The 72,089-nt window shown below is 36.6% G+C and overlaps 2 protein-coding genes and 1 non-coding gene across 3 annotated transcripts; all 3 read right to left on the bottom strand.

Annotated features, from left to right (window-relative positions):
* Positions 1-38,293: 38,293 nt before the first annotated feature.
* LOC113286760 (tRNA (cytosine(34)-C(5))-methyltransferase-like) lies at positions 38,294-44,497 on the bottom strand. Its single transcript, XM_026535371.1, has 15 exons — positions 44,236-44,497; positions 44,064-44,152; positions 43,148-43,214; positions 42,529-42,644; positions 42,320-42,386; positions 42,097-42,145; positions 41,740-41,822; positions 41,322-41,578; positions 41,171-41,226; positions 40,680-40,765; positions 40,463-40,555; positions 39,964-40,348; positions 39,183-39,739; positions 38,846-39,083; positions 38,294-38,765 (listed from the first exon to the last, which is right to left on the bottom strand). Exons 1-15 carry the CDS (start codon positions 44,431-44,433, stop codon positions 38,518-38,520), a joined length of 2,589 nt encoding a protein of 862 aa, XP_026391156.1. The 5' UTR covers positions 44,434-44,497; the 3' UTR covers positions 38,294-38,517.
* An 11,092-nt stretch (positions 44,498-55,589) lies between these two features.
* Positions 55,590-58,162, bottom strand: LOC113285358 (laccase-7-like). Its single transcript, XM_026534268.1, has 6 exons — positions 57,973-58,162; positions 57,716-57,867; positions 57,376-57,620; positions 57,157-57,285; positions 56,042-57,007; positions 55,590-55,962 (listed from the first exon to the last, which is right to left on the bottom strand). Exons 1-6 carry the CDS (start codon positions 58,075-58,077, stop codon positions 55,832-55,834), a joined length of 1,728 nt encoding a protein of 575 aa, XP_026390053.1. The 5' UTR covers positions 58,078-58,162; the 3' UTR covers positions 55,590-55,831.
* A 1,446-nt stretch (positions 58,163-59,608) lies between these two features.
* TRNAR-UCG lies at positions 59,609-59,682 on the bottom strand. Its single transcript has one exon. It is a non-coding gene; the product is annotated as a tRNA-Arg (tRNA).
* Positions 59,683-72,089: the final 12,407 nt, after the last annotated feature.

Below are 72,089 nucleotides of genomic sequence, written 5' to 3'. Positions count from 1 at the left end.
AACCTTTCAATATCATCTATCCACACCTTTGTTACTTGTGATTTGGTAGTTTTATTCACAGCACCTGCTCTTGTTTTGCATGGGAATTGCTTGACAAGGGCAAGTGACTGAGTCATCCCTATCTCATCTTTTGAGGTCAGAATATCTCTTCCTCTGTTTCCTTTAACTCTTAGCATCTGAAAAATAACAGCAAGCTCACTAGCCGTTGACTGTATAGACTTTTTTTTTGACACCTTGAATGAATGCTGACTCAAATCATCATGGTCATATGATAGAAGGACCTCATCCATCAGCTGGTTGCTCTTACCATCCAAGTATGAAATGTTCGCATCATTTAACCAGTTATAGACTTTCCCAAATGGAGACACATTAATCATATTAGCCTGCAACGGACTAAAACCACCTCATTCCCGTATCCTATTGAACAATGCAAGTATCCTTGGAAAACCTGCTCTATAAGTACCTCCTTGAGTTGCAGGCTTGGTCTTAGCTTTAACTGCACAGACAAAATAACAAAATAAAAAAGTAATTTACTAAGTTAGAATTGCTACTTTCACTGCATAACCTCATATGCCTTTTATCCAGGCTTATGCATAAACTGTTATGCATATTTGTTAAACAGACAGTTGTGTGCATAACCTATTATGCATAGTATATAACCTGTTATGCATTTATTTTTTGAACATAAAAAATTATATGGGGACAACATGTTATTAATGATTTCCAGGTTAATGCACCTTCTTTATAATAATTGATGCATAAGGGGGTAGGTTATTCTTCTTCTTCATTTTCACCTTGGTTCTTCTTATTTTTAAGTTTTTCTGTTTGTTGGGGCTCACGTCTTTTTCTTTTCTTCCTATTATCAACAACTTGCTTGACTGAAACAGACAAATTCAACACAAAAGATACAATATAATAAGTACTTAAAAGTAAGAAAGGGGTTAAATCATCATGCCTTATGCATCATGCAAGTTATGTACCTGCATAACTAGTTATGCACATAGTTGTTTTTACTGCATAACCAGTTATGCATACTAAGCTACGCAGTTCAGCATGTTTGCTTTTACTGCATAACAAGTTATGCAGTTCAGCATAGTTGTTTTTAATGCATAACAAGTTATGCATAATAAGTTACGCAGTTATGCATAGTTTCTTTTTCTGCATAACAAGTTATGCAAATAAGCTATGCAGTTCAGCATGTTTGATTTTACTACATAAGCAGTTATGCATAATAAGCTACGCAGTTATGCATAGTTGCTTTTACTGCATAACCAGTTATGCATAATAAGCTACTCAGTTATGCATAGTTATTTTTACTGCATAACAAGTTATGCACATTATGTTTCCTGTGTAACATATGTTATTTAAAAGTAAAACAAATGACTTATTATAGATGCATACCAGACAATTCCTTTTTCTCTTTCACAGAATCTTCCTTTGCTTTCATTGTAAACTCAATCAGTGGTCTTTCACTATCTGTTTCTCCATTTTCAAATTCAACATCAACAAGTAAAAATGATGTTAAAATCAAAGAAAAAGAAAGTGATAAATGGAGAAGAAATTAAAATAAAATGATGTTGTTAACCTGATTGTGCTTCTGTTTCGTTCATTTTTGTCGAAATGTTCTTTCTAGGGTTTGTAATTTCAACTTAACTAGTTTCTAGGTTGGTTTTATAGAGTATGAAATTGATTTTTTAGGGTTTAAATGGAGAAGAAATTAACTCCTCAAATCAGTTACAGAGTTTTTGGTGGAGGAGAAAAGAAACTGGTGAAAGTTTTTAAACCGCTTAGGGTAATAACTTCTCAGGAGAAAAGAAAAAACGCTTTAGTTCGAAACTGCCGACGGTAATAGAGTAAAAACATATTTATAAAAAACTTTGGGTGCGAGCATATCCAAAGTTAATTAGGGGCCTGACGGTAAGAAAATAAATTTTTTTGGTCCTGCGCCTAAAATTCGCTTAAATCAAATGTGTATTGACCGCTAGGCCTCTCAAATATTGTGCATGTTTAAGTTCCTTATGCCTTATCATGTGCAGGCCAGAGTTTATTAATTAATTTTTCATGGATATTAAGCTAATGGCACATCGTTCTAGTGACTCGCATACTGATATTTGAGGATCATGAGTAGTATATATTATCATCCTTCTGGTACGTACTTTAGCAGTGAGTTAACATGCATGCTCATTAGTCATTTTAATAAATCTATAAGCCAGTGTTTCCAGATTCTATTGATCAATTTATTTGTTGTTAAGAAATCCATTAACTGTATAATTAAAAGAGAAAAGTGTTAGCTTATTATTAGCTTCTTAGTATTAAATCTTCACCTCCAGAACAGAGTGAGGTGACCGAATATAATCATCTGATCTAATTATCTAGGTAACATTATAAAACTGTCAATCTTTCTTGAGAACCGAGAGATACTGTAAAGACTAGTCAATAATGATTAGGGACACAAGTTTGGAAATTTTGGGTGGGTGCATGTGTCTTGGATAGCTGTGCGGTTCAGAGGATATCAGAAACAGCAAAAGCAGGGTCTTCTGACTAGGTAGGAATAAAGGAGTTGAGAAATTTCAGAAATTTGGGTGGGTTGATGCGTCCGCACTATATACTAGGCCAGGAGCAACAGAGGATAGCCTGATTATGAAGATAAAAGATTCAGATTGTCAAAAGATTCCAATTTTATGCACACGAAATGGAAGATGTGTGTTCTCATAACATTTCGATAAAAGTGATATATCTTGGATATTTATGGTAGATTTTCTCAATTTATATGTGAAGACTCTTCATTTTTTGCATCCAACAAATATGTTTTCCTGAAGAAAGAGAGCAAACACAATTTGTAATTTAAGAGTAACAACCAATATATTTGCTGTTTTTTATTTTTATTTTACTTGTCTTTGCGATGAATCTTTTAAAATGATAATTGTTTTTATGCACAATTCTTTAATTTGTTAGAGATTAATATTATTATTATTCTATTTTTTGTATATTGTGTTGGAGTTTAATAAATAAATTCTCTGAGATTTATTTATTTGTAGGATTAAATTTTTTTTTTTTCACTTGATTGTTTTCTTTACAAATATATACATCATGTTTTTAACTACAAATTCCAAATTCCAAAGAATAAACTTAAAATTTTTGTATCACTTTTACCATTAATTTGCATCAATTGGACTTCCACTCATAACTTTTTTTAGCATTTAGTTATCAGTGGAAATCCAAATTAGTGCAAATTCATAATGAGAAGAGGTTACAAATCATATGATCGTCTGATGTCTATTTCTAAGATGAGACTAGGATGGTTTGATCATTTATTTGTCTCTCAAAATGTTATCCGACTGACGATTGGTCAAAATCCATGATATTTTATATTATAGATTGGCGGGTGGAGGGTGCAGTTACTCCAGTTATGCATCAACAAATATTTGGTACCTGTTGGGCCTGCGCAGCTGTATCAGCAGTTGAGAATAAAAATTTTCTTACTACTGGTCATTTAATTAACTTATCTGTCCAGCAAGTGGTAGATTGCGCAACTAAAGATCATATTAGCCTGCAACGGACTAAAACCACCTCTTTCCCTTATCCTATTGAACAATGCAAGTATCCTTGGAAAACCTGCTCTATAAGTACCTCCTTGAGTTGCAGGCTTGGTCTTAGCTTTAACTGCACAAACAAAATAACAAAATAAAAAAGTATTTTACTAAGTTAGAATTGCTACTTTCACTACATAACCTCATATGCCTTTTATCCAGGCTTATACATAAACTGTTATGCAGATTTGTTAAACAGACAGTTGTGTGCATAACCTTTTATGCATAGTATATAACCTGTTATGCATTTATTTTTTGAACATAAGAAATTATATGGGGATAACATGTTATTAATGATTTCCAGGTTAATGCACCTTTTTTATAATAATTGATGCATAAGGGGGCAGGTTCTTCTTCTTCTTCTTCTTCTTCTTCATTTTCACCTTGGTTCTTCTTATTTTTAAGTTTTTTTGTTTGTTGGGGCTCGCGTCTTTTTCTTTTCTTCCTATTATCAACAACTTGCTTGACTGAAACAGACAAATTCAACACAAAAGATACCATATAATAAGTACTTAAAAGTAAGAAAGGGGTTAAATCATCATGCCTTATGCATCATGCAAGTTATGTACCTGCATAACTAGTTATGCACATAGTTGTTTTTACTGCATAACCAGTTATGCATACTAAGCTACGCAGTTCAGCATGCACATAGTTGTTTTTACTGCATAACCAGTTATGCATACTAAGCTACGCAGTTCAGCATGTTTGCTTTTACTGCATAACAAGTTCAGCAAGTTATGCAGTTCAGCATAGTTGTTTTTACTGCAGAACAAGTTCTGTAGTTCAGCATAGTTGTTTTTACTGCATAACAAGTTATGCATAATAAGTTACGCAGTTATGCATAGTTTCTTTTTCTGCATAACAAGTTATGCAAATAAGCTATGCAGTTCAGCATGTTTGATTTTACTGCATAAGCAGTTATGCATAATAAGCTACGCAGTTATGCATAGTTTCTTTTACTGCATAACCAGTTATGCATAATAAGCTACTCAGTTATGCATAGTTATTTTTACTAAATAACAAGTTATGCACATTATGTTTCCTGCGTAACATATGTTATTTAAAAGTAAAACAAATGACTTATTATAGATGCATACCAGACAATTCCTTTTTCTCTTTCACAGAATCTTCCTTTGCTTTCATTGTAAACTCAATCAGTGGTCTTTCACTATCTGTTTCTCCATTTTCAAATTCAACATCAACAAGTAAAAATGATGTTAAAATCAAAGAAAAAGAAAGTGATAAATGGAGAAGAAATTAAAATAAAATGATGTTGTTAACCTGATTGTGCTTCTGTTTCGTTCATTTTTGTCGAAATGTTCTTTCTAGGGTTTGTAATTTCAACTTAACTAGTTTCTAGGTTGGTTTTATAGAGTATGAAATTGATTTTTTAGGGTTTAAATGGAGAAGAAATTAACTCCTCAAATCAGTTACAGAGTTTTTGGTGGAGGAGAAAAGAAACTGGTGAAAGTTTTTAAACCGCTTAGGGTAATAACTTCTCAGGAGAAAAGAAAAAACGCTTTAGTTCGAAACTGCCGACGGTAATAGATTAAAAACATATTTATAAAAAACTTTGGGTGCGAGCATATCCAAAATAAATTATGGGCCTGACGGTAAGAAAATAAATTTTTTTGGGCCTGCGCCTAAAATTCGCTTAAATCAAATGTGTATTGACCGCTAGGCCTCTCAAATATTGTGCATGTTTAAGTTCCTTATGCCTTATCATGTGCAGGCCAGAGTTTATTAATTAATTTTTCATGGATATTAAGCTAATGGCACATCGTTCTAGTGACTCGCATACTGATATTTGAGGATCATGAGTAGTATATATTATCATCCTTCTGGTACGTACTTTAGCAGTGAGTTAACATGCATGCTCATTAGTCATTTTAATAAATCTATAAGCCAGTGTTTCCAGATTCTATTGATCAATTTATTTGTTGTTAAGAAATCCATTAACTGTATAATTAAAAGAGAAAAGTGTTAGCTTATTATTAGCTTCTTAGTATTAAATCTTCACCTCCAGAACAGAGTGAGGTGACCGAATATAATCATCTGATCTAATTATCTAGGTAACATTATAAAACTGTCAATCTTTCTTGAGAACCGAGAGATACTGTAAAGACTAGTCAATAATGATTAGGGACACAAGTTTGGAAATTTTGGGTGGGTGCATGTGTCTTGGATAGCTGTGCGGTTCAGAGGATATCAGAAACAGCAAAAGCAGGGTCTTCTGACTAGGTAGGAATAAAGGAGTTGAGAAATTTCTGAAATTTGGGTGGGTTGATGCGTCCGCACTATATACTAGGCCAGGAGCAACAGAGGATAGCCTGATTATGAAGATAAAAGATTCAGATTGTCAAAAGATTCCAATTTTATGCACACGAAATGGAAGATGTGTGTTCTCATAACATTTCGATAAAAGTGATATATCTTGGATATTTATGGTAGATTTTCTCAATTTATATGTGAAGACTCTTCATTTTTTGCATCCAACAAATATGTTTTCCTGAAGAAAGAGAGCAAACACAATTTGTAATTTAAGAGTAACAACCAATATATTTGCTGTTTTTTATTTTTATTTTACTTGTCTTTGCGATGAATCTTTTAAAATGATAATTGTTTTTTATGCACAATTCTTTAATTTGTTAGAGATTAATATTATTATTATTCTATTTTTTGTATATTATTGTTGGAGTTTAATAAATAAATTCTCTGAGATTTATTTATTTGTAGGATTAATTTTTTTTTTTTCACTTGATTGTTTTCTTTACAAATATATACATCATGTTTTTAACTACAAATTCCAAATTCCAAAGAATAAACTTAAAATTTTTGTATCACTTTTACCATTAATTTGCATCAATTGGACTTCCACTCATAACTTTTTTTAGCATTTAGTTATCAGTGGAAATCCAAATTAGTGCAAATTCATAATGAGAAGAGGTTACAAATCATATGATCGTCTGATGTCTATTTCTAAGATGAGACTAGGATGGTTTGATCATTTATTTGTCTCTCAAAATGTTATCCGACTGACGATTGGTCAAAATCCATGATATTTTATATTATAGATTGGCGGGTGGAGGGTGCAGTTACTCCAGTTATGCATCAACAAATATTTGGTACCTGTTGGGCCTGCGCAGCTGTATCAGCAGTTGAGAATAAAAATTTTCTTACTACTGGTCATTTAATTAACTTATCTGTCCAGCAAGTGGTAGATTGCGCAACTAAAGATCATATTAGCCTGCAACGGACTAAAACCACCTCTTTCCCTTATCCTATTGAACAATGCAAGTATCCTTGGAAAACCTGCTCTATAAGTACCTCCTTGAGTTGCAGGCTTGGTCTTAGCTTTAACTGCACAAACAAAATAACAAAATAAAAAAGTATTTTACTAAGTTAGAATTGCTACTTTCACTACATAACCTCATATGCCTTTTATCCAGGCTTATACATAAACTGTTATGCAGATTTGTTAAACAGACAGTTGTGTGCATAACCTTTTATGCATAGTATATAACCTGTTATGCATTTATTTTTTGAACATAAGAAATTATATGGGGATAACATGTTATTAATGATTTCCAGGTTAATGCACCTTCTTTATAATAATTGATGCATAAGGGGGCAGGTTCTTCTTCTTCTTCTTCTTCATTTTCACCTTGGTTCTTCTTATTTTTAAGTTTTTTTGTTTGTTGGGGCTCACCTCTTTTTCTTTTCTTCCTATTATCAACAACTTGCTTGACTGAAACAGACAAATTCAACACAAAAGATACAATATAATAAGTACTTAAAATTAAGAAAGGGGTTAAATCATCATGCCTTATGCATCATGCAAGTTATGTACCTGCATAACTAGTTATGCAGTTCAGCATAGTTGTTTTTACTGCAGAACAAGTTCTGCATTTCAGCATAGTTGTTTTTACTGCATAACAAGTTATGCATAATAAGTTACGCAGTTATGCATAGTTTCTTTTTCTGCATAACAAGTTATGCAAATAAGCTATGCAGTTCAGCATGTTTGATTTTACTGCATAAGCAGTTATGCATAATAAGCTACGCAGTTATGCATAGTTGCTTTTACTGCATAACCAGTTATGCATAATAAGCTACTCAGTTATGCATAGTTATTTTTATTGCATAACAAGTTATGCACATTATGTTTCCTGCGTAACATATGTTATTTAAAAGTAAAAAAAATGACTTATTATAGATGCATACCAGACAATTCCTTTTTATCTTTCACAGAATCTTCCTTTGCTTTCATTGTAAACTCAATCAGTGGTCTTTCACTATCTGTTTCTCCATTTTCAAATTCAACATCAACAAGTAAAAATGATGTTAAAATCAAAGAAAAAGAAAGTGATAAATGGAGAAGAAATTAAAATAAAATGATGTTGTTAACCTGATTGTGCTTCTGTTTCGTTCATTTTTGTCGAAATGTTCTTTCTAGGGTTTGTAATTTCAACTTAACTAGTTTCTAGGTTGGTTTTATAGAGTATGAAATTGATTTTTTAGGGTTTAAATGGAGAAGAAATTAACTCCTCAAATCAGTTACAGAGTTTTTGGTGGAGGAGAAAAGAAACTGGTGAAAGTTTTTAAACCGCTTAGGGTAATAACTTCTCAGGAGAAAAGAAAAAACGCTTTAGTTCGAAACTGCCGACGGTAATAGATTAAAAATATTTATAAAAACTTTGGGTGCGAGCATATCCAAAGTTAATTATGGGCCTGACGGTAAGAAAATAAATTTTTTTGGGCCTGCGCCTAAAATTCGCTTAAATCAAATGTGTATTGACCGCTAGGCCTCTCAAAATTGTGCATGTTTAAGTTCCTTCTGCTTTATCATGTGCAGGCCAGAGTTTATTAATTAATTTTTCATGGATATTAAGCTAATGGCACATCGTTCTAGTGACTCGCATACTGATATTTGAGGATCATGAGTAGTATATTATCATCCTTCTGGTACGTACTTTAGCAGTGAGTTAACATGCATGCTCATTAGTCATTTTAATAAATCTATAAGCCAGTGTTTCCAGATTCTATTGATCAATTTATTTGTTGTTAAGAAATCCATTAACTGTATAATAAAAGAGAAAAGTGTTAGCTTATTATGCTTCTTAGTATTAAATCTTCACCTCCAGAACAGAGTGAGGTGACCGAATATAATCATCTGATATAATTATCTACGTAACGTTATAAAACTGTCAATCTTTCTTGAGAACCGAGAGATATTGTAAAGACTAGTCAATAATGATTAGGGACACAAGTTTGGAAATTTTGGGTGGGTGCATGTGTCTTGGATAGCTGTGCGGTTCAGAGGATATCAGAAACAGCAACAGCAGGGTCTTCTGACTAGGTAGGAATAAAGGAGTTGAGAAATTTCAGAAATTTGGGTGGGTTGATGCGTCTGCACTATATACTAGGCCAGGAGCAACAGAGGATAGCCTGATTATGAAGATAAAAGATTCAGATTGTCAAAAGATTCCAATTTTATGCACACGAAATGGAAGATGTGTGTTCTCATAACATTTCGATAAAAGTGATATATCTTGGATATTTATGGTAGATTTTCTCAATTTATATGTGAAGACTCTTCATTTTTTGCATCCAACAAATATGTTTTCCTGAAGAAAGAGAGCAAACACAATTTGTAATTTAAGAGTAACAACCAATATATTTGCTGTTTTTTATTTTTATTTTACTTGTCTTTGCGATGAATCTTTTAAAATGATAATTGTTTTTTATGCACAATTCTTTAATTTGTTAGAGATTAATATTATTATTATTCTATTTTTTGTATATTATTGTTGGAGTTTAATAAATAAATTCTCTGAGATTTATTTATTTGTAGGATTAATTTTTTTTTTTTCACTTGATTGTTTCTTTACAAATATATACATCATGTTTTTAACTACAAATTCCAAATTCCAAAGAATAAACTTAAAATTTTTGTATCACTTTTACCATTAATTTGCATCAATTGGACTTCCACTCATAACTTTTTTTAGCATTTAGTTATCAGTGGAAATCCAAATTAGTGCAAATTCATAATGAGAAGAGGTTACAAATCATATGATCGTCTGATGTCTATTTCTAAGATGAGACTAGGATGGTTTGATCATTTATTTGTCTCTCAAAATGTTATCCGACTGACGATTGGTCAAAATCCATGATATTTTATATTATAGATTGGCGGGTGGAGGGTGCAGTTACTCCAGTTATGCATCAACAAATATTTGGTACCTGTTGGGCCTGCGCAGCTGTATCAGCAGTTGAGAATAAAAATTTTCTTACTACTGGTCATTTAATTAACTTATCTGTCCAGCAAGTGGTAGATTGCGCAACTAAAGATCATATTAGCCTGCAACGGACTAAAACCACCTCTTTCCCTTATCCTATTGAACAATGCAAGTATCCTTGGAAAACCTGCTCTATAAGTACCTCCTTGAGTTGCAGGCTTGGTCTTAGCTTTAACTGCACAACAAAATAACAAAATAAAAAGTATTTTACTAAGTTAGAATTGCTACTTTCACTACATAACCTCATATGCCTTTTATCCAGGCTTATACATAAACTGTTATGCAGATTTGTTAAACAGACAGTTGTGTGCATAACCTTTTATGCATAGTATATAACCTGTTATGCATTTATTTTTTGAACATAAGAAATTATATGGGGATAACATGTTATTAATGATTTCCAGGTTAATGCACCTTTTTATAATAATTGATGCATAAGGGGGCAGGTTCTTCTTCTCTTCTTCTTCTTCTTCATTTTCACCTTGGTTTCTTCTTATTTTTAAGTTTTTTTGTTTGTTGGGGCTCGTCTTTTTCTTTTCTTCCTATTATCAACAACTTGCTTGACTGAAACAGACAAATTCAACACAAAAGATACATATAATAAGTACTTAAAAGTAAGAAAGGGGTTAAATCATCATGCCTTATGCATCATGCAAGTTATGTACCTGCATAACTAGTTATGCACATAGTTGTTTTTACTGCACCATTATGCATACTAAGCTACGCAGTTCAGCATGCACATAGTTGTTTTTACTGCATAACATTATGCATACTAAGTACGCAGTTCAGCATGTTTGCTTTTACTGCATAACAAGTTCAGCAAGTTATGCAGTTCAGCATAGTTGTTTTTACTGCAGAACAAGTTCTGTAGTTCAGCATAGTTGTTTTTACTGCATAACAAGTTATGCATAATAAGTTACGCAGTTATGCATAGTTTCTTTTTCTGCATAACAAGTTATGCAAATAAGCTATGCAGTTCAGCATGTTTGATTTTACTGCATAAGCAGTTATGCATAATAAGCTACGCAGTTATGCATAGTTTCTTTTACTGCATAACCAGTTATGCATAATAAGCTACTCAGTTATGCATAGTTATTTTTACTAAATAACAAGTTATGCACATTATGTTTCCTGCGTAACATATGTTATTTAAAAGTAAAACAAATGACTTATTATAGATGCATACCAGACAATTCCTTTTTCTCTTTCACAGAATCTTCCTTTGCTTTCATTGTAAACTCAATCAGTGGTCTTTCACTATCTGTTTCTCCATTTTCAAATTCAACATCAACAAGTAAAAATGATGTTAAAATCAAAGAAAAGAAAGTGATAAATAGGAGAAGAATTAAAATAAAATGATGTTGTTAACCTGATTGTGCTTCTGTTTCGTTCATTTTGTCGAAATGTTCTTTCTAGGGTTTGTAATTTCAACTTAACTAGTTTCTAGGTTGGTTTTATAGAGTATGAAATTGATTTTTTAGGGTTTAATGGAGAAGAAATTAACTCCTCAAATCAGTTACAGAGTTTTTGGTGGAGGAGAAAAGAAACTGGTGAAAGTTTTTAAACCGCTTAGGGTAATAACTTCTCAGGAGAAAAGAAAAAACGCTTTAGTTCGAAACTGCCGACGGTAATAGATTAAAAAATATTTATAAAAAACTTTGGGTGCGAGCATATCCAAATAAATTATGGGCCTGACGGTAAGAAAATAAATTTTTTGGGCCTGCGCCTAAAATTCGCTTAAATCAAATGTGTATTGACCGCTAGGCCTCTCAAAGATGTGCATGTTTAAGTTACCCTTATGCCTTGGGCAGGCCGAGTTTATTAATTAATTTTCATGGATGAAGCTAATGGCACATCGTTCTAGTGACTCGCATACTGATTGAGGATCATGTAGTATATATTATCATCCTCTGGTACGTACTTTAGCAGTGAGTTAACTGCATGCTCATTAGTCTTTTAATAAATCTATAAGCCAGTGTTTCCAGATTCTATTGATCAATTTATTTGTTGTTAAGAATCCATTAACTGTAATAAAAGAGAAAAGGTTAGCTATTATAGTCTTCGTATTAAATCTTCACCTCCAGAACAGAGTGAGGTGACCGAATATAATCATCTGATCTAATTATCTAGGTAACATTATAAAACTGTCAATCTTTCTTGAGAACCGAGAGATACTGTAAAGACTAGTCAATAATGATTAGGGACACAAGTTTGGAAATTTTGGGTGGGTGCATGTGTCTTGGATAGCTGTGCGGTTCAGAGGATATCAGAAACAGCAAAAGCAGGGTCTTCTGACTAGGTAGGAATAAAGGAGTTGAGAAATTTCTGAAATTTGGGTGGGTTGATGCGTCCGCACTATATACTAGGCCAGGAGCAACAGAGGATAGCCTGATTATGAAGATAAAAGATTCAGATTGTCAAAAGATTCCAATTTTATGCACACGAAATGGAAGATGTGTGTTCTCATAACATTTCGATAAAAGTGATATATCTTGGATATTTATGGTAGATTTTCTCAATTTATATGTGAAGACTCTTCATTTTTTGCATCCAACAAATATGTTTTCCTGAAGAAAGAGAGCAAACACAATTTGTAATTTAAGAGTAACAACCAATATATTTGCTGTTTTTATTTTTATTTTACTTGTCTTTGCGATGAATCTTTTAAAATGATAATTGTTTTTTATGCACAATTCTTTAATTTGTTAGAGATTAATATTATTATTATTCTATTTTTTGTATATTTGTTGGAGTTTAATAAATAAATTCTCTGAGATTTATTTATTTGTAGGATTAATTTTTTTTTTTTCACTTGATTGTTTTCTTTACAAATTATACATCATGTTTTTAACTACAAATTCCAAATTCCAAAGAATAAACTTAAAATTTTTGTATCACTTTTACCATTAATTTGCATCAATTGGACTTCCACTCATAACTTTTTTTAGCATTTAGTTATCAGTGGAAATCCAAATTAGTGCAAATTCATAATGAGAAGAGGTTACAAATCATATGATCGTCTGATGTCTATTTCTAAGATGAGACTAGGATGGTTTGATCATTTATTTGTCTCTCAAAATGTTATCCGACTGACGATTGGTCAAAATCCATGATATTTTATATTATAGATTGGCGGGTGGAGGGTGCAGTTACTCCAGTTATGCATCAACAAATATTTGGTACCTGTTGGGCCTGCGCAGCTGTATCAGCAGTTGAGAATAAAAATTTTCTTACTACTGGTCATTTAATTAACTTATCTGTCCAGCAAGTGGTAGATTGCGCAACTAAAGATCATATTAGCCTGCAACGGACTAAAACCACCTCTTTCCCTTATCCTATTGAACAATGCAAGTATCCTTGGAAAACCTGCTCTATAAGTACCTCCTTGAGTTGCAGGCTTGGTCTTAGCTTTAACTGCACAAACAAAATAACAAAATAAAAAAGTATTTTACTAAGTTAGAATTGCTACTTTCACTACATAACCTCATATGCCTTTTATCCAGGCTTATACATAAACTGTTATGCAGATTTGTTAAACAGACAGTTGTGTGCATAACCTTTTATGCATAGTATATAACCTGTTATGCATTTATTTTTTGAACATAAGAAATTATATGGGGATAACATGTTATTAATGATTTCCAGGTTAATGCACCTTCTTTATAATAATTGATGCATAAGGGGGCAGGTTCTTCTTCTTCTTCTTCTTCTTCTTCTTCATTTTCACCTTGGTTCTTCTTATTTTTAAGTTTTTTTGTTTGTTGGGGCTCACCTCTTTTTCTTTTCTTCCTATTATCAACAACTTGCTTGACTGAAACAGATAAATTCAACACAAAAGATACAATATAATAAGTACTTAAAATTAAGAAAGGGGTTAAATCATCATGCCTTATGCATCATGCAAGTTATGTACCTGCATAACTAGTTATGCAGTTCAGCATAGTTGTTTTTACTGCAGAACAAGTTCTGCATTTCAGCATAGTTGTTTTTACTGCATAACAAGTTATGCATAATAAGTTACGCAGTTATGCATAGTTTCTTTTTCTGCATAACAAGTTATGCAAATAAGCTATGCAGTTCAGCATGTTTGATTTTACTGCATAAGCAGTTATGCATAATAAGCTACGCAGTTATGCATAGTTGCTTTTACTGCATAACCAGTTATGCATAATAAGCTACTCAGTTATGCATAGTTATTTTTACTGCATAACAAGTTATGCACATTATGTTTCCTGCGTAACATATGTTATTTAAAAGTAAAAAAAATGACTTATTATAGATGCATACCAGACATTTCCTTTTTATCTTTCACAGAATCTTCCTTTGCTTTCATTGTAAACTCAATCAGTGGTCTTTCACTATCTGTTTCTCCATTTTCAAATTCAACATCAACAAGTAAAAATGATGTTAAAATCAAAGAAAAAGAAAGTGATAAATGGAGAAGAAATTAAAATAAAATGATGTTGTTAACCTGATTGTGCTTCTGTTTCGTTCATTTTTGTCGAAATGTTCTTTCTAGGGTTTGTAATTTCAACTTAACTAGTTTCTAGGTTGGTTTTATAGAGTATGAAATTGATTTTTTAGGGTTTAAATGGAGAAGAAATTAACTCCTCAAATCAGTTACAGAGTTTTTGGTGGAGGAGAAAAGAAACTGGTGAAAGTTTTTAAACCGCTTAGGGTAATAACTTCTCAGGAGAAAAGAAAAAACGCTTTAGTTCGAAACTGCCGACGGTAATAGATTAAAAACATATTTATAAAAAACTTTGGGTGCGAGCATATCCAAAGTTAATTATGGGCCTGACGGTAAGAAAATAAATTTTTTTGGGCCTGCGCCTAAAATTCGCTTAAATCAAATGTGTATTGACCGCTAGGCCTCTCAAATATTGTGCATGTTTAAGTTCCTTCTGCTTTATCATGTGCAGGCCAGAGTTTATTAATTAATTTTTCATGGATATTAAGCTAATGGCACATCGTTCTAGTGACTCGCATACTGATATTTGAGGATCATGAGTAGTATATATTATCATCCTTCTGGTACGTACTTTAGCAGTGAGTTAACATGCATGCTCATTAGTCATTTTAATAAATCTATAAGCCAGTGTTTCCAAATTCTATTGATCAATTTATTTGTTGTTAAGAAATCCATTAACTGTATAACTAAAAGAGAAAAGTGTTAGCTTATTATTAGCTTCTTAGTATTAAATCTTCACCTCCAGAACAGACTGAGGTGACCGAATATAATCATCTGATATAATTATCTACGTAACGTTATAAAACTGTCAATCTTTCTTGAGAACCGAGAGATACTGTAAAGACTAGTCAATAATGATTAGGGACACAAGTTTAGAAATTTTGGGTGGGTGCATGTGTCTTGGCTAGCTGTGCGGTTCAGAGGATATCAGAAATAGCAAAAGCAGGGTCTTCTGACTAGGTAGGAATAAAGGAGTTGAGAAATTTCAGAAATTTGGGTGGGTTGATGCGTCCGCACTATATACTAGGCCAGGAGCAACAGAGGATAGCCTGATTATGAAGATAAAAGATTCAGATTGTCAAAAGATTCCAATTTTATGCACACGAAATGGAAGATGTGTGTTCTCATAACATTTCGATAAAAGTGATATATCTTGGATATTTATGGTAGATTTTCTCAATTTATATGTGAAGACTCTTCATTTTTTGCATCCAACAAATATGTTTTCCTGAAGAAAGAGAGCAAACACAATTTGTAATTTAAGAGTAACAACCAATATATTTGTTGTTTTTTATTTTTATTTTACTTGTCTTTGCGATGAATATTTTAAAATGATAATTTTTTTTTATGCACAATTCTTTAATTTGTTAGAGATTAATATTATTATTATTCTATTTTTTGTATATTATTGTTGGAGTTTAATAAATAAATTCTCTGAGATTTATTTATTTGTAGGATTAATTTTTTTTTTTTCACTTGATTGTTTTCTTTACAAATATACACATCATGTTTTTAACTACAAATTCCAAATTCCAAAGAATAAACTTAAAATTTTTGTATCACTTTTACCATTAATTTGCATCAATTGGACTTCCACTCATAACTTTTTTTAGCATTTAGTTATCAGTGGAAATCCAAATTAGTGCAAATTCATAATGAGAAGAGGTTACAAATCATATGATCGTCTGATGTCTATTTCTAAGATGAGACTAGGATGGTTTGATCATTTATTTGTCTCTCAAAATGTTATCCGACTGACGATTGGTCAAAATCCATGATATTTTATATTATAGATTGGCGGGTGGAGGGTGCAGTTACTCCAGTTATGCATCAACAAATATTTGGTACCTGTTGGGCCTGCGCAGCTGTATCAGCAGTTGAGAATAAAATTTTCTTACTACTGGTCATTTAATTAACTTATCTGTCCAGCAAGTGGTAGATTGCGCAACTAAAGATCATATTAGCCTGCAACGGACTAAAACCACCTCTTTCCCTTATCCTATTGAACAATGCAAGTATCCTTGGAAAACCTGCTCTATAAGTACCTCCTTGAGTTGCAGGCTTGGTCTTAGCTTTAACTGCACAAACAAAATAACAAAATAAAAAAGTATTTTACTAAGTTAGAATTGCTACTTTCACTACATAACCTCATATGCCTTTTATCCAGGCTTATACATAAACTGTTATGCAGATTTGTTAAACAGACAGTTGTGTGCATAACCTTTTATGCATAGTATATAACCTGTTATGCATTTATTTTTTGAACATAAGAAATTATATGGGGATAACATGTTATTAATGATTTCCAGGTTAATGCACCTTCTTTATAATAATTGATGCATAAGGGGGCAGGTTCTTCTTCTTCTTCTTCTTCATTTTCACCTTGGTTCTTCTTATTTTTTTTAAGTTTTTTTGTTTGTTGGGGCTCACGTCTTTTTCTTTTCTTCCTATTATCAACAACTTGCTTGACTGAAACAGACAAATTCAACACAAAAGATACATATAATAAGTACTTAAAAGTTAAGAAAGGGGTTTTAAATCATCATGCCTTATGCATCATGCAAGTTATGTACCTGCATAACTAGTTATGCAGTTCAGCATAGTTGTTTTTACTGCAGAACAAGTTCTGCATTTCAGCATAGTTGTTTTTACTGCATAACAAGTTATGCATAATAAGTTACGCAGTTATGCATAGTTTCTTTTTCTGCATAACAAGTTATGCAAATAAGCTATGCAGTTCAGCATGTTTTGATTTTACTGCATAAGCAGTTATGCATAATAAGCTACGCAGTTATGCATAGTTGCTTTTACTGCATAACCAGTTATGCATAATAAGCTACTCAGTTATGCATAGTTATTTTTATTGCATAACAGTTATGCACATTATTTTCCTGCGTAACATATGTTATTTAAAAGTAAAAAAATGACTTATTATAGATGCATACCAGACAATTCCTTTTTATCTTTCACAGAATCTTCCTTTGCTTTCATTGTAAACTCAATCAGTGGTCTTTCACTATCTGTTTCTCCATTTTCAAATTCAACATCAACAAGTAAAAATGATGTTAAAATCAAAGAAAAAAGAAAGTGATAAATGGAGAAGAATTAAAATAAATGATGTTGTTAACTGATTGTGCTTCTGTTTCGTTCATTTTTGTCGAAATGTTCTTTCTAGGGTTTGTAATTTCACTTAACTAGTTTCTAGGTTGGTTTTATAGGTATGAAATTGATTTTTAGGGTTTAAATGGAGAAGAAATTAACTCCTCAAATCAGTTACAGAGTTTTTGGTGGAGGAGAAAAGAAACTGGTGAAAGTTTTTAAACCGCTTAGGGTAATAACTTCTCAGGAAAAAGAAAAACGCTTTAGTTCGAACTGCCGACGGTTAATAGATTAAAAACATATTTATAAAACTTTGGGTGCGAGCATATCCAAAGTTAATTATGGGCCTGACGGTAAGAAATAAATTTTTTTGGGCCTGCGCCTAAAATTCGCTTAATCAAATGTGTATTGACCGCTAGGCCTCTCAAATATTGTGCATGTTAAGTTCCTTCTGCTTTATCATGTGCAGGCCAGAGTTTATTAATTAATTTTTCATGGATATTAAGCTAATGGCACATCGTTCTAGTGACTCGCATACTGATATTTGAGGATCATGAGTAGTATATATTATCATCCTTCTGGTACGTACTTTAGCCAGTGAGTTAACATGCATGCTCATTAGTCATTTTAATAATCTATAAGCCAGTGTTTCCAAATTCTTGATCAATTTATTTGTTGTTAAGAAATCCATTAACTGTATACTAAAAGAGAAAAGGTTTAGCTTATTATTAGCTTCTTAGTATTAAATCTTCACCTCCAGACAGATGAGGTGACCGAATATAATCATCTGATATAATTATCTACGTAACGTTATAAACTGTCAATCTTTCTTGAGAACCGAGAGATACTGTAAAGACTAGTCAATAATGATTAGGGACACAAGTTTAGAAATTTTGGGTGGGTGCATGTGTCTTGGCTAGCTGTGCGGTTCAGAGGATATCAGAAATAGCAAAAGCAGGGTCTTCTGACTAGGTAGGAATAAAGGAGTTGAGAAATTTCAGAAATTTGGGTGGGTTGATGCGTCCGCACTATATACTAGGCCAGGAGCAACAGAGGATAGCCTGATTATGAAGATAAAAGATTCAGATTGTCAAAAGATTCCAATTTTATGCACACGAAATGGAAGATGTGTGTTCTCATAACATTTCGATAAAAGTGATATATCTTGGATATTTATGGTAGATTTTCTCAATTTATATGTGAAGACTCTTCATTTTTTGCATCCAACAAATATGTTTTCCTGAAGAAAGAGAGCAAACACAATTTGTAATTTAAGAGTAACAACCAATATATTTGTTGTTTTTTATTTTTATTTTACTTGTCTTTGCGATGAATATTTTAAAATGATAATTTTTTTTTATGCACAATTCTTTAATTTGTTAGAGATTAATATTATTATTATTCTATTTTTTGTATATTATTGTTGGAGTTTAATAAATAAATTCTCTGAGATTTATTTATTTGTAGGATTAAAAGTTTTTTTTTGCACTTGATTGTTTTCTTTACAAATATATACATCATGTTTTTAACTACAAATTCCAAATTCCAAAGAATAAACTTAAAATTTTTGTATCACTTTTACCATTAATTTGCATCAATTGGACTTCCATTCATAACTTTTTTTAGCATTTAGTTATCAGTGGAAATCCAAATTAGTGCAAATTCATAATGAGAAGAGGTTACAAATCATATGATCGTCTGATGTCTATTTCTAAGATGAGACTAGGATGATTTGATCATTTATTTGTCTCTCAAAATGTTATCCGACTGACAATTGGTCAAAATCCATGATATTTTATATTATAGATTGGCGGGTGGAGGGTGCAGTTACTCCAGTTATGCATCAACAAATATTTGGTACCTGTTGGGCCTGCGCAGCTGTATCAGCAGTTGAGAGTAAAATTTTTCTTACTACTGGTCATTTAATTAACTTATCTGTCCAGCAAGTGGTGGATTGCGCAACTAAAGATCATATTAGCCTGCAACGGACTAAAACCACCTCTTTCCCTTATCCTATTGAACAATGCAAGTATCCTTGGAAAACCTTCTCTATAAGTACCTCCTTGAGTTGCAGGCTTGGTCTTAGATTTAACTGCATAAACAAAATAACAAAATAAAAAGTATTTTACTAAGTTAGAATTGCTACTTTCACTACATAACCTCATATGCCTTTTATCCAGGCTTATGCATAAACTGTTATGCAGATTTGTTAAACAGACAGTTGTGTGCATAACCTTTTATGCATAGTATATAACCTGTTATGCATTTATTTTTTGAACATAAGAAATTATATGGGGATAACATGTTATTAATGATTGCCAGGTTAATGCACCTTCTTTATAATAATTGATGCATAAGGGGGCAGGTTCTTCTTCTTCTTCTTCTTCTTCTTCATTTTCACCTTGGTTTTTCTTCTTTTTAAGTTTTTCTGTTTGTTGGGGCTCACGTCTTTTTCTTTTCTTCCTATTATCAACAACTTGCTTGACTGAAACAGACAAATTCAACACAAAAGATACCATATAATAAGTACTTAAAAGTAATAAAGGGGTTAAATCATCATGCCTTATGCATCATGCAAGTTATTTACCTGCATAACTAGTTATGCACATGGTTGTTTTTACTGCATAACCAATTATGCATACTAAGCTACGCAGTTCAGCATGTTTTCTTTTACTGCATAACAAGCATAGTTGTTTTTACTGCAGAACAAGTTATGCAGTTCAGCATAGTTGTTTTTACTGCATAACAAGTTATGCATAATAAGTTACGCAGTTATGCATAGTTGCTTTTTCTGCATAACAAATTATGCAAATAAGCTATGCAGTTCATCATGTTTGATTTTACTGCATAAGCAGTTATGCATAATAAGCTACGAAGTTATGCATAGTTGCTTTTACTGCATAACCAGTTATGCATAATAAGCTACGCAGTTATGCATAGTTATTTTTACTGCATAACAAGTTATGCACATTATGTTTCCTGCGTAGCATATGTTATTTAAAAATAAAACAAATGACTTATTATAGATGCATACCAGACAAATCCTTTTTCTCTTTCACAGAATCTTCCTTTGCTTTCATTGTAAACTCAATCAGTGGTCTTTCACTATCTGTTTCTCCATTTTCAAATTCAACAATAACAAGTAAAAATGATGTTAAAATCAAAGAAAAATAAAGTGATAAATGGAGAAGAAATAAAAATAAAATGATGTTGTTAACCTGATTGTGCTTCTGTTTCGTTCATTTTTGTCGAAATGTTCTTTCTAGGGTTTGTAATTTCAACTTAACTAGTTTCTAGGATGGTTTTATAGAGTATGAAATTGATATTTTAGGGTTTAAATGGAGAAGAAATTAACTCCTCAAATCAGTTACAGAGTTTTTGGTGGAGGAGAAAAGAAACTGGTGAAAGTTTTTAAACCGCTTAGGGTAATAACTTCTCAGGAGAAAAGAAAAACCGCTTTAGTTCAAAACTGCTGAGGGTAATAGAGTAAAAACGTAGTTATAGAAAACTTTGGGTGCGAGCATATCCAAAGTTAATTATGGGCCTGACGGTAAGAAAATAAATTTTTTTGGTCCTGCGCCTAAAATTCGCTTAAATCAAATGTGTATTGACCGCTAGGCCTCTCAAATATTGTGCATGTTTAAGTTCCTTCTGCTTTATCATGTGCAGGCCAGAGTTTATTAATTAATTTTTCATGGATATTAAGCTAATGGCACATCGTTCTAGTGACTCGCATACTGATATTTGAGGATCATGAGTAGTATATATTATCATCCTTCTGGTACGTACTTTAGCAGTGAGTTAACATGCATGCTCATTAGTCATTTTAATAAATCTATAAGCCAGTGTTTCCAGATTCTATTGATCAATTTATTTGTTGTTAAGAAATCCATTAACTGTATAATTAAAAGAGAAAAGTGTTAGCTTATTATTAGCTTCTTAGTATTAAATCTTCACCTCCAGAACAGAGTGAGGTGATCGAATATAATCATCTGATCTAATTATCTAGGTAACGTTATAAAACTGTCAATCTTTCTTGAGAACCGAGAGATATTGTAAAGACTAGTCAATAATGATTAGGGACACAAGTTTGGAAATTTTGGGTGGGTGCATGTGTCTTGGATAGCTGTGCGGTTCAGAGGATATCAGAAACAGCAACAGCAGGGTCTTCTGACTAGGTAGGAATAAAGGAGTTGAGAAATTTCAGAAATTTGGGTGGGTTGATGCGTCCGCACTATATACTAGGCCAAGAGCAACAGAGGATAGCCTGATTATGAAGATAAAAGATTCAGATTGTCAAAAGATTCCAATTTTATGCACACGAATGGAAGATGTGCATTCTCATAACATTTCGATAAAAGTGATATATCTTGGATATTTATGGTAGATTTTCTCAATTTATATGTGAAGACTCTTCATTTTTTGCATCCAACAAATATGTTTTCCTGAAGAAAGAGAGCAAACACAATTTGTAATTTAAGAGTAACAACCAATATATTTGTTGTTTTTTATTTTTATTTTACTTGTCTTTGCGATGAATCTTTTAAAATGATAATTTTTTTTATGCACAATTCTTTAATTTGTTAGAGATTAATATTATTATTATTCTATTTTTTGTATATTATTGTTGGAGTTTAATAAATAAATTCTCTGAGATTTATTTATTTGTAGGATTAAAAGTTTTTTTTTTCACTTGATTGTTTTCTTTACAAATATATACATCATGTTTTTAACTACAAATTCCAAATTCCAAAGAATAAACTTAAAATTTTTGTATCACTTTTACCATTAATTTGCATCAATTGGACTTCCATTCATAACTTTTTTTAGCATTTAGTTATCAGTGGAAATCCAAATTAGTGCAAATTCATAATGAGAAGATTACAAGCCCACAAGCAATTAAACAAACAAGCCCACAAGTAATTAAGATTACAAGCCCAACCGAAAAATGGAAAAAATTATTACAAGCCCACAAATTAAAAATGGAAGCCCACAGGTTGGGTTCTCTTAATGGGTTTAGGCTTACTTGCTTAAGCACAGCCCAGCTGCTCAGTTAGGTTGCAAAAGCCCAGTTGGGCTTTGGATCATCCTAAGATTTGGCTTCAACACTCAAGGCCCAGTTGGGCTTTGGTCTTTCATCAGCTGCAGCAGCTTACAGCCCAGTCAGGCCTAGCAGCAGGAGCAGATCAGCAGCAGCAGGAACAACACAACAGCAGGCTTTGCAGGTTTACAGGGCCACTGCAGAGCCACAGCAGAAGGCAGCAGCAGTTAGCAGGAAGGCTTCAGGCAGCAGTTCTTGGCAAGCAAGTCTCAGGAGGGGCAGTTCAGCAGCAACTCAGGGGCAGCAGCAGCTTCAGCAACACCTGTTGGCTCAAAAAGAGAAGTAAGTTTCTTGCTAGAAGCTAAGAAATTCAGCTGCACTACACAGCAGCTACTAAAACAGCAAGTTACACTAAAATGCAAGAATGCAATGCATGATGAGTATGCTAGAATGAAACAATATGCAAAAGAGTATGCAATGATGCAATGGACTAACAATGCAAAAAAATCCAAGAAAAACTCAACACAACACAACCAAGTCCCCGGCAGCGGCGCCAAAAACTTGGTGGCTCTCTAAAAGAGTCACAAACTATACCTGCAAGTGCACAGGGTCTAGTGTATAGAACAGGGCAAGCAGGGTCGAACCACAGAGACTTGGAGTGTGCAAGTTAAAGAAGTGCTAAATTATTCTAAGCTATGAAAAAGACAGTGTGTAACAGCAGTGGTAGAAGAATTTAGAAGTAATGGCAATGCTGTGGCTCAATGCTCAGTGCACAGCATGCAAGGCAGTGTAGATAGTGAATTGAGATGCAAGATTGTAAAGAACTGAGAAGTTGGAGTTTAGGTTGTTGAATCCACAGCCTAGTTTCATAGAAGTCCCTACTGTGATATCCTAGTCCTCTTTTTCCATCAAGGAGTATAAAGGTTCTAGCCTCAAATACCTTGAAGGTGTGATAAACCACCTGCAATCATGGAATGAATTAACCTTAAGATAGAAGTCTGTCAATCCAAGTATTGGTTGTCTAGATAAAGCACAACCAAGCAGAGATTAAACTACAAATGCCAATTCCTAGCATTACCCATCTGTTTAAAGCATGGGCAATCACAAATTGAGCTAAAATCAGTTTACATGGATTGAATATACATCAAAGTTTTGACCTAACTACCAAGGATGCATGACATACTAGGTGAGAGCAAGTTGATGTGAATTCAGAGGTTAAAGCATGCTTTTCATTATTAGTTCATGGAGAAAAAGTAACTCAAATAAAGGATTCTAATCACTGGGGTATCATCTAAACCTTAACAACATAAACTAGAACATTGTGAGCAAATGTAATTGAGTTCTACTGAACATGAAATTGTGCTAAAAATTGAAATTGAAATTTAGAATTAGAATGAAACCAGAAAATTACAAAACCTAATAGTGGAGAGCACTGGCTAATCCAGGCCTCCAAATGGTGCTCTGGCTAATCCAGGCATACCCATTACAACATCCCAAAGCATCTATTTATACATGCACAAGTTTTTCCAAAAAACATAAAATTAGGGTTTCATAAAGATTGAAATTAGGTTTACCTAATCTCTGAAAACTCTCAAGTGCATCGACCCAATCTTCTATTTCTTCTCCTGATGCTACCCATTCCTTCAATTGCTCTCAATTTCGACCTAGTTTACCAATTTTACACGCTAGGGTTTTAGAGAGAAAACGTGTAGAAATTGGGAAAATAGGTGGCTAAAGAGAAGGGAAAATGATGGGATTAGGGTTGGTGGTGTTTTAGAAGAGATGGTGGTGGTTGTGGTGGTGGCAGAGAGTTGGTGGCGGAGCTGTTGGTGCGGACATGGGTTTGCAGACATGGAGAGGAAGGAGAAGGAAGAGATGAAAGAAAACCCGATAGAATTTTCTTAGGGTTCGTTTGGTTTGGGTGTATAGATATTAGATGCTTGGGTGTTAGACGGAATCATCAAATCTCGATGTTCTGCTTGTGAAAGACGTCGGATGAGAAGATTATGGATTAATCCAACGACGCGATGGAGATGGGTATGGAGCGACCGTTGGATGTGGGATACATCAAAATTGACGGTCCAAGATGGAGTTAGGTGTCATAGTGTTAGACAGGAACATCAAAGCTCGATGAACTCTGATGAAGCGACCGTTAGATGATGGAATGGATCCAATCTGACGGCTCTCATGGAAATGAGTATGGATATTGGAAATGGATTTGGGTAAGGGTTTTGGGCCTTGGGTATGCCAAGCCCATATCTTCTTTAAGGACAATTCTTCCTCTTCAAGCCCATTTTTATCCTTGAGTCTTTCATACCGCATTCTTCACTTCTTTTCCGCTAGAGTCTCCTTCGGCTTTTTCCCGTGTCTTTGCTCTTTTCGCTCCGTGAGTTAACCAGCCTTTATTTAGTACCTAAAAATGCAAAATTAATTGAGAAAAGTACTTATTCTTGAAAACAACGAAAACACAAAATTTGGGATAAAATGGAGCGTTAGTGCACAAATGATGAGTTAAATGCCAATAAAAAGTTGCAAATATATACAATATTTGGCACTCATCAAATACCCCCAAACCTGAATTTTACTTGTCCTCAAGTAAAACAAAACTAAGGAAATCCTACCTATACCACTGTCGCTGGTCTCTCGAATGCATTTAGCATATGCACTAAACCTTTTAAACCACTAAGTGTCCCTAGTGGACGAGTTAAGTCTCGTGAAGGTTTGCTTAGAACGTACCTACAAAGTTCTAGGTCAAAATATAAGCTCAGATTCCATCAAATGTGACATGTGCAAGACAGTTTAAGCTCACAACAAAATGGAGATGTCAATCTAGCTATCGAAGGAAAAATCCTAGCACTGATAACAAATAAAGACATGTGATAAGAGTGTAAAGTGTATCTACACATGTGTAAAGAAAGATCGGATGTTATGACTACTAATCACCAAGAGATAGTTTCTCAGGCTAAGAACCAAGGTCGAAATCTAGCTAGCTGTCCGGACTTTACGAGAATTGTGAATGAGTAGGAGGTGTTTCATAATTACTCGCGTTGTACATCAATTGCATACACCCTTCCTTGCTTATTACAATAAAACATAAAAGATGACTCTTTACATGACTCTTATTTACATTGACTACTCTCTTTTTATTTTTGGAATAAGAGAGGATGGAATTGATAAGTACTTGATTTTTTTGTATTTTTCTGATTTTTTTTTTTTTTTTAATAAGGAGACACTTTTGATACAAATACAAAAGGAAACAAAAGATTACATGACACTTTGCAAGAGGTAGCCCTTTTTGATGCACCCAGTTAAATTCGATGGTTGTCTTTCTTAATGTAACTTCCACCTTCTATCCCAACCAACCAAAGAACAAGCTAGTCAAGTTTCGTTCAGTATTCTAAAGTGATTGGCAATCGTAACTTCCTATCAAACACCTTGAAGATCGAGGCCATACATGTATTGGTAGATCGTGCGCGTGCAAATTTCTTATCACTATGTGAATTGTGCTAGAATCAGGGTGCCTAAATATCTAGACTAAGACTCCTAATAATTACATATTTGCACAAGAGTCAACATTTCAAGGTAAATGAGCTCCATTTTTATGATTTTTCATTTTTTAATTTTTTTGAATTTTTTCGATTTTTTCAAAAGAAGAAGGAGTTCGTTTTCAATTATGGCATATTATCATGGTATCTACTCTATACCCCCAAACCTAAACTAAACATTGTCCTCAATGTTTCAAAATATGGAAAGAATTAAAATGCAACATATGGAAAGGGACATGCTGAGTAGAGTAAAAGGAGAGAGAATACCCGATTTCGGCAAAAACAGAATTAAAACTCCGTTATTCAAGGAAAAAAAAATCCAACATATTTCAGCCGAGATCATATTGGATTAGCAAAATATATACAAAAGGAATAAAAAGGGTTTTAAGAAATTGTATCTACTGGATTATATACAAAAAATTCACCATACACCAACAATCTAAAGAGTTGAGGATCAACCCAAAAGACAAAGTGTAGAGGTTTCAACAGCTTCACACAAATATAACAGGAAATAAACGCAAGTGAAACTGTGAAACAAAATGAGCTACCCCCAAACCTGGATTTTTCAACGGATAAAATTTTGGAAACAAAATCTCGCAGTTTTGGGGGTTCATCATGTACAAGGTCTAGCTCAAAGTGAACTGTGCTAGGGACGGGCAAACATGCTAATTCCAACTGTGGTTCCTCAAATGTATTATACTTAGAAGCAAAATAGTTCAAGAGGACTTGGGAAGCACACAGTTCCAAACCTAGATTAGGGACTCTCAGAAAAGTTGGTTTGACAATATGGGTACAAACCAAATCTAGGTTGGGTGGAAGGCCATCAGATTGTGACTCATGTAGGAGAATAGGTACGTCATTATCAATCAAATCAAAATCTCCTAAATCATCTACACATGTCACATCATGCTCACAATCATCAATCAAATTAGCAAGTTCACAATCAGAATCATCAACATCATCAACAGATTTGTCCTCATGCATCGGCAATTCAATGGAAACATCATATGGAATACTAGAAGAGATATCATTCATTAAGGTCTGGGCAGAGAAGCCTAATGTATTTGAACCCAAAGGTTCCATAACATCATCAGTATAGACATGTTCTTCTAATATAACATCATAATTATTATCATCCTTAACAAAACAAGAGTGTCCTTCCCTAAAAACTATAGTGTTTCTATTCCACTCATTTACCTCTAGATTAGGTTCATGTTCAATATGACTAGCATGAGTAGGGTTAAAAACACTATTTTGATAATTAATTTCATTAGGGATAACAATGCTGCTATGATCATTCAATGTATGCATTTCTAAACTAGCAGTGTTTTGTTTGAGGAGATTGATGTTTTCCATTATAGATTGCATACAAGGGCTCATGTGAAATTGTTCGTCCTCCCCTTGTGGTGATTGATACATGGGTGCATGGTCGTTAGGGTCTATAAATGGTTGATCGCAACCTTGAAAAGGTTGATTATGGTCCCAATAACCACCATCATAATAATCTGTAGGTTCTACAAACCTTGGAATTTCTCCAGTCCGCCTAAATTCATGGAAAATATAGCAATTCGCAATAGTGTGGTCTAAGCCATCACATGCGGGACATGCATAGATTTCAGGTTGCCTAAGAAAATTAGATGTGACAGATTCCTCATGTGATTGCATTTCTAAAGCTCCGATTCGAGCTTCTAATTGATCCACAAGAGATGATTGTGTGAGTGAGGTATTAGCAAAATGTTCATTTTCACGTTGTGGCGAATGATGCATGTGTGAATAGTCATTAGGGTTCATGTATTGAGGCTCGGGACTTTGAAAATGTCCATAATAATTCCTATGACTATTGACATCATGGTCTATGGGAGGTTCATAACGTGAAGTATGTCCACACGCAAGTTCTCTAAGGGATTTGTTGTATTCCCCAACTGTAGACCAAGATCTAGACATGATTGGCTCAAAAGAATGTACAAAGCTCAGAATTTGGTTTTTAAAGGGTTTGGATTTTTGGGAAAAATTTGGTTTTGGTGGGAGACATTTTTTTTGGTTTTTAAAGAGGTAGAAAAATTTGGTTTTTAATGTTGGGAGCAAGCCCACATTGGTGGGAGAAAATGCTTTGCCAAGGGAAAGTGATCTAAGCCCACAATGTGTATGCAAACTGAAGCCCAATGTAGCTTTTGAAATAACCTAACTGTTGTTTGTTTGGTCTGAGGCCCAGCTGGGCTTTTAAAAGTTCAGTTTTTCTAATTTAAAACTACAAGCCCACAAGCAATTAAACAAACAAGCCCACAAGTAATTAAGATTACAAGCCCACAAGTAATTAAGATTACCAGCCCAACCGAAAAATGGAAAAAATTATTACAAGCCCACAAATTAAAAATGGAAGCCCACAGGTTGGGTTCTCTTAATGGGTTTAGGCTTACTTGCTTAAGCACAGCCCAGCTGCTCAGTTAGGTTGCAAAAGCCCAGTTGGGCTTTGGATCATCCTAAGATTTGGCTTAACACTCAAGGCCCAGTTGGGCTTTGGTCTTTCATCAGCTGCAGCAGCTTACAGCCCAGTCAGGCCTAGCAGCAGTAGCAGATCAGCAGCAGCAGCAACAGCACAACAGCAGGCTTTGTAGGTTTACAGGGCCACAGCAGATCCACAGCAGAAGGCAGCAGCAGTTAGCAGGAAGGCTTCAGGCAGCAGTTCTTGGCAAGCAAGTCTCAGGAGGGGCAGTTCAGCAGCAACTCAGGGGCAGCAGCAGCTTCAGCAACACCTGTTGGCTCAAAAAGAGAAGTAAGTTTCTTGCTAGAAGCTAAGAAATTCAGCTGCACTACACAGCAGCTACTAAAACAGCAAGTTACACTAAAATGCAAGAATGTAATGCATGATGAGTATGCTAGAATGAAACAATATGCAAAAGAGTATGCAATGATGCAATGAACTAACATGCATAAACAACCAAGAAAAACTCAACACAACACAACCAAGTCCCCGGCAGCGGCGCCAAAAACTTGGTGGCTCTCTAAAAGAGTCACAAACTATACCTGCAAGTGCACAGGGTCTAGTGTATAGAACAGGGCAAGCAGGGTCGAACCACAGAGACTTGGAGTGTGCAAGTTAAAGAAGTGCTAAATTATTCTAAGCTATGAAAAAGACAGTGTGTAACAGCAGTGGTAGAAGAATTTAGAAGTAATGGCAATGCTGTGGCTCAATGCTCAGTGCACAGCATGCAAGGCAGTGTAGATAGTGAATTGAGATGCAAGATTGTAAAGAACTGAGAAGTTGGAGTTTAGGTTGTTGAATCCACAGCCTAGTTTCATAGAAGTCCCTACTGTGATATCCTAGTCCTCTTTTTCCATCAAGGAGTATAAAGGTTCTAGCCTCAAATACCTTGAAGGTGTGATAAACCACCTGCAATCATGGAATGAATTAACCTTAAGATAGAATCTGTCAATCTAAGTATTGGTTGTCTAGATAAAGCACAACCAAGCAGAGATTAAACTACAAATGCCAATTGCTAGCATTACCCATCTGTTTAAAGCATGGGCAATCACAAACTGAGCTAAAATCAGTTTACATGGATTGAATATACATCAAAGTTTTGACCTAACTACCAAGGATGCATGACATACTAGGTGAGAGCAAGTTGATGTGAATTCAGAGGTTAAAGCATGCTTTTCATTATTAGTTCATGGAGAAAAAGTAACTCAAATAAAGGATTCTAATCACTGGGGTTTCATCTAAACCTTAACAACATAAACTAGAACATTGTGAGCAAATGTAATTGAGTTCTACTGAACATGAAATTGTGCTAAAAATTGAAATTGAAATTTAGAATTAGAATGAAACCAGAAAATTACAAAACCTAACAGTGGAGAGCACTGGCTAATCCAGGCCTCCAAATGGTGCTCTGGCTAATCCAGGCATACCCATTACAACATCCCAAAGCATCTATTTATACATGCACAAGTTTTCCAAAAAACATAAAATTAGGGTTTCATAAAGATTGAAATTAGGTTTACCTAATCTCTGAAAACTCTCAAGTGCATCGACCCAATCTTCTATTTCTTCTCCTGATGCTACCCATTCCTTCAATTGCTCTCAATTTCGACCTAGTTTACCAATTTTACACGCTAGGGTTTTAGAGAGAAAACGTGTAGAAATTGGGAAAATAGGTGGCTAAAGAGAAGGGAAAATGATGGGATTAGGGTTGGTGGTGTTTTAGAAGAGATGGTGGTGGTTGTGGTGGTGGCAGAGAGTTGGTGGCGGAGCTGTTGGTGCGGACATGGGTTTGCAGACATGGAGAGGAAGGAGAAGGAAGAGATGAAAGAAAACCCGATAGAATTTTCTTAGGGTTCGTTTGGTTTGGGTGTATAGATATTAGATGCTTGGGTGTTAGACGGAATCATCAAATCTCGATGTTCTGCTTGTGAAAGACGTCGTGGATGAGAAGATTATGGATTAATCCAACGGCGCGATGGAGATGGGTATGGAGCGACCGTTGGATGTGGGATACATCAAAATTGACGGTCCAAGATGGAGTTAGGTGTTATAGTGTTAGACAGGAACATCAAAGCTCGATGAACTCTGATGAAGCGACCGTTAGATGATGGAATGGATCCAATCTGACGGCTCTCATGGAAATGGGTATGGATATTGGAAATGGATTTGGGTAAGGGTTTTGGGCTTTGGGTATGCCAAGCCCATATCTTCTTTAAGGACAATTCTTCCTCTTCAAGCCCATTTTTATCCTTGAGTCTTTCATACCGCATTCTTCACTTCTTTTCCGCTAGAGTCTCCTTCGGCTTTTTCCCGTGTCTTTGCTCTTTTCGCTCCGTGAGTTAACCAGCCTTTATTTAGTACCTAAAAATGCAAAATTAATTGAGAAAAGTACTTATTCTTGAAAACAATGAAAACACAAAATTTGGGATAAAATGGAGCGTTAGTGCACAAATGATGAGTTAAATGCCAATAAAAAGTTGCAAATATATACAATATTTGGCACTCATCAAATACCCCCAAACCTGAATTTTACTTGTCCTCAAGTAAAACAAAACTAAGGAAATCCTACCTATACCACTGTCGCTGGTCTCTCGAATGCATTTAGCATATGCACTAAGCCTTTTAAACCACTAAGTGTCCCTAGTGGACGAGTTAAGTCTCGTGAAAGTTTGCTTAGAACGTACCTACAAAGTTCTAGGTCAAAATATAAGCTCAGATTCCATCAAATGTGACATGTGCAAGACAGTTTAAGCTCACAGCAAAATGGAGATGTCAATCTAGCTATCGAAGGAAAAATCCTAGCACTGATAACAAATAAAGACATGTGATAAGAGTGTAAAGTGTATCTACACATGTGTAAAGAAAGATCGGATGTTATGACAACTAATCACCAAGAGATAGTTTCTCAGGCTAAGAACCAAGGTCGAAATCTAGCTAGCTGTCCGGACTTTACGAGAATTGTGAATGAGTAGGAGGTGTTTCATAATTACTCGCGTTGTACATCAATGGCATACACCCTTCCTTGCTTATTACAATAAAACACAAAAGATGACTCTTTACATGACTCTTATTTACATTGACTACTCTCTTTTTATTTTTGGAATAAGAGAGGATGGAATTGATAAGTACTTGATTTTTTTTGTATTTTTCTGATTTTTTTTTTTTTTTTTTTAATAAGGAGACACTTTTGATACAAATACAAAAGGAAACAAAAGATTACATGACACTTTGCAAGAGGTAGCCCTTTTTGATGCACCCAGTTAAATTCGATGGTTGTCTTTCTTAATGTAACTTCCACCTTCTATACCAACCAACCAAAGAACAAGCTAGTCAAGTTTCGTTCAGTATTCTAAAGTGATTGGCAATCGTAACTTCCTATCAAACACCTTGAAGATCGAGGCCATACATGTATTGGTAGATCGTGCGCGTGCAAATTTCTTATCACTATGTGAATTGTGCTAGAATCAGGGTGCCTAAATATCTAGACTAAGACTCCTAATAATTACATATTTGCACAAGAGTCAACATTTCAAGGTAAATGAGCTCCATTTTTATGATTTTTCATTTTTTAATTTTTTTGAATTTTTTCGATTTTTTCAAAAGAAGAAGGAGTTCGTTTTCAATTATGGCATATTATCATGGTATCTACTCTATACCCCCAAACCTAAACTAAACATTGTCCTCAATGTTTCAAAATATGGAAAGAATTAAAATGCAACATATGGAAAGGGACATGCTGAGTAGAGTAAGGAGAGAGAATACCCGATTTCGGCAAAAACAGAATTAAAACTCCGTTATTCAAGGAAAAAAAAAATCCAACATATTTCAGCCGAGATCATATTGGATTAGCAAAATATATACAAAAGGAATAAAAAGGGTTTTAAGAAATTGTATCTACTGGATTATATACAAAAAATTCACCATACACCAACAATCTAAAGAGTTGAGGATCAACCCAAAAGACAAAGTGTAGAGGTTTCAACAGCTTCACACAAATATAACAGGAAATAAACGCAAGTGAAACTGTGTGAAACAAAATGAGCTACCCCCAAACCTGGATTTTTCAACGGATAAAATTTTGGAAACAAAATCTCGCAGTTTTGGGGGGTTCATCATGTACAAGGTCTAGCTCAAAGTGAACTGTGCTAGGGACGGGCAAACATGCTAATTCCAACTGTGGTTCCTCAATGTATTATACTTAGAAGCAAAATAGTCCAAGAGGACTTGGGAAGCACATAGTTCCAAACCTAGATTAGGGACTCTCAGAAAAGTTGGTTTGACAATATGGGTACAAACCAAATCTAGGTTGGGTGGAAGGCCATCAGATTGTGACTCATGTAGGAGAATAGGTACGTCATTATCAATCAAATCAAAATCTCCTAAATCATCTACACATGTCACATCATGCTCACAATCATCAATCAAATTAGCAAGTTCACAATCAGAATCATCAACATCATCAACAGATTTGTCCTCATGCATCGGCAATTCAATGGAAACATCATATGGAATACTAGAAGAGATACCATTCATTAAGGTCTGGGCAGAGAAGCCTAATGTATTTGAACCCAAAGGTTTCATAACATCATCAGTATAGACATGTTCTTCTAATATAACATCATAATTATTATCATCCTTAACAAAACAAGAGTGTCCTTCCCTAAAAACTATAGTGTTTCTATTCCACTCATTTACCTCTAGATTAGGTTCATGTTCAATATGACTAGCATGAGTAGGGTTAAAAACACTATTTTGATAATTAATTTCATTAGGGATAACAATGCTGCTATGATCATTCAATGTATGCATTTCTAAACTAGCAGTGTTTTGTTTGAGGAGATTGATGTTTTCCATTATAAATTGCATACAAGGGCTCATGTGAAATTGTTCGTCCTCCCCTTGTGGTGATTGATACATGGGTGCATGGTCGTTAGGGTCTATAAATGGTTGATCGCAACCTTGAAAAGGTTGATTATGGTCCCAATAACCATCACCATAATAATCTGTAGGTTCTACAAACCTTGGAATTTCTCCAGTCCGCCTAAATTCATGGAAAATATAGCAATTCGCAATAGTGTGGTCTAAGCCATCACATGCGGGACATGCATAGATTTCAGGTTGCCTAAGAAAATTAGATGTGACAGATTCCTCATGTGATTGCATTTCTAAAGCTCCGATTCGAGCTTCTAATTGATCCACAAGAGATGATTGTGTGAGTGAGGTATTAGCAAAATGTTCATTTTCACGTTGTGGCGAATGATGCATGTGTGAATAGTCATTAGGGTTCATGTATTGAGGCTCGGGACTTTGAAAATGTCCATAATAATTCCTATGACTATTGACATCATGGTCTATGGGAGGTTCATAACGTGAAGTATGTCCACACGCAAGTTCTCTAAGGGATTTGTTGTATTCCCCAACTGTAGACCAAGATCTAGACATGATTGGCTCAAAAGAATGTACAAAGCTCAGAATTTGGTTTTTAAAGGGTTTGGATTTTTGGGAAAAATTTGGTTTTGGTGGGAGACATTTTTTTTGGTTTTTAAAGAGGTAGAAAAATTTGGTTTTTAATGTTGGGAGCAAGCCCACATTGGTGGGAGAAAATGCTTTGCCAAGGGAAGGTGATCTAAGCCCACAATGTGTATGGAAACTGAAGCCCAATGTAGCTTTTGAAATAGCCTAACTGTTGTTTGTTTGGTCTGAGGCCCAGCTGGGCTTTTAAAAGTTCAGTTTTTCTAATTTAAAACTACAAGCCCACAAGCAATTAAACAAACAAGCCCACAAGTAATTAAGATTACAAGCCCAACCGAAAAATGGAAAAAATTATTACAAGCCCACAAATTAAAAATGGAAGCCCACGGGTTGGGTTCTCTTAATGGGTTTAGGCTTACTTGCTTAAGCACAGCCCAGCTGCTCAGTTAGGTTGCAAAAGCCCAGTTGGGCTTTGGATCATCCTAAGATTTGGCTTCAACACTCAAGGCCCAGTTGGGCTTTGGTCTTTCATCAGCTGCAGCAGCTTACAGCCCAGTCAGGCCTAGCAGCAGGAGCAGATCAGCAGCAGCAGGAACAGCACAACAGCAGGCTTTGCAGGTTTACAGGGCCACAGCAGAGCCACAGCAGAAGGCAGTAGCAGTTAGCAGGAAGGCTTCAGGCAGGAGTTCTTGGCAAGCAAGTCTCAGGAGGGGCAGTTCAGCAGCAACTCAGGGGCAGCAGCAGCTTCAGCAACACCTGTTGGCTCAAAAAGAGAAGTAAGTTTCTTGCTAGAAGCTAAGAAATTCAGCTGCACTACACAGCAGCTACTAAAACAGCAAGTTACACTAAAATGCAAGAATGCAATGCATGATGAGTATGCTAGAATGAAACAATATGCAAAAGAGTATGCAATGATGCAATGGACTAACATGCAAAAAAAGCCAAGAAAAACTCAACACAACACAACCAAGTCCCCGGCAGCGGCGCCAAAAACTTGGTGGCTCTCTAAAAGAGTCACAAACTATACCTGCAAGTGCACAGGGTCTAGTGTATAGAACAGGGCAAGCAGGGTCGAACCACAGAGACTTGGAGTGTGCAAGTTAAAGAAGTGCTAAATTATTCTAAGCTATGAAAAAGACAGTGTGTAACAGCAGTGGTAGAAGAATTTAGAAGTAATGGCAATGCTGTGGCTCAATGCTCAGTGCACAGCATGCAAGGCAGTGTAGATAGTGAATTGAGATGCAAGATTGTAAAGAACTGAGAAGTTGGAGTTTAGGTTGTTGAATCCACAGCCTAGTTTCATAGAAGTCCCTACTGTGATATCCTAGTCCTCTTTTTCCATCAAGGAGTATAAAGGTTCTAGCCTCAAATACCTTGAAGGTGTGATAAACCACCTGCAATCATGGAATGAATTAACCTTAAGATAGAAGTCTGTCAATCCAAGTATTGGTTGTCTAGATAAAGCACAACCAAGCAGAGATTAAACTACAAATGCCAATTCCTAGCATTACCCATCTGTTTAAAGCATGGGCAATCACAAATTGAGCTAAAATCAGTTTACATGGATTGAATATACATCAAAGTTTTGACCTAACTACCAAGGATGCATGACATACTAGGTGAGAGCAAGTTGATGTGAATTCAGAGGTTAAAGCATGCTTTTCATTATTAGTTCATGGAGAAAAAGTAACTCAAATAAAGGATTCTAATCACTGGGGTTTCATCTAAACCTTAACAACATAAACTAGAACATTGTGAGCAAATGTAATTGAGTTCTACTGAACATGAAATTGTGCTAAAAATTGAAATTGAAATTTAGAATTAGAATGAAACCAGAAAATTACAAAACCTAACAGTGGAGAGCACTGGCTAATCCAGGCCTCCAAATGGTGCTCTGGCTAATCCAGGCATACCCATTACAACATCCCAAAGCATCTATTTATACATGCACAAGTTTTTCCAAAAAACATAAAATTAGGGTTTCATAAAGATTGAAATTAGGTTTACCTAATCTCTGAAAACTCTCAAGTGCATCGACCCAATCTTCTATTTCTTCTCCTGATGCTACCCATTCCTTCAATTGCTCTCAATTTCGACCTAGTTTACCAATTTTACACGCTAGGGTTTTAGAGAGAAAACGTGTAGAAATTGGGAAAATAGGTGGCTAAAGAGAAGGGAAAATGATGGGATTAGGGTTGGTGGTGTTTTAGAAGAGATGGTGGTGGTTGTGGTGGTGGCAGAGAGTTGGTGGCGGAGCTGTTGGTGCGGACATGGGTTTGCAGACATGGAGAGGAAGGAGAAGGAAGAGATGAAAGAAAACCCGATAGAATTTTCTTAGGGTTCGTTTGGTTTGGGTGTATAGATATTAGATGCTTGGGTGTTAGAAGGAATCATCAAATCTCGATGTTCTGCTTGTGAAAGACGTCGGATGAGAAGATTATGGATTAATCCAACGGCGCGATGGAGATGGGTATGGAGCGACCGTTGGATGTGGGATACATCAAAATTGACGGTCCAAGATGGAGTTAGGTGTTATAGTGTTAGACAGGAACATCAAAGCTCGATGAACTCTGATGAAGCGACCGTTAGATGATGGAATGGATCCAATCTGACGGCTCTCATGGAAATGGGTATGGATATTGGAAATGGATTTGGGTAAGGGTTTTGGGCTTTGGGTATGCCAAGCCCATATCTTCTTTAAGGACAATTCTTCCTCTTCAAGCCCATTTTTATCCTTGAGTCTTTCATACCGCATTCTTCACTTCTTTTCCGCTAGAGTCTCCTTCGGCTTTTTCCCGTGTCTTTGCTCTTTTCGCTCCGTGAGTTAACCAGCCTTTATTTAGTACCTAAAAATGCAAAATTAATTGAGAAAAGTACTTATTCTTGAAAACAACGAAAACACAAAATTTGGGATAAAATGGAGCGTTAGTGCACAAATGATGAGTTAAATGCCAATAAAAAGTTGCAAATATATACAATATTTGGCACTCATCACACGTCTTTTTCTTTTCTTCCTATTATCAACAACTTGCTTGACTGAAACAGACAAATTCAACACAAAAGATACAATATAATAAGTACTTAAAAGTAAGAAAGGGGTTAAATCATCATGCCTTATGCATCATGCAAGTTATGTACCTGCATAACTAGTTATGCACATAGTTGTTTTTACTGCATAACCAGTTATGCATACTAAGCTACGCAGTTCAACATGTTTGCTTTTACTGCATAACAAGTTATGCAGTTCAGCATAGTTGTTTTTACTGCAGAACAAGTTATGCAGTTCAGCATAGTTGTTTTTACTGCATAACAAGTTATGCATAATAAGTTACGCAGTTATGCATAGTTGCTTTTTCTGCATAACAAGTTATGCAAATAAGCTATGCAGTTCAGCATGTTTGATTTTACTGCATAAGCAGTTATGCATAATAAGCTACGCAGTTATGCATAGTTGCTTTTACTGCATAACCAGTTATGCATAATAAGCTACGCAGTTATGCATAGTTATTTTTACTGCATAACAAGTTATGCACATTATGTTTCCTGCGTAACATATGTTATTTAAAAGTAAAACAAAGGACTTATTATAGATGCATACCAGACAATTCCCTTTTCTCTTTCACATAATCTTCCTTTGCCTTCATTGTAAACTCAATCAGTGGTCTTTCACTATCTGTTTCTCCATTTTCAAATTCAACATCAACAAGTAAAAATGATGTTAAAATCAAAGAAAAAGAAAGTGATAAATGGAGAAGAAATTAAAATAAAATGATGTTGTTAACCTTATTGTGCTTCTGTTTCGTTCATTTTTGTCGAAATGTTCTTTCTAGGGTTTGTAATTTCAACTTAATTAGTTTCTAGGTTGGTTTTATAGAGTATGAAATTGATTTTTTAGGGTTTAAATGGAGAAGAAATTAACTCCTCAAATCAGTTACAGAGTTTTTGGTGGAGGAGAAAAGAAACTGCTGAAAGTTTTTAAACCGCTTAGGGTAATAACTTCTCAGGAGAAAAGAAAAAACGCTTTAGTTCGAAACTGCCGACGGTAATAGAGTAAAAACATATTTATAAAAAACTTTGGGTGCGAGCATATCCAAAGTTAATTATGGGCCTGACGGTAAGAAAATAAACTTTTTTGGGCTTGCACCTAAAATTCGCCAAGGAAATTGTTGCTACGCTGCAATATTGATCTTGAAAATCTGCTTCTTATTGCTGGTGGTGAAGATTATAAAATTCGGGACTCGGATACCTTGAGTGTGCAATACTGGAAGAGTTTGTTTGTTCTGAAAAATAGTTGAATGAAATGCAAGAAATCTTGGTGCTATAAGTTTCATAGATAGCAGTAGTAATCTTGGTCTAGATCCTGACGAAAATCAAGACTAGTTTCTAACTTTCTATTCTTGAAAACAAGATGAAGCAAGTTATTTGATGAACCATATGAACCCTGAATCATAAAATTGCAAATACAGCTGAATCGAACCGGTGAGTAAATAGAAAACATGAAAAACGTTCAATAACTCAACCAACTAAAGCTTCTTCTTCTACTGGTTCTTTCTCAAGCTTCTCTTCAGCGTCATCTTTCTTGCCTCTTCTAACTGTTGGTTTTTCCTTCACCGGAACCATCTCGAACCCCAAACGTGCAGAAAGCCTCTCAAGAAGTTCTTGGCAGTCTGTTTCTGGAACCATTACACTTACACTGGACTTCCCTCTCCAACATCCAATAGCTATTGTCGAGGCATCCATAGGTTTTAAAGTAGGTTGATCTTCTGCAAAGCCATGAAAAGCGTTACAATTCTAATTTAGGTAAACCAAGATTACAGCAGTAGTATCAATGATTTGTACATACCTGTTTGCAGTACAACAATACAACACCCTAACTTGATCTCTGATGATGCCTTCTCACCAAATTGAGGATTGACAAAATCTTGAAATTTGATAGACCTATACTGCAAGAGGTGCTTGAAGTCCGCCAAGGATGCACATAGGATTTGCTTGCTAATGTAAGGAAGAAGTAATGGCAATCCTTCAGATGATATACGGTACATGCATTCCGAAGCACTATCTTCTTTTACTGTTTGTCGCTCCTGAAACAACAAAGAAAAATACAGACGATTACGGTTCATCCTAAAATAATTATTGCATGCTACTTAGAAGATTCTGTGAACAGCAGGGACTATACTTACAAAGGCCTTTAGACCAATAGATATTATCTTCAGTTGTTGCCCGACTTGACAATTCAGCTTCATAACATCCTGAACTGACTTTGAGATGTAGTAAATTCTCTTACAACTCTCGAAATCAGTATTTCGTGTCACAAGATGATCATTCAATGGGAAGGAATCACTGATTCCATAAAAATCCTTAATACTACTAAGAACTGTGTCCTCCCGGAAGAAAACAACTGGATCAACGCCTCTCCACTTGCCTTGATTTTGCAACCTCCGGTTACCTCCAGCTTTCTTAGTGTCAATCTCTCCATTCACATTCTCTGTGTATTCTTTCTCATTTTCTTCTTCGACTACCTCGTGAGAATCAAGTCCTGAAGCACCAAGCTCTGTTTTTTGGTCTGATGATTCAGCACCAGAAGCCACATTAGATAAAATGGGTGGCAGTTGATTTGCTTCGTCTAATGGTACCTCTGAGCTATTAGTTTCTCCAAGTATCTCATCTGATAGCTTCATGGGTAACTTGTGATTCCCGTTAGTTGAACTTTCCTTCGGCTTGGTGGAACTTGAAACCGCTGCAAAATACAAAATGGGATCAAATAATGAATAGATCAAATTTATACTGCAGTTAAAAGTAAATCCATCCTAACATATATGTGAAGCTAGTGCAGCACAAAGAAAATACACAATAAGTCTCAACGCGCTCGGAGGATGTTGATATACAATTTCCCTATAGTTTACGAAGTCTGAGGAATTTGTATCTCATACTTTCTAATGACCAATAAAATGAAGAGCTTACCAGGAAGAGGGGATACTTTCTGAAGAATGGCAATGAAAAAAGCTCCAGTGTTCTGATCATGGGGCACTATCCTCATGCAACGTTCTAGAGGGAGATCTGAAACCTCCATCTCCAAAGCATCAGTTGGACTCACAAGGTTCTCAGACTTCCCATTGACATGATCAGAATCTACATTACAGCCACTTTCACGTTTCTCCGCCACATTGGTCACATTCTCCATCTCATCGTCATTGCCAGGAGGACCCACGCTTTCATCTAACCCTGAAGGAACCACTGTTTCAGCATCAAAGCTTTGACCAGAAGGAAACATGCTAGGCACAATGGCAGTTCTACGGTACTTCGACACGTCTTTGTAAGAAGCTAACCATACACCCTTATCACGGACCTGCCATACAAATGTCAATCGTACATAGTATCAGCTATATAGCTACATCAATTATCCAGGAATCTCCATCTACAGGAGTACTTTAATAGCAATCATAGATATCAGAAAATCAACCTTCCAACTCTTAATTCCCGGGCGACGGACCAATTGAGGGAGCTCGGTAGAAACGTCAAGAAGTTCAACAGATCCCCAACATCTCCTCAGAATCTGAAGAAAGATAAACGGAGATTAGGATGCGTGACAAGATAAATGAGTGATGCAAATATAACAGGGTAGCAGAAAAAAACGCCCCTAGCATTTGTAATTTCCTTATAAATAGCTTCATCATTACCTCAGCAACCACAGCTTCATTCTCAACGGGATTCATCGAACAGGTTGAGTATACCATTCTTCCACCCACTTTAAGCAAAGCAATACCTGCAATGAACTACATGAATAAGTTTGGGGAATTATGGAAAGAGTACACTTTCAGATTTTAAGTTTGACTGAAGGGAGCAAATACGAGTACGAGTTTGATCTGGTCATGTTTATAGTAGTGACACCATGTGATCATAAGAGAATCTGGTGAAATTGGAATAGCGGGGATTCGCTTAGATATGAAACTAATGATTATGGTATAATTCTTATTAAAGACGCAGACCTTATCAGGAGCCAACTATGTGAAACACCCATAAAGCATTAACCTATAAATGGGCCATATTGCCGAAAATTTTCTTGTAAGTTTTGGTTGGATGCATTCCAGATTTTCAAAAATATTAAAAAAAAGGGTTGTAATGAAGCGAATAAATCTCAGTTCCTCAATGTTATTTAAAAGATCCATACCACGCATTGCGATCTGCACTTGAAGGCGATGCACTCCGTTGCCCATACCTCCACTCCTGGATAAAAGTGGAAACTTATCTCAATTACAAAAAAAAAAAAGGTACAAGACTTAAAGTAAATGAGAAAATAAAAGATGCGAGTAAGTAACAACCACTTCCTCCAAATGTCAGGAGCCTTGCGAAGAGTTCCATCTCCACTGCATGGAACATCACATAAGACTCGATCAAACAGGAGTTGACTAATATCTGGATTTCCAAATTCAGATGTGTCTAAGCCATTTTTGCTCAAATTGCAGCTTGGAAAGTGCTGAGCCTCATGGTTGGTAACTATCAAGTTGGCACAACACATTCTTTTGGTCTGGTGGATAAGAAGGTTACACCTTTGGGCGTCCACATCATTAGCAATAACCTAAACAAAATCAAACCATAAACCCCATATCGGGGCAGCGACGTAAGTATATTTTGAAATGACAATAGGTGGCTGCCACGAGTCTATCCAGATTCAGCAGACAAAGCAAAAACATGAATACAGGAAATAAAAGAGAGAGCTGATTGAGAAAAGAGTATGACCAGTCCAGTAGGCAGTGCTGAGTCGGATGATTGATGTATTATCTCAAGTAATTGGAACGTTTTGGAGCCAGGAGCTGCACACACTGATGAGGTAAAACCAAAGAGTCAATCCAAGTCAGAATCTTCAAAAACTCATGAGAAAAAGAATCAGCATCAACAAGTTTCCAACAAATATAGGGGAACTACATGACTCTTTTCGGCCTGACATGCTTTCAGCAACAAGGTATGAATGGTGTTTAAGAATATGTGTAGCTAAAACTGTGTTTAAGGTTTGTACTTTATTTACACATAAAGCAAACCAAGGAATGCCGATAAATAACTCAAATCTCAGAGTGTGTGGACACAGGAGTAACTTACTATCAAGTACGAAATGTTCAGGGCATACATCCAGGAATAGTGGGGGTACCTGTCTCACCCAAAATATCACCTCGTTAGCAAGTAATCGTTCACAAATACCAAATAGAAAGACGGCGACACAATGACCACATACAAACTAAAGACTCTCCGGGGAGCCTGAATGCTATTCACTAGCAGGAATAGATTACTTCATAAGCAAATGAAATTGGAAAAATTTGCTCACCATGCTAACAGCTTCTTGTCGTGTTATGTTTCCAATATCATTTGCTTGCTTCAAGAAATGATGGAACCTGACACAATCAGTTGTTAGTTATGTAGCTCTAAGTAATAATTACAGAATCCTGAACAAGGGAGACTAATCTCAATTGAAAACATCCAGGTTAAACCATCTTGAAAGGTAGTATCACCGAAGTATAAGACATCATGGTTTACCTCTCGAGAGATTGATTCTTGCGTAGCTGCATTCTTGAAAAATTTGAATGCCAGGCCATATTATTAGGATACCAAGGTAATGGTCTGACAGGTATCCCTTCATCACCATCAGCCACCTGCCAAGAAGAAGAAAATCATCTCAAGCATCAAACCAAAACTGCAGTATCAAACCAAAACTGCAGCAGATGCATTTATCTTATCTTACTTACTATAATGAAGAAAAGACCCCTTTTTGGTGAAGCCTTCTTTTTGGTGTCACCCTAATATTACTAATATGACCTTAAATATCAACCACTACTATACATATGTATTCAAGGGTGAAAATGTATATTGAATCAATGTTTGTATATTCACAGGAATTCCATTGTTTTAAAAATATATCAAAAAATTTAAAACTTAGATATCTTTCAAAATACACATCGGATTTTTACAAAATTAGTATATTTGGAAAGCTCTTTAAATTATCTACGTAATGAGTACAAACAAGAGTATTAAATTTTTAGTTTAAGAAATTTTTTTAATCATTGTCACATTTGGTGTTGTTAAAAGAATCAAATCAAGCATGTGCATCGCACATGTGGTATCACTAGTTAAATTTATATAAAGTAAATGTACACACCTCGAATTCAAGAGTTTTCATAAAGTCATTCTCTAACTGCGAACGAATATCTTCATAAAATTGTCCACTACAAATTTCAAACATCATAAAACATCAGCAACACCCAAAAAGCATCAAATTCTTAATCTTGGTAAGCAAAGAAATAGAAGTAGTTATCTAATATATTAAGATAACAAGAATACTGTAGAGGTAACGGATTAGTCCCCTGATTGTCTTCAACTGTCGTAATCTTATTACGTGTTTGGCTCGAAATGTTTTCTAGATATACAAGATTGCAGGACATAAGTGAGGAATAGAAAAGGGCTTATGCAGCTATAGTGAAGAAACAAAAGGAAGTGTATCTTCATTTACGGAGGTCTATAATCAGAAGAATGAACAACAAGATGAAATAAATCGTTTGGAAGAGGATGAAGATAGGAAAACTTATGAACATGAAACAGGAAACATAATAAAGAAAACAACAGAAGTGAAACAAGTATACCAGATCCTAACAAACCGAAGATAACTGATTCTTCAATCATTCCTACTCAGGCAAATTTTATTCAGCAAACTTACATGTAGTGGAGCTTCATACAGATATATATCTGAATGAGATTTCTAAAGCTTTTAAATTTTATCAATGTAGTAAAGAGACAAAGAAGAACTAATTTCAGTCTCACGACTATTACTGCTCTAATTTCAGTGTAATGGAATGACAAAGCATCAGAAACCATTGCATCACAAAACACGTCAATTGCCGCTAACAGTTCACAGGCTTGAGAAGGAGCAAAGGGTCTATCCATGTTCAAGTTGTTGTTTAAGTTGAGAGATTCATCCTAAAGTCTAAACCCTACCCTAATTTGAATTTGCATGAAAACACTAACAAATCAAAGCAACACCAAATCAATCTAAAAACAAGAATCAAAATTAAAATTACCTAGAATTGATTCTAAAAGCAGCTGGTAATGGTTTATGAAGAACATCCATAAAAACCTTCCATTCCTCCTCCTTCACTATACCTTGTTCCTAAGAAACCAAACAAATCAAAAATTACAACCATATCAAGAAGAATTAGAGAAAAACAATCAAAGGGTTTGTTTCTTTCTTACTTTATAATAAGCTTCAAAAGCTAAGTTCTGATTAGCAAAAGGTTCCCACCCTGGTTGGTGATTTTCACCATTGTTATTATCATTGTTGTTAGTAGAATCAGATCTAGTTTTCTTCCAAACGTTTTCTCTGGTCTGTTTAAAGTGTTTCCTCTGTGTTCTTCCTCTCTTTTGTCCGCCACCTCTTCCTACTCCACCCATGGCTGCTGCTTCTTCGGCTGAAACTGAAACTGGGAGAACGCGAGAAGAGAGGGATAGAGAAAGGTTAAGGTTCATTGGGGGTTTTAGGGTCTCAGTTTTTAATTCAATTTTTGCTGATTCGGAAGTCAATCCAACGGTCGCGATCGTGGCCTCGTACTGTTGGTGCGGCCCTTGCCCATTTTGAGGGGAGAGTCATTGTTGGGGCCATGCCTTATTCTAACAAGTTATTATTGGGGCCGAGGCGAATGACTCTTGTGGCCTCGGTGAGGGACATATCGGCTCTGGCATTGCGGAAGAACGTAGCAACATATATACTGGTGTTTTTTTTATTAAGAAAAAAGACAGATCTTCCACAAGGAACTGGAAAATCTGAAGACAATACAAAGAACAACTCCAGACAGAGCTGTAATAAGCAATCCCAGGAAACAAAAAGAAAAAGATGAAATAGAAACTAAAGCTAGCCCATTACTTCTTCCCAGTTATGAAGGAGCATACTCAGATAAACATTCTCAAGAATATTAGTACTTAAGGACCAATTGAATAATAAGCACTTCACTTCATCCAACAATTGATTGTGACGTTTATATTTTCCTTGGAAAATTATTTTATTTCTTTCATTCCACATAGTCCACCAGATTGCAAAAGGAATCATCCCCCAAATTTTATTTTTTCTTGATGACCCTTTCTTCTTATTCCACTCACAAAGGGTAGCCCTGACATCTTCTCTAAACACCCACACTAATTTGAAAGTATTGAAGAAAAAATTCCAAATCTTCATGGTCTCAGAAAAATGCAAGAAAATGTGTGAGTTTGATTCTGCAGCTTTCTTACAAAGAATGCAACCATTTATAACAATTCAGTTCCTCAAGGTATCCATAGTAGGAGATGCTTTGTAACAAAGAGTCCAAGTGAAGAAAGACACTTTCTGAGGAATTCTTGGATTCCATAAATTCTTGTGAGGAAAGCTGATCAAGCCACCAGTTTCAATGATATTATAACAGGATCTAACTGAGAAAGTATTACATGGTAACCAAGAGAGTGAATCATCACCAATATCAGATAAAACAAGAATGTTGACAAGCTGAAGAAGATTGCTTATAGACACCACTTCATCTTCTCTAAGGTTTCTGGAAAATTTAAAATCCCAAGATGGAATGTCATTTGATAGACAAACCATATCCTTAATTGTAGCAAATTTGTTTAAGGATATCTTATATAAAGAAGGAAAGTTTTAAATGGGTGTGATTTTTTTTAGCATTTGCTTTATTGATCGAGTATGTAATATTATTGTATGTGGTACATAATTAACTTTACCAATTTTTATTTTACCAATTTATTCATAAAAAATGGGATAAATTGAATATAGGGATGAGTCTCTCTTAATTCAAATATCTAAATAAATTATTTCATGTATCCATTGTCACATTTATAACAAAAAAAACTACTTAGCAAGTATTATACTTTTTAATAGAACAGTAAAATCATACTACATAAAAATCGCAATATTTATTTATTCGTTGCAGAAATTACAGAATAAAAACAAATTAATGCACACTGATAGTTGATAATAATCAATAACATAGAACAACAATAACAATAACTTGCGACTTTTTTTTGTCTATTAAATTTTTATAGCCCCAATAATAACTCTTCAGATGGACGCGGCTAAGTAATATTTTTCTAAAGGGGTGCTGCATGTGGTGATAATGGAGGAGAAGAGCCTTCAGTGTTTTTTTTCCTCTCTCTGAAATTGGAATCGAGCGAAAACAAAAGGGCATAGTGATGAAAACCCTAGCCTAGGAGAAACAAAAAAAATAGAGAAGAAGAAGGTGGTCCTTGTGGTGGTAAATATGAAGAAGAAGGGGTGTTGCCTGTAGTTATAATGGAGGAGAAAAGTTGTAATACCCCGAATTTTTAGCATCGTGCATGCTCAAAGATGCGCTATGGCATGAGATGAAGCTTCATACATTAGCCTAGAGCCAATATAGCACCAAGTATGGCGCATTCTGAAGTCATATTGGCCTAGATCCAATGTTGCATCATCATGATGTATTAGGCCAGTTGAGTAGATGGCCTTCGATGATGCAGTGCAAACATTGCGCATCATGCAGAAGATTGGCCTAGAGCCAATATTGCACAATCATTGTGCATCAGACTAGACAGGGCTGGCCGAGTGAGTGTTGTGAATCATTCTACAATAGCCAGAAAAAGTGTTGCGCAATCATAGCGCAATAACCAGAATGAGTGGTGCGCAATCATTGTGCATTAAAGAACAGAACTCAGCAATCATTGTCGGTTACTCGGGGATGCATGGCAATGACCATGATTAGTGAAGCAAGCATGTCAATCCCCTTCCCTTTCGTAAGCTGTAGAATTGGTAAGTTAACATATATAGGGAGGGGTAGTTGGTTGAAGGTGCATGTTCGGACCATGCACCAAGTAAGCTTCATATCTTAGCCGAAAGAGTATAAATGATGCGTAAGCCTCAAATATAGCTGCGTAGCCTTGTGAATGGAGCATATGATGTGAAGACATCATCATGCCATGTCGTAGACTCGGTAATGTGCAATCTTTGTGCATTTTGATGGAACAGCCTATGCGGACTAGGCTATTACCATTATTGCTAGGCCAAAGCCTTGCAAATGAGTTTTCCTAAGTTGCTTGTCACTTACAAGATGAACTAAGGTCTGTTCTTGATCCATTTAGAGTAGGTAAGGGTACGTAGAGGCAACCACAATGAGTTGCAGCGTTGTCGGTCCAGCACCTTGTCGCTCATATCATCTAATTGTGAGATGATTGCGGGATACTGGCTTCTCATATCATCTGGCTCGGTAGCTCGACTCAAGAGATGATTGTGGACAAACTTAGTGAGGCAGTACGACAGTTACTCACCTAGATAGGAAATTTATCACTGAATTTACTACATTGAGGCAAGGCTTTATACTCTTGTATTGGTAAATTGGAACGACGTAGAAGTTAAGTTAGCTGCGTCATGTTCCACAAGAATGCTTGTAATGGCAGATGAACGTGCATTTTCCTAGCGTTAAAGCCCGATTAGTAGCATCATCATGGCACATCGTGGGAGTTATGGCCTGCGCGCCCAAGTTCGCCAGGCGTAATTTCCCGGTCCGTCATAGTTGGTATCAGAGCAAGTTCCGTGATAACTCTTGGGACTATGCGAAGTGGAGTCATTAACGAGTATTTTTCTTGAATGGGAACCTTAAAGTTGGAGAGTAGGCCAACTTTTGCGTGGAAAGAGTTTGTAACTGTTATACCATTTACTTTGCGAATTGAGTTGAGCTTGTTTAAGCGTTGTGAGTTTGTTATAAAATCCGTCTGGGACAATGTTGTCTGGGACAGTTGGATGGTATCCTAATACCACGTGACATAAGGATTGATCGCCCTCACCCGTTCAAGACGGTGTGCATTGTTAGGTTGGATAGCAACCCATTACGATGGGAAAATGGAAATCCGTCATGGACGGTGGCTTGCATCCCACTGCACTAGCATTATATTTGGGTCCTAACAATGTTTTGTTAAGATGTTTCTTGTCATTTCGACGATATTTTTCAACTTGTGAACTTTAGGGATTCGTGAGTGGTATGGAACATCCCTTAGGATACCTGGTTGAGATATCGTTTGGCAACTATCCAACTCGATATTCTCGGTAATATTGTGCGCAGTTTTGGATCCATGTGCAGGAAGTATTGGACGGTTTCATAGAAGGTCTAAATTGATGCCCACGACAACTTCAAGAAACCCGTGATTTCTGAGCATCTGGTATGAGACTTTTATTCAGGAATCCAAACCAAAAAATTGTCCACAATAGTTTTGTTTTGAATTTCGAGGACGGAATTCTTTAAAAGGGTGAATGAATGTAACACACCGAACTTTTAGCATGACGTATGCTCAAAGATGCCCATGGCATTATATGAAGCTTCATCTCAAGCTTCTATCATGTTAAGAGGAACATTGGCCTAAAGCCAATATAGCGCCAAGTATGACACATTCTGAAGGCATATTGGCTTAGAGCCAGTGTTGCATCATCATGATGCATTAGGCCAAAAAGGGCTGGCCGGTGAGTGTTGCGCAATCGCTATGAACGAGTGTTGCAGAATAGCCAGAACGAGTGGTGAGCAATCATTGTGCATTAAAGAATGAAACTCAGCAATTATTACTGGTTACTAGGGGATACATGGAAATTTCCATGAATAGTGAAGTAAGCATGTTAATCCTCTCCCATATCCTAAGTTGTAAAAATGGTAAGTTAACATATATAAGGAGGGGTAATTGGTTATAGGTGCATATGCAGAACATGCACCAAGTAAGCTTTATAACTTAGAAGAAAAAGTATAAATAGTGTAAGCTTTATAGCTGTGTAGCCTTGCGAATGGAGCTTATGATGCGAATACATCACTGTGCCATGCCGCGGACTCGATAATGCGCAATCTTTGTTCATTTTGACGGAATGGCTTATGTGGACTATAGCCCATTACTATTATTTCTAGGTCGCATCCTTGCAAATGAGTTTGCCTAAGTTGCTTGTCCCTTCGAGGATGAACTACGGTCTGTGCTTGATCCTTTTAGAATAGGGAAGGGTACGTAGGCAGCCGCAATGAGTTGCAGCATTCCCGATCCAACACTTTGTCGCTCATATCATCTAACTGTGAGATAATTACGGCATACTGACCTCTCATATCATCTAAATCGGTATCTGGATACAAGAGATGATTGTGGCCAAACTTGGTGAGGCTTTATGACGGTTACTCGGCTAGTTAGGAAATTCAGTGATGAATTTCCTACGTTGGTACAAGTCTTTATACCCTTTTTCTATGGTAAATTAGAACAATGTGGAAGCTAGGTTAGCCGCATATCATGATCCACGAGCATGCTTGCAATGGCAGATGAACATGCATTTTCCTAGCGTTAGGGCCCGGTGAGTACCATCATCATGTTGTACCGGGAGAGCTATCACATGCGCTCCCAGGCGCAACAAACGTAGTTTTCCGGTCCGTCACAAGAGTCTTCATGGTTTTCTTTTAGCTCTGAGATAGGGCTCGAGTGAAAAGAAAAATAAATAGTGATAAAAACCTTAACCTAGGAGAAACAACAAAAAATTGAGAAAAATGAGGTCCTGCTTGTGGTGGTAAAGATGGAGAAGGAGGAGATGCTTCTTGTGGTGATGATGGAGAAGAAATGCCTTTAGGGTTTTATTTTCTCTCTCTGAGATTGGACTCGAGCGAAAAGAAAATAAAATAGTAATGAAAACCTAGTCTAGGCGAAACAAAAAAAAAAAAGAGAAGAGAAGGTGGTGCTTGTGGTGGTAAAGATGGGGAAGATGAAGATGCTGCCTGTGATGATAATGGAACAAAAAATCTTTTAGGATTTCTTTCCCCTCTATGCGATTGGACTCGAGTGAAAAGATAAGACAACCGAGATATGATAAACCACACCAGTATATATGTTCTGGCAAACCAAGTTATATTCTCGCAAAAAAAACTCCAAGGTTTAAAATTCTTCGTTAAGAAATGGGGAAAGGGAAATTTTGGGTCTTTGCAAGATGAGGTAGACAGGCTTGAAAATCTAATTGATGTTATGGATAGTCTATAAGAGATTAACACTTTATCTCAAGATGACTTTGCTGAAAGAGAGGAATTCAGACTAAAACACAAAAGTGCTTCTTTAAACCTGGCTAGGAAATGACATGCAAGGTCTATGGAACAATGGCTAATGTATGGGGAGAGAAATTTAAGATTTTTTCACAAAAATGCTTCTTGTAAATATAGAGATAATGGTATCAACTCTTTGCTTATTAATGATACCATGTGTCATGAAAAAGATACTATCAATGTTGAAGCCAATAAGTATTATACTCATTTATTCACTGAAAGTTTCTCTCTTAGGCCTACTTTTGATGATCTTGTTCTTCCATCCTTAAGTGTTCATCATAGCATCAGTTTAGAGAAACCTTTTAAAGAAGAAGAAATTAGAAGTGTCATAAACCATTTTGGCCTAAACAAGTCTTCAGGACCTGATGGATACACTATAGAATTTTTTAAAGCAACTTGGGAGATCATAAAGCCTGAACTCTTGAATGTGTTTAATGAATTTCATTCTTCTGGTTCTTTGGATATGAGGCTAAATTGCACTAATATCATCTTATTTCCAAAATGTAAGGGAGTTGTGTCAATGCACAACTTTAGACCAATTAGTCTTATTGGTGGCATATACAAGATTATTTCTAAATGTCTCACTGAAAGACTAAAAGTGGTTATGCCCTCCATTACTTCTAAGTTCCAGGGAGCTTTTGTGGATGATAGGCAGATTACAAATGGCATATTCATTGCATCTGAGTTGATTGATACTAGAGAAAGGCTAAAAATTCATGGGTTGGTTGTTAAAGTAGACTTGCAGAAGGCTTTTGATAACATCAATTGGGGTTGCTTGGATTACACCATGTCAAGATTTGGTTTTGGCAATATTTGAAGGAAATGGATTCATTGGTATATATCAAATGTTAGATTCTCTGTTTCCCTAAATGGCTCTGTTGATGGTGGTTTTTAGCTTAGGGTTAAAATCGTAAAACCTTAGTCTGACGTGGCGTCATTCTGTAAGGAAACGGAGCCGTAAGTACCAATATCTCCACTAGCATATTTATTGAGCCTTTCAATACGTCTACGAGAAATTTACCATGTACCTTTTCTTTACATATATGCTATGTTCCACGACAGAACCCTCAGTACTGACTGACATCATCTCCGCACATGCCAGCCACGCATGCTGGCCAAGCGTACCAACCGCGCATGCCATATATTCTAATTAGGGTTTCGGCAAGCTAAACCCTAAATTCCACACTTAGATGGCTTTAGCCACGTCACCGCGCCAAAGGCATGCCAACCACGCCAGCCGCACCACCGTGCCAACGGCATGCCGACCATACCAGCCACACCTTCGCGCCAAAGGCATACCAACCATGCCAGCCGCACCACCATGCCAACGGCATGCCAACCATTACAACCACATCTCCGCGCCAAAGGCATGCCAACCATGCCAGCCGCACCACCGTGTCAACGGCATGCCAGCCACACCTCCGCGCCAAAGGCATGCCAACCATGCTAGCCGCACCACCGTGCCAACGGCATGCCAGCCACATCTCCGCGCCAAAGGCATGCCGACCATGCCAGCCGCACCACCATGCCAACGGCATGCCAACCATGCCAGCCGCACCACCGTGCCAACGACATGCCAACCATGCCAGCCACACCTCACGCGCCAAAGGCCCAACCATTCCAGCCGCACAGCCGTGCCAACGACATGCCAAAGCCAAGCCGTCCATGCCACTGGCTGCCAAACGGAGGGTTGCAACAATCAACGGCTACCCCTCCTTTTAAGATGCAAATATCATCCGTACAAGTTCGCCACCAAACGCGTGAAAACTTCTGGCCCAATGCCAAATTCCACGGTTTACGCCAAAACCCTAATTTGGCCGCGCCTAAAGCATGCCAAAGCCGTGCCGGCCATACCTCCATGTCGCTGGATGCAAAACAGAGGGTTGCAACAATCAACGACTACCCCTCCTCCTGAGATGCAAATCTCAGCCGTACAAGTTCGCCACCAAATAAAAGATCAATCAATCAGCAACGTTGGAATATTGAATAGATAGATCTGTCTCTCACAGAAATACCTATGAGTGTTTGTTTTGTCTTTTGATAAATCAAGGTGAACATGAACCAATTGATACACCGGACTTATATTCTCGAAGAATAACCTAGTAATATCAATCACCTCACAATAATCTTAATCATATGGAATCGAAACAAGATATTGTGGAATCATAAACGATGAGACGAAGATGTTTGTGACTAATTTTTATCTTACCTATCGGAGATTGAATCTCGAGTAAATCTTAGAGAAGATAGTACTCAAAAAATAGAACAAAATAAGATCAGAACACGCAACTACAGAGAAAATAGTTGGTTCTGGATTCAGAATGCCAATGAAGTCTTCAAGTCGTTAACCTATAATGGTTTTAGAATCAACTTTAAAGGAGAATCAACTTTATCCGCAACTAGTATCACACATGAGGTGTGGGGATTAGGTTTCCCAGTTGCTAGAGTTCTCCCTTATATAGTCTTCAAATTAGGGTTTGCAAACAATGTTATCTTGGTAACAAAGCATTCAATATTCACCGTTAGATGAAAACCTGATTAGACTCAAGATAATATCTTTGAACCGTTAGATTGAACATAGCTTGTTATACACAAATGAAATGTGTCCTCATTTAGATATGGGTAACCGTACCTAAATGTGTACACTTGATTGGCTCATTTAGTAACAATGTTTTCCAATCTTGGTGATCTTAACATTCATATTATAGATAAAGGTCGAACTTCAGATTCTAAATCAATAGATAATTGGATTAATAACACAATTGATTCAGCAGGTTTAATGGACATGGGTTATGTTGGCAGTAACTATACTTGGTCTAATAGGATAAATGGCAAGGCTTACAAAAGAGCAAGGATAGATATGGCCAACTCCCAATATCAAATGGACTACCCATATTTTAAAGTCTTTGATCTTCCATTCTTATCTTCGGATCATTGCCCTCTTCTTTTAGTAACTAAAACAAAAGGGTACAAACATAGAAACAATTGGAAATTATATAGGTGTTGGTTACATGATTCTTCTTGTACTGAAATTATTTCAAAATCTTGGTATTCTTCTCAAGATATCAAAAATAAACTTACATTTACAGGAAGAGATTTATCTATATGGAATAAAACTCATTTTGGACATATTATTCAGCAGATAAGAAAACATGAAAACAAGCTAAATCATCTGCAATCTCTTCTATTTTCTGATGTGAATAGTTTTCTTATTCAACAAGCTGTAGATAACATAAATTATTGGAAGAAAATAGAAGCTCAATCCGGTGATCATTGGGTCAATGATGTAGACAATGATACGGCTTATTTTCATTCCTTGGTGAATAAAAGAAGATCCAGAAATAGTATTACCTCTCTTAGAGACTCTAATAGTATTTGGCATCACAACATAGATGAGTTGGCATCTTTTGTAACTACTCATTTCTCCACCATTGCTACCACCACCTCTCCAGTTCTTTAAGACTCTTCTATTATTACACCAATTATTACTCATGAGGAGAATCAAAGACTGATTATGACTCCTTCGGCAGAGGAGATCTTCTCTACTCTTAAATGCTTAGCAAGCTGGAATTCGCCAGGTCCTGATGGATTTCCAGCAAGATTCTATCAGACTCAATGGCAAACAATGGGTGCTGATATCACTAACATAATGATATATTTCTTCAATACTAGATCTATGCCTTCACATCTTAATCAAACCATAACCTGCCTGATTCATAAAATTCAAAACCCCGTTACTCCAAATGAATATAGACCAATTGGTCTCTGTAACTGCTCCTATAACTTAATTTCCAAAATATTAGTTAATAAGCTTAAGCCATTGATGGAAAAAATTATTGCTCCAACTCAGGCAGCTTATGTCTCACAGAGACTCATCAATGATAATATTGTTCTTGCACATGAATTAGTTCAGTCTATGAAAAAATCTAAGAAGAAATCACCTCAAGTTGCCTTAAAGCTTGACATGTCGAAAGCTTTCGATCGGCTTGAATAGTCTTTCTTAGATAAAATGCTTTAAAGTTTATGGTTTGAAGAGCATTCGAGAACTCTAATACATCAGTGCATATCAACCACTTCAGTTTCAATCAAACTAAATGGTGGCATCTGTGATCCTTATATCCCCTCAAGAGGTCTTCGACAGGGAGACCCCCTGTCAACTTACCTTTTCATAATGGCTATGAAATAATTAAGTAGGTCATTAACGCAGGTTGAAGCTAAAAATATGATTACAGGTATTTGAGTTGTGCATAATGCACCTTCAATAAATCATATGCTTTTTGCAGATGATTGTCTCATATTCTTTCAAACAGATCCCAAAAGTGTTGATAACATTCTTGCTATCCTCAAAGAATTTGGAGAATTATCTGGTCAGGATCAATTTTAATAAATTTGCAGCTTTCATCACAGGTAACTTATCTCACGAAGAAAAACTGGATATAGTTAAAACTTTGGGAGTTAGGCATTATGCTCATCAGATAAATACTTAGGTCCTCCTATTCTTCTTGGAAAATCGAAGTCTACCTCATTTATCTCTATAAAAGACTCTTTTACTAACAGACTTCAAGGTTGGAGCTTAGAGTAGCTTTTGTAGTATCTAAAGACTTAAAAGGCCTAGACAAATAAAGCTTTCACGTTGAACGGTGAGGAAACCCTCGCTTCCTATTGGCCGAAATAGGCTTTTTTTGGGTTTTGTGAAATGAGCATTTTGGTGAGGACATTTGGCAACGTATGATTGGTTTACAAAAAATAGGAAAAAGATTAAAAAAAAGGAAACCAAATTCAATTTGGAAATTATAAAGTGACAATATTTAGGTGAAGACACTTGGCAATGTATGACTGATTTAAAAATTACGAACTTAAAAGGAAAATCTAACTTACCGTGCTTGGAATTTTATGGAAGTCCAAATTCAATTTGGAAATCGAGTAATTACTATAGTAGGACTATTTTTTTTCCAAATTAATAAATAAAGGGGGAAAATACAAATATTTTCTGCGAAAATAAAATGAAAAAATAAATAAAATTTGCACATATCCTCCACCTATTTAATGTATTTGTCCCGCCACACCAAATCAAAACTAGATCTCCACGGGGCCTCGTGCTCACCAAATCAAAAATACATTTCCACGAGGCGGGGCGAAGACCCGCGCACACCAAGTTAAAAGTAAAAAAAGAAATTAAAATTGCACATATTTTCAACCTATTTAATGTATTTGCCCCGCAACACCAAATCAAAAGTACATCTCCACGGGGAGGGCGAAGCCCCACGCACAACAAATCGTGCATCGCCGCGGGGTAAGGCGAAGTCCCGCGCACACCAAATCATGCATCGCCACGGGATCAAAAATACATCTCCGCGGGATGGGACGAAGCCCTACACACGCCAAATAAAAAATACATTGCCACGGGCGGAGCACCCCGTGCATACGAAGTTAAAAGATAAAATACTCCCGGTGCGTAGCACGGACACAAATCTAGCCGTTGTAAAATATGATAACGGGTACTAGAAATAATTTTATTTGAATCAAGAGAACTTCTCATTTCTTTATTCAATTTATCCCATTTTTATGGATAAATTGGAAAATAAAAGAGGGTAAAGCTAATTATGTACCACGTAAAAACAATGTTACATACTCGATCAATAAAGCAAATGCTACAACAAATCACACCCATTTGAAACAAAAATCAACCATTCAATCAGCAGCGTTGGAATATTGGATTAAAAATAAAATCAACAGCGAGGAAGATCTGCCGGCGGTGGAGGGAGCCTCGTCGACAATGTTGGTCCATTTTCGACTACGAACGCCATTGCAAGACCGAGCGGCATATGAACATCCAAGTGACAATGCATCATCCATACACCTACACAATACGCAATTACTCAGTTAATGACAACGTAAATTTCACCAAACATGCGGCATGTCAGAGAGTATTTTCTTACCTGGATTATTTGCTCGGAATCTGATAACAGCCCATCCACCAGTCGGCACAGCAATAGTATTTCTTTCCTGTGGGTTAAAAAAGTTAAATTTCCTCCTATCTTTCTTGCTATTGTAATTCCCAAACCCTTGAGCCAAAACATGGAAATTGAAACCATGAAGATGCATAGGGTGATTCTCAGGAGTAAGCAGAGCTGTGTTCTGAAGCACGATCTCGACTATCGAATTAAACTTCACTTTCTTAACCCGCGTGCTTTTCTCGGTCATCCACAGCGAACTGCTCAGGTTAGCCTTGGTGTAATCAAATTTTAGTGGTGGATGGTCAGGAAAATCTTCTGTGTAGACTCCTTTTACGCCATTAGCAAACGCTTCCAACATCGATGTACTGGTCGGGAGCTCGAACGAGTGGTTATTCATGCTGGCGGCGAATGAAATCATAGGTCCGAATGGACTGTTAATACAAGCATTTGGTGTTCCGCAGACGCTGATTCCGAGTCCAAATGTTATGAACATTTTCTCATCCGGGTGACGCGGAACCGGTACAAAGAACCGCGAGGTTGTTAAACCAGTCAGATTGGTGTAGAATTTGTGAGCTGTTGCGGTGTCATTCAAGGCCGGTAGGACTGGCATTATGGGTGTTGAATTTTTGGTTGGGCCACCTATGTAGTGGACTATTCCGGTGGTGGTTGTGTCGTCGGAAAATGGACCAGCTACTGCTGCGCTATTATATGGACGAGCTGCCATGTAATAATCTGCCATTGGTTGATTAGTCTCCATCAAAACATCCACTGTTTGGCCTGGAGCTATTACGACTACGCTCGTGCGGTAAGGTTCCGTGTAACTTGCATCAATTGCGACGACGATAAACTTGTGATTAGCAATCTTGAAGAAATGTTGAGAATTGAGTGCAGCGTTGATGATCCGAAGAAGATAAGTTTTTCCCGGTGTCACCTTCAACTTATATGTATCTGTTGGATACATATAAGTTAATTTTGATCAAAATTAACGTTTATTTAGCGGTAAAGTCACCGGGTGATGTACCAGACAAACTAGCCAGCACCAAATTTCTTATTGATCAAAAGAATAAAATATCACAGTAAATATTTTATGTGCTTACGTTTTTTAGAACAGGGGTAAAGATCACCAAGGCGACCGTTGATTGAGTAGGCATCGGATATATTTGGTACACCACCGGTTGACATACCTATCCGCTCTACATCCATCACGTTGGCATTCCACCACTCGCCTGAAAGATTCATCGAAAGGGGATTTTAGTCTTTTGAATGAACTGAAAATGAATCGGAAACAGGAAAAATGAAGGAAAGGAAAAAAATACCTATCATAATTGGGACTTCTCTATATGGTTTAGGGAACGGGTATTTTCGGCCTAGCCTTGGACGGATAATGAGAGCACCGTACACGGTGGCTCGCATATATGATGTGTGGGCATGCCACCACAAGGTCCCTTCTTGTTTAGTGACTTTGAATTTGTAAGTGTATTTGTTCCCTGGTTTTATCGGACATTGGGTTGCAAACTCTGGTCCATCTGCCCATCCACTGAATAGCTGAAATATTCCATGCCTGAACCAATAATATACACAAAAGCACCTTCATATACAGGATGTATCTCTTGGCGGAAACGATAGAACAAACCACGACGAATTGAATTTACGTACCAGTGGATGGTGACATCGTAGGGAGATTTGTTCAGAACATGAACAATAAGGGTATCACCTTCATTTACCAGTATCGTCGGACCTGGGAGGCTACCGTTCACTGCTATTATAGTGCGTTCTTGGCACATTTTCCTGGTAGTCATGTTTCCCACCTGAAATTACAAGTTTCAAAAAGAAAGGAGACAACGTGTTTAACATATGGTCGGATTGAAGAAATTCAGACAGGAAGGCGACACGTTAAGTAGATGAAAACTTACATGGAAAGTGTGCTCGACAACTTTAGCATGAATCAAAGATGAAGAACAAGCCAGAGTGATTATAAGAACGTATACGAATGGGACGAAACATGATTGTCGTCCCATGATGATTAGTTTTGAGTGCAAAACAAGAATTTAATCAAGAAGAAGACGGAGATGAGGATGAAGATGAAGCTCCCTCTTCTTGTGTTGTTTTATAGGAAGAAGGCATGGACGAAGTAAAACGTGATAGCTACTACATGCCTACTTATGATGTCAATGATCTGCTCTTTGAATATTTTACAATTAGTTGGGTGTTAATATTATTTTTGCAACTTAAGCATCAACTCACCATGTTCATTAGCACCAAACTGATGTGACAGCCTAATTTATTATGTTGGAGGATTTTCATATCTGAGCATGTTAATCCCTCGTTTTCCAGACCAAAAAACTCTATCAAAATGGTTGGATTATAAGCACGAAATCTTTCTGAGTTGTTCCGTATTCATGTTGGTATTTCGTTACTTGTCTTCGCAACATACTCGTACGTTTGGTAATGGTAATTTGGATTGTTTGACTTGTGTACCTACTACCTATTGACGTTAGTCTAGAGAACATTTCCACAAAAAAACAAAATATGCCATTTAACGTTGGTCAAGAGAACACTGCCAAAATAATTGGTTGGTATGAGGACATGACAGATGATTAACTAGTGCCACCGGTAACCACCACATATTATATCCAAAGGCCAGACCAACTTGCCATAATTTTAAAAGCTAATGCAAAGCCGATAAGACGAAACTACCTAAATTTGTATTTACATTACTGAGATTCTATAGTTGGCCATATAATCCTGTCACCATGTGAATCATTTCTGGTTTTTGATTGAGTTGTCCAAATAATTAACTTGTGTTTTCGTTTTTAAATGAGCTTAAACTAGACTTGGTCGTGCTAGCTCATGGTGTAGATGACATTATTTGATGATAGGAGGAGCTAATGGTTGTTGCGGATAGCATGTGGATATCGAAAGGCATTAGTCAACTGTGGTGACATCCAGCAGGAACCGTGTTATCTTAGCTAACAAGGGCGATGCAAAAAAAATAAAAAAAAAATGTTTTGGTCGCGCTCGAGCATTGGGATATAGCGGCATGCTAGCTTTCGGGTGATAAGATAAAAAGACGTTCATGGTGTATTTAGCATGAATTTTGCTTATTTGGTTTCATATAAGCAAAGGCCAGGACGGCTAATTTGTTGCAAACATCCAAAGCGCAACACTTTTTATTTTATGGACAAATGAAACGCCAGCAACAAAAATCTAAGACCCAAGCATATGAGGAATGCAGCTGTGAGCACCGGTTGTGGATTCTGTTTAATTAGCAAAGTGAATCATTTTGGCTTTGAATTAATGCTATCAAAATACCATCTATTCTGGTTAAAGGTTTACCTACCACCAGATCGTGCTAGCAAGTATTTGACAGCAGGATTTGCTTGCAGACTTCATTTATCTCGCGTCAACCAAGCAACGTAAACTCATCGTGTTAGGTAACACACACACTATATGACTGGAATTGTGGCGAAAAGATACAGTAATGAGTCTCACTGACATTAAGCCCAAAATGAAGATTGAACAACTCGAAAAGAAAAAAAAATATATAAGCGACCACAGTGGGAGTCGAACCCACGACCTTTTGATCCGAAGTCAAACGCGCTAATCCACTGCGCTATGCGGTCTGTTGTGCAAACTCTCATTTGTTAAGCTATCTATTTTATAGTTCTCTGCAGCGTCCAATTGGATTGTGTTTTCAAGGCCGTAAAGCACGTTTCTGCAGAGATGCAATTCGTTCGACTGAGATCAAGGATACAAAAAATTCTGGTGGATGCTCGCGAGCTAATCGAGCGTGTATAATCGAAAGGTGAAGTCTGGGAAGATGGAGGCTAAGACAAAAGTGGGAACACTGGAGGTATAACTTGAACTAGAGTCCCAGATGGTTAATATCTGAAGCTGGCATTGAAGTCAAACACTGGAGCTTGACCACAGGTTTGTTCTTTCGCAGGCTCCAGTGAAAATGACCCTTTATTCCCTTTGTTTGGGTTGGGTGGTTTTGGGCGTGAGCTAATCGCACCGTTTAGGCCGTGAATGCTGCAGACATTTGATGTCCCGCCGGTGTAGCCAGACCGCCTAAGCGTCCTTATTGCCAAGGAGAACACTCTTAGCTCGATCCTTCTCGATGCCGATAGTTCGGCTTTCCTTCTTTTTTTTATACTCCGCTTTAGTCCGCTTCCCCGATGACACCGCTACCCCGTACATCCCGCCCGACCGGTGATGTCCAGTTCGGGACAGCCGCCCAGGCTTAATCCATCGAGCCGTTGTTCCGTCCCGGCCATCAACGGTATCCGATCTGACTTGCTTGGTTGGTTCCGTAGATGAAGATTGTGTTGGGATGGCCAATGTAGGTCTCCGTATCGTCGTAGATATACGAAGAAGTGGAGATCTTGATATCTGGGGAACAAAATGTATCCCACCTGACGTGTCTCACAATGCTTTACCTCGTATCTACGCACATTTCATGAGATTGCTACCCTTTGGCTCAGTCCGTCGATTCCCTTCTAGAGGACAGTTAGCGAACGCGCGAGTCGAAGACGAACTCAGTGCGTTGTTGGCACCAAGGATAATTTAATTCTTGGCCCCTTCTGGGCCTAGTGTTTACCCATCAACGTTTACCGCGGCTAGTAAGGACTGACTAAGGACCGAGATCCGAAATCTAAGGGGACATCGAACTTGGGTTAACATGCGCACTAACATCTGGAGCCGAGGTACAAGGGGCCTTAGTGAGCGCCTCGGTCCGATCACTCCCATCTGGGAGTGATTGGCCCCTTTTGCAGGCTCCCAATCACTCCCAAAATGGTGAGAACACAAACTTCCCGATTCAGCCAACTCCTCTTAGATTAAGTTATAGGAGCCCACTGCCAAGATACGTATTAAGCCCATTCAAACTTTTATGCATGGAGTCCACATTGACATCCGAATCGGAAGGGCGATAGACAATCGTCGGTATATCCGTATTCGCCAGTATTATCCATACTTTCTGAACCTCGACTAATATTTGTGAATTTCCAACTTAAAATAAATCACATGTGTATTTATGAATTACTCAACTATACGGTTCGTGTAATATTTTGCCACGTCATCACAAAATACTATTTTCTATCATATTTTTGACTTTTAAAATTTTTATATACATCAATTCTAGATCTACCTCACCAACATACAAAAATCACAATTTCTCTTTCCAATATTTCTGTTATGAAAGATTATTAAAATGAAAAAACATAAACAAAATTATCTTTTCCATATTTGATCGGACCAAAAAGAAACCTTGGGATTGCTGAATTATAGACGAGATAAATATGGAAAGCAACGAAATCATCGTTTTATTTTTTAAATCTTCTGAAAAAAAAGGATAGTAAATGGATTAGCAAAAGTATATCAAAGAGTTTATATCTCAATTTCTCAATTCAATCAGCAATCAAACAAATAAGAATTTGCGAGCCATATTGAATAAGAGAAATAACTTGGACGGTATCACAAACCAATATCCAAGTGTCAATCGATTCAATCAACCACCCAAAGTCCAGATTAAAGAACCGGTTGAACTTAACGCACAATCTGTGATATTTCTATTATATAAACAAATATAATTAGGAAAAGAAATAACACAAACACCAGAAATTTTGTTAACAAGGAAACCGGAAATGTAGAAAAACCCTCGGACCTAGTCCAGCTTTGAACACCACACTGTGTTAAGCCGCTACAGACAATAGCCTACTACCAATGAACTTCGGACTGGAATGTAGTTGAACCCTAATCAATCTCACACTGATCAAGGTACAGTTGCGCTCCTTACGTCTCTGAGCCCCGACAGGATTCTGCGCACTTTATTCCCTTAGCTGATCTCACCCACAACTAAGAGTTGCTACGACCCAAAGTCGAAGACTTGATAAACAAATATGTCTCACACAGAAAATTCTATTGAGATAGATAAATCTGTCTCCCACAAAAATACCTATAAGTTTTGTTCTGTCTTTTGATAAATCAAGGTGCACAGGAAGTAATTGGTAAACCGGATTTATATTCCCGAAAAAAATCCTAGTACTATCAATCTCCTCATAATAATCTTAATCGTATGGAAGCGAAACAAGACATTGTGGAATCACAAACGATGAGACGAAGATGTTTGTGACTTCTTTTTATCTTGCCTATCGGAGATTAATCTCGAGCAAATCTTAGAGAAGTTAGTACTCAACACGATAGAAGAAGGAAAGATCGGAACACACAACTACAAAGAAAATAGTTGGATCTGGCTTCACAATGCCAGTGAAGTCTTCAAGTCGTTAACCTACAGGGTTTTGGGAAAAAACCTAAGGTTAAAGGAGAATCGACTCTAGTCACAACTACTATCACAGAGGAGGTGTGGGGATTAGGTTTCCCAGTTGCTAGAGTTATCTCTTATATATTTTACAAATCAAGGTTTGCAATCAATGTTACCTTGATAACAAAGCATTCAATATTCATCGTTAGAAGAAAACCTGATTAAATTCAATGTAATATCTTTCAACCGTTAGATCGAACTTAGCTTGTTACACACAAATGAAATGTACCTTCATTTAGATATGAGTAACCGTACCTAAACGTGTACACCTTGTTGGCTCAACAATAGTTAACCGAAGTTAGCCATATGAACACTTTCATATCAACCTTATTAATCTTAACCATAACTAGTTCAAATGACTCAAATAAAACTAGTTCTAAAGTTATTCAATTGTTTATATTCTCATAGAAGCATACAAGACAAAATTGAAGCAAAATCGGTTTGACTCACTCGAATCGATTCATGAACATTATAGCCATGGTTTGCAAAAGATTGCATTCCTTATTTCATTAATGTATTGGTTCATGACATAACCGATTTTAGAACATAACTCACTCAAATATGCAAACGGGTACGCATACCTAAGTAGTCGTACTTGGACTATGTTCGACAGTACGCAAACGGGTACGCATACTATCACACATCCAAACTTCAGTTGAAATCAGTACGCGTACGGGTACGCATACCAAAGTTCCCCGACTTCAACTGAGTTCGCCAGTACGCATACGGGTACGCATACCATGGCTCCCGGACTTCACCTGACCTTGCCAATACGCATACCGGTATGCATACTACACTGGTCTTGGATCAACATATATGAAAGTATGCATACTATGTCTATAATCCAATTAAGGCAGGTGTTCTAAACTCCATTTCAATCGTTGAAACATTCTTAGAAGACGACAATAGCTGTCTCACACAAACTATTAACTTCAAATCAATTTTTAAGTGATCGAATGATAAATACGAAACATTCTGAGTCTACATCATATGACTGTCTCACGCAAATTATATAAGATATTACCAGGCGTTTTTCACATGATCATCTTTTGACTTTCGTCAATAATATAAGATGAACTTGGTTAAAGCAAAATCTTAACAACACATATTTCGAGAAATATGTAAGCGAGTTAAACTCAGCTCGAAATATAAAATGTGTATAAATCGAATATTATATAGTAATACGACTTTTGTCTCAAGAAGGAGATAGAGTAGAAATAGACTTTCTGAGTGATAGTTGAGTTTCAATCTCCACATACCTTTTGTTGATGAAGTTCCACAAGCTCTCCTTAGTAGTTCTTCGTCTTCAATTGATGAACGCCGTGAAGTCTAAAGCTCGACTACACAATCTATCCTAGTTCCACAAGCTCGAAAGAACAACAAGAGAGACCTTACTTTTGAAAGGAAAGAAGGATTTCTTTTGACATAATAAAATCTCATGAAACATGAATTTGTATCCAAAAATCTCAATTGAATTAACCGCAAAGAAAAATGATTAATGCAATTAGCCATGCTCAACATAAGAAAACTTACGGAGCAACACAGTATTTTCACAAAGATGTGGATCAGGGAAAGACCAATACTGTGGAATATTCAAAGATTCATTCTATTTTCATCACTATTTGCACAATGACATATAATATACTTGAACTTTGGTGGCAAAAGTTCATTCTATCTTTCATCAATATTTGCATAAAGACATACGATAGACTTAACTTTTGAGCATGTATGGGACAATCATAGTTCACGGACGTAAATACACATGTCCCATAACAATTTGCAATATATAAAATCAACAAAGATTAATATTGTAAAATCATTTTTCAAATAAACTTTAGAATTTAAATTAAAAATCTAAAAACATTGCAAGATGAAAATCGTTGGCAATAGCTATGTGTACTCATAATAATTGCTATTCAAAACCCTAGTTATCCTTCTTAAAACACAAGAATAAATTCTCATAAGAGGTTTCCTAGACATAATGTGATGGACCGGAAAATTACGCCTTTGGCGCCTTGCCCGGCAGGCTGTAACTTCCCCGATGCACCATAATGAAGCTACGATCCGGGCCTCAAAGCTAGGCAAATGAACACTCATTTCCCCTCACAGGCATGCTCGACGAGCATGATGCAGCTAACTTAGGTTCCACATTGTTCCAACTTACCCTTATTCTGCGAAGGGTTTATTAAGTAAACCAAAAACTTTCTTAAAACGGCGAAAACGGCCTTTTGAGGCCCTAAACGATGAAATTTGGCTAAATTATGGTGACCATGTGGATCTATAGATCACATGTCTTAATTTTTGGGTCGTTCCCCATCAAAATGGACTCCCGTTGAGCTAAATTACGACACTCGGGTTTTTAGCCTACGTTGAACGCCTTGATAAGAAGTATGAGCATCCAGTGAATGGAATGCAACTTTCCTCATCAAGTTTGGCCACAATCATCTCTTGCATCGCATCACCGAGCTTAGATGATATGAGAGGCCAATGTACCACAATCATCTCCCAAATAGATGACATGAGTGACAAAGTGATGGACCGGCAATGTTGCAACTCATTGCGGATGCCTACGTACCCTTCCCTACTCTAAAGGGATCAAGCACAGACCGTAGTTCATCCTCGAAGAGACATAAGCTTAAACCAACTCGTTTGCGAGGTCGTGGCTAAGCAATAAAGGTAATGGCCTAGTCCGTATAGGCCGTTCTGTCAAAATGCATCCAAGTGATGCACGTTTGGTCCGCAATATGGCATAACGATGTCTAAACATCAAATGCCATCTTCGCGAGGCTACGCAACTATAAATGAGCCTTAGGCATAATTTATATTGTTCCAGCTAAGCTATGAAGCTTACTTGGTGCATAGTCCGCATATGCACCATCAACCAACTACCCTTCCCTATATATGTTAATTTGACATTTTTACAACTCAAATTGGGGGAGAAAAAATCATTCATCAACTCCCCATGCCATGATGGCTGCACCTTACTATTCTGGCCAACTGCGATGTACGGCCGTAATGGTTGTACATTCAGTTCTGTCTCAAAGGCCAGTTTCAATGTAAGGCCATGTTGGCTGTCCGCTGCCAACCCGATGTCTAGCCATGTTGGCTTTCCGCCAACCAACCCGATGAGCCATGTTGGCTATCCACTGCCAACCCGATCTCCAACCATGTTGCTGTTCACTGCCAACTCGATGTCCAGCCATGTAGGGTGTTCACTGCCAAACCGATGTCCAGCCATGTTGGTTGTTCACTGTCAACGCATTGGCCAAGGGCCAATGTTTCTTCTCCTACGCAACAGAAGATTTGTATGAAGCTTCATCTCGGGACATGGCGCATCTTTTAGCATGCGCCATGATAAAAACACGGGGTGTTACACATAATAAAAAACAAAACGACTCCTGGAGAACAAAATCGATCACAAGCTAAATGCAGAGTTCACGTTCGGAAGCTTCACGGGTTTCAAGACCTTTGAACTTGTGATTGACATCATCAACTGTTTTTTTTGGAGAAGATATCCTCATTGAGAATATCCTTAACATGTGACTTCGTGAGAATAAGGTCAGAGTTTACCTTTTTCAACTCAGTTCGTAACACATCAAGATCCTTCATAGAATCAACAAGCTTCAGTTTTGTTTTCTCAAGGTCTTTGAGGAAATCATGAACCACCTCAACAGAGACCATCTCAACCTTTTCACCATCTTGATGATAATATGCATAATATCATGATGCACCAGGATTGAGTTTGTCAGCTTCAACAATGGTTCTTTTCTTCTTTACTTCGAACTCGAAGTATATAACATTATCAACATAATCTTCCGGAAAATCCCAAGAACAGAAAGGAGAAGCCATTCATGATAAACAAAGAAGGTTTTGGTATTTAAATGGTTTCTCAGGGAAACAAAATTTAGGGTTTCCATAGTTGGTTCGTGACATGTAACATAGATACCGTAAGAACACAAGCTTGACCCATAGTCGAAAAATACCCAAGCAACAAAAAGAAAAGCACAATAAGAAAACAGTTTTTCCAACAATGTTTTGCAATGTGAATAAATTCACAAATCTTATCTCAGTAAATTTTATATACTTAAGAGAAAAATTTAGAGCATAAGAGCAGCAATTTTTGACACAATAAAATTTCAAAAAGAAATTAAAAATCAAAAACTTGATCAAAACCAAACACAAATACTTATGCAAAAATATTTTTGAATGATAATCCATCTAAGAACGATAAGAAAATAGCTAGACAATCAGAGAACATTTTTCCATCAAGTATACTTGATCATATCTCACTCAACCAGGATTTTTGTGAGTGAGATTTCAACCTTGTGATTAATTAGCACAAGTATGAGCTTTGAGCTCATCAAATAAATGTTATTTTTGGTTAAACCTCTTTCTTCTAATTGTTTGAGGAAAAACTTTTTGATGTGAAAAGTTATCATAAAACTTACTATCATCAAGGTACGACGCATAATATGGATTCTTACCTGAAAAATTTTGTCTAGAAGAATTTGACAGCCTGTTGATGAGCTCTTTGTATCCTTCAATTATCAAATTTAGGTTGTCTTTAATATCTCAATTTTTGCTTTTTTCTTTTGCCGCCTTTTTCACATCAAGAACAACAACATCTTCTTTTTTAACCGAAGAAGATCCTTGCACTCTTCTTGGACGATTTATGTTTAGATGACTTTTACAATCTTGAACATTTGAGGAACAAATCGAACAGACTTTCCTGAAAGGATTCACAGGGTGAGTACTAAAACCAATTGGTTTATACATACGAATGCCAGTTACACCTTTGAGTATTAAATCTAAGGTGTGTTGAAGTCGAACAATAGAATTGTCATTCAACCGAGATTTCCTTTTTTGTTCAATATGTTCTTTTGAATCACACAAGAGACACACTTTCTGATCACCTGAGTGATTAAAGAGATCATTCTTAATAATCTCATTTGGATAATTCTCCATTCCATGTGGTGTGGAGATTCCTTGATTAGAAGACGATACAAGTACATGTTTTCTAACTGGAAGGGATTGCGATTTAACTTCTGGAAATGAATTAACAGTTGGGTCAGAAATGATTGGTATAGTGGACTCTTTGGAACATCCTCGAATAGAGAGTTTACTCAAAAGATGTTCAATTTCCAAGGCATCCTTTTTGAGTTTCGCCTCAAGTAAGGTTCGTGAAGAGCAGACTTAGGCGTTTTCCCCACTAAGAGCCTATAATTTAGAGTCACGATCTCTAATTATACCAATAAGAGCGTTGACGTTTTGTTTCAACCGATTGATTCTATCAGCCTGGATTCTAACAAGATTTAGAATCATTTCACTCTCTTTAGCCGCTTTCCTTTCTTTAACAGAGTCACACTCTTCGGTAAGGTAATCAGAGCAACACTTGTCAATGCAAGTCTGTTTCGTTGGAACACTAGGTCCATCTATATTCGAGATTGACAAATCTTTCTCTTTAATAGATTTCACGGAAAAGCATTTATGTGTTTTGCGCAACAAATCTCTGTTTGGTTAAACTAATCTTGTTTATACTATGTTAAGTCGGATAAGTCTTAATCCGCATTAAGGCATGTTTATGGTTTTAATCATGCATTAAGGACTAGCTTAAGGTTAATGTTAGATAAGGTTGAGTCAAAGAATGACATGTCCTTTAGCTTGACATGTCATATGTCATGTCCAATGTAGCCATGAGGTGTACTCCAACTCATGATGGAAAGGTTGGAGTGACATGTGGCAAGCATGACTAGGACTCTCTTCTAGCCTCACAAGTTTTCTTTAAAAGCAAATCAGTTTTCATCCATCATAAAGTAATGTGAGGAAATAGAAGTTGATAATAATTCATGAAAGGCTAGGTATCTTGAGTGTTTTTATTTCCTTGTACTCATCTTGTTTTAAGTATGAATCATTTCTAGTGTTTAAGTTATGTATGGTGATGTATTCAGTGAGTTGTTGAGTATGCAATACTAGTTTAAAATATAGTTTCAGCATGTGGTTTGCTTATAAGATGTTTAGTACTTAAGCATAAAAATTAAGGAGCTGAAATTCCAATATTAGAACTTTTATTTCTGATGATGCGTTTATCTGAGATAGCACTATCCATAGAGTCAGATCGCTACAAACACAGACTTATAAGGTCTTAAACATGTTTGCCTACTCTGATACCAATTGAAAAAGCGGGGGTCTAACAACCACACCCAATATTTCACTTATCAATCTGTGTGGAGGAACTCCAATATACTTTCAAGAGAATCAACTAGACAGTCAGACTCAATCTTTAGAAAAGTATATCCAAGAGTAATATCTCAATTTTTCAATTCAATCCGCAATCAAACAAATAAGAATTTGCGAGCCCGATTAAATATTAAAGAACTAACTTGGATGGTATCACCAACCAATATCCAAGTGTCAATCAGTTTAATAAACAACCCAAATGCCGGAATCAAGAACTGATTGAACTTAACGCAGAACTCGTGATATTTCAATTAGATAAATAAATATAATGCAGAAAAGAAATAACACAGACACCAGAAATTATGTTAACGAGGAAACCGCAAATGGAGAAAATCCCCGGGACCTAGTCCAGATTTGAACACCACACTGTATTAAGCCGCTGCAGACAATAGCTGATGAGTGCCAAATATTGTATATATTTATCCCTTTTTGTTGGCATTTAACTCATCTTTTATGAATTAATTCTACATTTTATCCCATATTCTGTATTTTCATTGTTTTCAAGAATAAATATTTTTATTAATTAATTTTGAATTTTTAGGTAATAAATAAAGTCTGGATGACTTGCGGAGCAAAAGGAGCAGAAAAGTAGTGAAAAGCCGGGAGAAATCACGCAAGGAAGCCGCGAAGAATGGTGCGCACAACCTCATTTTCTACACACAAAAACGCCTCCGTTCTCAGCCATCAGATCAGTTCTCAGAAGCATCCGATGGTCGCTCCTTCATAGAGCATCAAAATCTGAAGTCTCTGCCAAGCACCACAGCGCTGAAATTCCAAGCCTTCAGATTAGATGGTAGTTGAATCCAACCGTTGATCCCTTGTTGTTCATCAAAGTTTGATATCTCCGCCTTACACTACAGCACCTAACCTAATCTATCACCGTTCGTTTCGTTGTATCCCTTCATCCGACGGTCGTTCCTCGCTTGCCTCCGCATCACCGTCCGATCTACCTACCAGCTCCACATCTCACGGCTTAGTCTCGCTGAACATCAAAAATCGATGAAACCGCCACACACTGGAGCACCAAACCCTATACCAGCTACCCAAACAGACCATATCCCTAAAACTATCGGCTTCTCCTCCTTCTCCCCCTTCCTTCTCCTCTGCAACTGCTCCACCCCCATACCCTGCCATCACCACCACCTTCTCCACCTCTGTCACCACCATCTCTACCACCTAACCTCCACCAAATCACCTTACAAACGCAACCCACCTTCACCACCAACTATCCATGATGATTTTCAATCCCTTCATCAACATCACACGACCTCAGTGACGTGTGGAATTGGTGAAAGTGATTGCATGTCATCAATCGAGGACAACAAGGCTATGGAGAGGTAGAGAAAGAGAATTGGCATCATGGGTTGCGACTATCACGATGGATTAGGTAATTGAGACAACCTAATTTCTATTTTGTGTAATTTGGGGAAGAACAAACCCTAATTTTGGGGGAATTAGGTATTTAGGGAAATTGAAGCTTGTAACTATAAATAGAGAATGGGTGTGGTGTAGAAAGGCAGACTGGGTTAGCCAGTTTCATGCTTAAGAGGCCTGGACTAGCCAGGACCTCAACTGTCATGTTTTAGTTCAATTTGATGCTTTGTTTTATGTTCATGTTCCACTTGCAATTTCAATTCCAGTTATTTATCACAGTTGACAGTTGGATGTTGTATGTTGTTTTGAGTTCAATTTCATTTCTGTTAATGTGTGTGAAGTCAATTTTAGTTTTATGCTGTGATGTTTAGTTTCTTCAATTCTAGTTAATTTCTAGTGCATAATCCTGTTAGTGTTAATTCTGTTTAATGTTAATGTTAGTTTAAATGCTCAACTGTGTTTCAATTCATTGTCAAGAAGTGATGGAATGTTAGGCTAGAAGCTTTGAAGCATTGTTTTGATTGAGCAATGGGAGAAATTAGTGCTCATAGCAAGCTAATTCTCTTTCCCATTCCATTTGTATGCTTAGGATGCATTGTGTTGATTGAGCATTGGGAGAAATTAGTGCTCATAGCAAGCTAATTCTCTTCCCATTCTATTTGTATGCCTAGAGCCACTGCCTTGGCCTTGCATTGTCACCATTTCAGTTTCACCATCTCCCCTGCCCTTGGCTTAGGCCTTGGTTCACTTGCACTGTTCTCTGATTGTTGTTGTTTAGTTCTTTGATGTTTAGTCATTGTTTTGTTTAATTTTCTTCATTGCCTTGTTTTGCCATGTTTAATTCCCTTGGCTTGCTGCAACCCTGTTGCTGCAGCTGTTTTCTTCCCCTTGCCTTGTTCTGCAGCTGTTGTGCTGCTGCTGCTGCAGTACTGCTGCTTTCCTTCCTCTTTGCAGTACTGCTGCTTCCTCTCCAAAGCCCAGCTCACAGTTCACTTTCCAAGCAAAGGCCCAGTTCATTGTTACCAAGCCCAGGTTTGAACCAAAAGTTGAAGCCCAGTTCGTTAAGGCTCAAGGCCCAATTCAGTCAACTGTGGGCTTAATCAAAAGCCTAATTCAGAGACCAAAGCCCAAGTTCTCAGTTCATCATTCAAAGGCCCAAAGCCTAGTGCACTTCAAGACCAACTAAGCCCAAAGCACAATCATAACCCATTGGTTACCAAAATCCATTGGTACCCAAAGCCCAACAATAGCAACTAGAACCCAAAATAGCTAAACATTACAAAACACTCCCAATCTCTGTGGATCGACCCGTACTTGCACGAGCTACAACTGACGACCGTGCACTTGCGGTATTACTGTAGGCCCCCGTTTCATTTCGCTTTAATTTTATACGCTTTCCCGGGTCCACCAAGTTTTTGGCGCCGCTGCCGGGGATTGGTGCTGTGTTTTTCTTGTTGTTTTATTAGCTATTTTTGCATTTCACTGCATAGCATTTGCATTTGCATCTGCTTCACTTCATTTGCTGTTGGACCTGCTGTTCTGAACCTGTTTTTCCTCTGCTGGGACGCCACCAAGGAAAAGAACCAAAACCCAACTGGGTTTTTGCAACAATATCAGAGCAGCTGGGCTGTGCTTAAAAGGTAACCCATTTAAGAGAACCCGAATTGTGGGCTTCCAATTTTTTAATTGTGGGCTGTAATATTAAAGCCAATTTTTGGGCTTCTCTTATTTTCTGTTGGGTTTGTAATAATTTATTTGTGGGCTTGTTTGTTTAATTTGTGGGCTTGTATTTAATTTTTCTGATCTTGTTTAATTTGGACTTGTATTTTGTATTCTGGGTTTTTAAACCCAGCTGAGCTTGTAACCGATTGTGGGCTTGTTTCCACTCAAGAGTGGAACTCGAAACCAAAGTTTTAAAACAAACGTCGGGCCTTAACCAACTGGGCCAAATTAAATTTTCAAAATTAAAACTTAGTGTTTCGTAGGCCGCACCTTCCATTCCATTAGAGGACAAACAGTGGGCTTGCTCCTTTTCAAAAAACCAAATTTTATTTCTTTCTTTAAAAAAAAAAAAAAAAAAAAAAAAAAAAACCAAAA

This window comes from Papaver somniferum, chromosome 6 (genome assembly GCF_003573695.1).
Source record: "Papaver somniferum cultivar HN1 chromosome 6, ASM357369v1, whole genome shotgun sequence".
Taxonomy (NCBI): Eukaryota; Viridiplantae; Streptophyta; class Magnoliopsida; order Ranunculales; family Papaveraceae; genus Papaver; species Papaver somniferum.
This window is presented reverse-complemented; position numbering and strand designations above follow the sequence as displayed.

Bases quoted from the DNA above. Each gene is read 5' to 3' on its own strand.
- LOC113285358 (XM_026534268.1), bottom strand. From the start codon at position 58,077: ATGGGACGACAATCATGTTTCGTCCCATTCGTATACGTTCTTATAATC. The intron at 57,621-57,715 runs GTACGTAAATTC...TTATTGGTTCAG, and splicing joins TACGATGTCACCATCCACTG to GCATGGAATATTTCAGCTAT. The intron at 55,963-56,041 runs GTAAGAAAATAC...CGTATTGTGTAG, and splicing joins ATTCCGAGCAAATAATCCAG to GTGTATGGATGATGCATTGT.
- LOC113286760 (XM_026535371.1), bottom strand. From the start codon at position 44,433: ATGGGTGGAGTAGGAAGAGGTGGCGGACAAAAGAGAGGAAGAACACAG. The intron at 42,387-42,528 runs GTAAACCATGAT...TGATTGTGTCAG, and splicing joins AAGAATCAATCTCTCGAGAG to GTTCCATCATTTCTTGAAGC. The intron at 40,556-40,679 runs GTAATGATGAAG...ATCTTTCTTCAG, and splicing joins ATGAAGCTGTGGTTGCTGAG to ATTCTGAGGAGATGTTGGGG.